Genomic DNA, 72,089 nt, shown 5'->3' with positions numbered 1-72,089 from the left:
TGCGGTCCTCATCAAAAACACGAAAGGGCATGAGTGACCATGTGACCCTCACCGAGAACAGAACACGAACGGACATGAGTGACCATGCGGTCCTCACCGAGAACTGAACACGAACGAGCGTGAGTGACCATGCGGCCCTCAACGAGAACTAGAACATGAACGGACGTGAGGGACCATGTGGCCCTCACCAAGAACTGGAACAGCAAGTGAAGCGGTCAAGTCGATGTGAGGGTAAATAGTCGAGGTTGACCCAAGGCATGTAATGCAAGCACTAGGTCGAAGAAAAAATATGTTTAAAGTTTTCTACGGCCTTGATTTTGAGAAGAATAACGTAATAATTGTTCCATGAAAAGTTTGGAAATTCTAAATTGCTTCAATCCACTAATGACAACTGCGGGATTTGAACCCACACCCATTCGAATTGTAGCCTAAATCCAATGCTTGAATTGCACACTTGATAAAACTGCAAAATAGTGTTAAAACAGAAAGTGATACTTTAAGTGTTGTCAATTTAGGTTGTTGTGCAAAATTTTTAAGCAGATCAATGTGCAATGCAAGCACTACGTCTAACAAGGAATACGTTCAAAGTTTTATAGCGCCCTATTTTGTACAAGAATAACGTAGTAGTAATTTCATGAAATGCTAGGTTATCTCAATTAGCTAATGACAACCGTGGGATTTGAACCATCGCCATTTCAAAATAGAGCCTAAATCCAATGCCTTAAACCACTGGGACACATTGTCAATGTATTTATGCCATCTAAAGAAATACATCATTGATAAAATTGCATAAGAGTGTAAAAAAAGGCAGTAATATTTGAAGTGGTGTCAATTTCAGTGGGTGGGCAACAATGATAAGCACAGAATGTGTAATGCAAACACTAGGTCAAAGAAAGAATATGTTTAATGTTTTCTACGGCCTTGTTTTGGAGAAGAATAACATAATAGGTGTTCCATGAAAAGTTTGGTATTGGTAGATTGTTTCAATCCAGTAATGACAACCGTGGAATTTGAACCCACGCCCTTTTGTATTGGAGCCTAAATCCAACGCCTTAGACCACTCGACCAAATTGTCGATGGGTTGATGACATTAAAAGTAGTGCACACTGGATACAGTTGCAAAAGAGTGTTAAAAAAGAGAGTGACATTTTCATTGGGCGACAATGTTCAAATGGAGAGTGTTAAAATGCCCTTTTGGATTGGAGCCTAAATCCAGCGCCGTAGACCACTCAGCCAAATTGTCATTGAGTCGATGACATCAAAACAAGTGCACACTTGATAAAGTTTCAAAAGAGTGTTTAAAAAGAGAGTTATATTTTCAGTGGTGTCAATTTCGGTGCCTCGGGAACAATGTTAAGCACATCAATGTCCAATACAAGGAGTAGCTAGGCCTCTTATTTATAACGATACCCAAGGCCCCCAAGCAAGTTCACACTTGGCCTAATGGGTTGTCTCAATCCTGTGGACTAAAAGTAATCCTCCCCTTCTTTACACTCTCATTTAACCCTCACACTTATCCACGTGTATAGAATACTACGGTAAATTCTCACCACGGGATATTATATGGTCATGCCCGTAACATACTCTCCCTCTTTAAAACATTGCACTCTTCCAATAGAAAGTTAGGGAAGTTAGTTCTGAGAGTATTTTCGCATTCCCATGTGGCATCTTTTATTGATTTATCCATCCATTTTATTTTAAATTCTTGTATTTCTTTAATACGTAATTTTTTTGTTTTAATATCGAGAATTCTTTCTGGTGCATGTGGTTTAGAAGATATAATTCTTCAGAAGTAACCAGAGTTTCAGTTGTAACAATATTGTCACCAGAACCTAGAAGGTCTTTTAGACGACTCACATGAAAAACTAGATGAATTTCAACACCATCGAGAAGAGCAAGACGATAGGCTGATGACCCAATGCGTTTGAGGAATGTAAAAGGTCCACAAAACCATGGGGCTAACGTAGCGCACTTTCCCTTAGACAATGTCTTAGAATTGTGAGGTACACTTAAACCTACCTTCTGTCCAGGGTTGAATACACGAGCTTGCCGATTATGATCGGCATAAAAACGCGCTCTATCTTGAGCTATTTTTAAATTATCTCGTGCAATATGCAACATATCTGGCATATCCCGAAGAAAGTTTTGCATACTTCGCAACTCATCATAATGTATATTAACATCAATCGGGACTCGTGGCTGAAAACCATACATCAACATAAAAGGACTATATCCAATCGACGTATGCTTGGAGCTGTTGTAAGCAAATTCCAAATTTGGGAGATAACGTTCTGTGAAAGAATAGTGTGCGGAATCAATAGAAAACTGAAAACACAGAAACACAAGTTTAATGGAGAGCTTGAATATACACATTATGCAGAAGAGATAGAGAGGGAGAGTAAGAGCAAAACATAAACTCTATTCAAAAATAACTCTAAAAGTGTGGAATACTCTATACATCGTATGTGTTCAGTGAACACTTTTATACAAGTCCATACGAACTAACAGAATTAAGGTGTACTTCAATGCTCACACGAGCATCTGACACTAATTACAAGACCTTAACTATCTAGTAGTCTAGCTGCTACTTGGCTTCCGGTTACTACTTGATCCGGCTAACCGGCTCCCCAGCTCACCGGCTCACTTGCTCACTTGCTCACCGTCTAACCAATCCGGCTCATCCTTCCAGATGCCAATCCGGCTCAGGCTTCTTCAGCCGATCCGGATCCGGTTCAACTTGGTGCTCAACACTCACCATCAAGCTCCACTTGAGGTCGGATCATAGTGTCAGTCTCCATGGCAGCCGGTCCTTCCATCTGGCTCCTTCTGGCGTCACTCCGCCTCGCTCACGCTCCTCGTCCGGTCTGGTCCCGTTTGCCGCGACCCTTCTGTTGTTGCACACCTCGACCTCCTGGGTCGGCTTGTCCGCTCAACAGGTCCATTTCAGCTCCATCGCTGCTGTGACTTTGGCGCTTGCCGATTTGCCGATTCCTTCGTGTTGGCGTCGACTTTCGCTGCCTTCTTGTCCTCTTGGCCTTGAATCGATCCGGTTCTTCCGAATTCGTCTGTTGAACCGAATCGGCTTTCTCCGATTCGTTCTAGCTCTTGTCCGAATCAGTCGCTCCCGATTCAACTTCCGGTTCCAGGCCCTTCACCACATCGGACCATGTCCGGGTCTTGGCCTTCTTCTTCCGACCGGCTCTGTCCTTCTTGACTTTACCGCCATTGCCACCTGTTCCGACTTGTTCGGATGTGTCAACTTCCTTTTCTGAATCGGCTCCTTTCTTCTTCTTGTTTCTCCCATTGTCGAATCTTCCATCACCAGTGCAATCAACAATTTCTTTGCCTTTGCCCATTCCGGTGTCTTTGCCCGTTCTCCCCCTCAAGTGTGGCACGACGAGATGTTAAACACCAAGCATTTCGGTGAAGTGCTGCAGCTTGTCCGATCCGAGCAGTTTGGTGAAGATATCGGCAACTTGCCGATCCGTATGAACATACCAAAGTTTGACTTCACTGCTCAGGACACGCTCACGCACAAAGTGGTAGTGCACTTTTATGTGCTTTGTGCGAGCATGGAATACGGGGTTCTTGGCGAGATGCATGCTGCTTATGTTGTCATAGTAGATCAGGATCGGGGTCGGCACCTCGATCCACAAGTCTTGCAGTAGTCGCCGAAGCCAAATGCCTTCACAGGTGGCAATGGAAGCGCCCCGGTATTCAGCCTCAATGCTCAAAAGGGCCACTGTTGGCACCTTTTTGCTACTCCATGCTATAGCCGCGCTACCAAGGGAAAACATATAGCCAGAGGTGGATCGGCGATCCGATACATTGCCGGCCCACTCGGCATCGGTGTAGCCGACTAGCTCTTCAGTTATACTATGCCGGTATAACAGTCCCCGTTCCTTTGTGCCGCTCACATATCGCAAAATTTGATGCGCACACAAAAGGTGCTCCACGGTCGGCTTCTGCATATATTGGTTGATCACGCTGACTGGATAGCTGATTTCGGGTCGGGTGATTGTCAAATATATAAGGCTTCTGATGATTTGTCAGAACTGCTTCTCATCGCTGGCTGGTCTGGAGTCGGGACGGAGCTTCTAATTCCGGTCCAGGGGTGTGGAGATCGGTCGGCATTCCGTCATGCCGAACTTGTACAACATATTCAACACATAGTGTCTTTGTGAGAGCAATATGCCGTCGGGGGTTCGGATCACCTCGTTCCCAAGGAAATAGTGAAGGTCCCCCAGGTCCTTCATTTCAAATGCGTCCGACAGCTGGGACTTGACTCGACTGATTTCATCAAGTCTAGGTCCAATGATGACTAGATCATCAACGTACAATAAGATGTAAACTAGACTGTTTGTACCTTGCCGGATGAACAATGAAGAGTCGGAATTGGAGGTCACAAACCCCATCTTATGCAACCGGTGCATGATCTTCGCATTCCAAGCTCAGGGGGCTTGCTTCAAGCCATAAAGTGACTTCTTCAGGTGGCATACTATCGGCTTGTTCATCTCCGTCTGGAAACTGGGAGGTTGGGTCATAAAGGCCTCTTCTTCAAGATCGCCTTGAAGAAATGCATTCTTGACGTCCATTTGGTGAAGATGCCACTCCCTTACCATAGCAACCGCCAGCACCACACGAACTGTCGTCATCTTCGCTACTGGAGCGAAGGTCGCGAATTAGTCGATTCCGTGGGTCTACGCGTATCCCTTTGCCACTAACCGGGTCTTGTACCGGTTAACCGAATTGTCGGCATTGTACTTTACCTTGTATACCCACTTACATTCGATCAGTTTAGAGCATCGGGGAGGGTCAACTAGGTCCCATGTGTCATTGGCATCAAGTGCCCGCATGTCTTCCTCCATAGTGGCACGCCAATTTGCGTCCTTTGCCGCTTCTGCATAGCACTCCGGCTCACGCACTTCCGCCACCTTGGTCATGTACGCATAGTGATGCACCATGTACTCATTGTACCCGTACCGCTTTACGGGATTCTTCTGACGGGGAGATCGGCGTAACTTATCGTTACCCGGTTTGAGGCCCTTCTTGACCGGTGTGGTCTTTGTTGCCGAAGATTCGCCCTCATCCTTTCCGGAGTCGGATTCGCCCCGATCCGACTCAACGTTGCCGGTTTCGTATTCCGACATCGTCTTCTTCCCCTTCTCTTTGCGCGTGAACCGTCTCCTCAGTTCCTTGCGCGGGGAGAGCACGACAGAGTCTCCATTACTCGCCGGTTCATCATCTGACTCGTCATCCCGACTCAGTCGCTCATTCGGTCCACTTAACCGAAATGAGGTCGGACTCTCTTCTAGAGTGTCGAGGTCTTCATCTTCTATCTGGACCAGTTCTCCGACCAGGATGCATTTCTTTGACTTTGCATCCAACTTCCTCCGCTTCTCATCTGGCACATGCATATATGCAATGCTACCGAATATGCGAAGTTGTCTCAAATTCGGCTTGTGCCCGAAATATAGCTCATGTGAGGACACCTTGTCACAGATCCGGTTTTGGATGTAGACGGTCGTCCGTACCGCCTCCACCCAGTAGAAATGGGGCATGCTCTTCTCCTCCAACATTGCCCTTGCCATGTCGACAATCGACTGGTTCTTCCTTTCAGCCACACTGATTTACTCCGGTATGTATCTGCAGCTGAACTCTCTCCAAAATCCTTTTTGCTACAGATAACTGTTGAATTAGCCGGAAAAATATTCTTTTCCACCATCCGACCGCAGGCACTTGATCTTCCTCTCCATTTCCCATTCAATCAGGCTTTGTAGGTTCCCAAAACACTCGAAGAATTCGCTCTTCCGTTCAATCAGGCTTTGTAGTCGTCGATGACGGAAACGAAATACCGACTCCTGCCAAGACTAACATTCTGTGCTGGCTCCCATACATCCAAATGGATAAGGTCAAGCTTGTTACGGCTATGGTTTCGGTCGATGGGGAATGGAAGCCGGTGTTACTTCCCGAGTTGGTAGGCTTCACATACATGGGCCTTCCGGCCACTAAACTTCGGCAAACCGAAAATAACTCGTTTCGTTTGCAAGTCTTGAAGCCTCCGGTAGTTGATGTGACCGATCCGCTTGTGCCAAAGATCAATATTCGATTCAATCTTCTGTCCTTTGGCGAACAAAGTGGTGTCGACGTCATTGGTGTCGAGGATAAACATCCTCCCGTCTCTGCACCCTTGCGCAATAATCTGGCCCTCTTCCTCTATGAAGCACCCAAGGTGCGTAAACCACACTTACATCCCCTGGTCAACGATCTGATCGACTGACACCAGGTTCTTCATGATAGTCGGAACGTGTAATACGTTCATTAGCTTCCCCCTCTATCCGACATGGCTCAAAGGGACTTCTCCGACATGCACGATTGGGTGTGGAGTGTCGTCTCCGGTTTCCACAACTCCTAGTTGTTCCGGTTTCTCCAAGAAAGAGAACCACTCTTCGTGGCTCATCATGTGATTTGACACACCGGAATCAACGTACCACACTTCCTCCAATTTGGAAGTGGTCTTCTTCATCTAGTTAGCCTCATGTTTCATCACCAAGGCTGGCCCTTTACCAGCTTTCCCGGTTTTGGATCCTCCCGATCCTTCTGCGTAGTGCAAGTATTGACGGTTCTCTCTACCAGCCTTGCCGGATCCGAATCTGTCCAAATCAACGCGCTTCTTCCAACACTCGCTTTCTCTGTGGCCCTTTTTACCACAGTACCAACATTCCGTGTCGGCCTTTGCTTGCCGGCCTCCAGCGCCGCCTTGACTCCCCCTGCTTGTGGAGGGTCCGAAACTGCTGTCGGCACGTTCTCTGTGCCTTCGATCCTGCTCTTGTCGACCGCTACCATTTCGATCTTCCACCACACCCACGAGGCCGATCTGCCTCCGTGTACAGCATCCGGCTGTCGGTGGGTGCACTTTTTAACGCACCGGCGTGGTTCTCCTCTTCAAGGAGCATCGATTGTAAGTCGAAAAATGATTGCGTATTCTCCCTTGTACACACAGCAATTCGGAACTTTGACGCAAAATCTCCGAGACAGATTTGCACCATATCGGCTTCTTCGATATTCACATTCACGGAGGCCAGAGAGTCGCAAATGTCCATGATTTTGGAGGTGTAGTTTGCCACCGACAACTTGCGTTGTCGTAGGTTGCTCAGCTCCTGTCGGAGTTGAAGCTTCCTGGCTGTAGTGCTTGCGGCGAAAATCTTCTTCAGATTTCCCCAATCATCTTTCAGCGTCTTTGCATCCCGAATGTAGCTTAGGAGCTGTTCGCCCACATAGGACGCGAAGCAGTACAATACTCTGCTCGCCGACTGTTCCCACACCGAGAAATCTCTATGTGTCGATTCAGGTGTTGTGTCATTTGCTCCGTCGACATAGCTCCAGTAGCCATGCCCGAGCAGGTATTGGTACATCTTGTAGGACCAAGATGCGTAGTTGTTTCTGTCGAGCTTCTCCGTCGGGAGCGAGCTAGCCATTCCTCTGTCCATTACTTCTCTTTCTGTTCTTAGGGTTTGTCTTCAGATGCTGATGTCGGCTGCAGAGGTTCTCAACCCTCACGCTCTGTTACCATGTGAAAGAATAGTGTACGAAAATAATAGAAAACCGAAAACACAGAAACTTAGGTTTTATGGAGAGCTTGAATATACACAGTACGCGGGAGAGACAGAGAGGGAGAGTAAGAGCAGAACATAAACTCTATTAAATAATAACTCTAAAACTCTGTAATATTTTGTACATCATATGTGTTTAGTGAACACTTCTATACAAGTCCATACGGACTCACAGAAGTACAGTGTACTTCAATGCTCACACGAGCATCTGACACTAACTACAAGACCTTAACTACCTAGTAGTCTAGCTGCTACTTGGCTTCTGGTTACTGCTTGATCCGGCTAACCGGCTCCCCAACTCACCGTCAAACCGATCCGGCTCATCCTTCTAGATGTCGATCCGGCTCAGGCTTCTTAAGCCGATGAGCTTGCCGCTCCACACGTTCCCATTTTGTTGGTTTTGTACTACCGTATGCTCGAAGCATGTCCTCAATAATTTGATTTACTTGTTCTGTCTATCCATCGGATTGAGGATGATCCATGGATCTCATGATCCTCGTTCGGTTATGAGATGTCCAAGATAAGTAATTGATTTCTTGAAGAACTCACATTTTGAGATCTTCGCATAAAACTATTTGTCACACAATGTTTGTAAAACAAAGGGGACATGTTTAGCATGTTCTTGTAATGTACGGCTATAAACTAAAATATCATCCAAGAAAATAATGACAAATTTTCCAAGTTGTTCTCGGAAAATGTCATTCATTTCTTGTTGAAATGTAGCCAGAGCATTGGTCAAACCAAAAGGCATAACCAAAAACTCATAATGGCCATATCGCGTATGAAATGTCGTTTTACGAACATCGTCCTCACTTATACGAATTCGATGGTAGCCAGTACGAAGATCAAGTTTCGTAAAATACCGAGCTCCCTAGAGACGGTCAATTAGATCGTCAGGCCGGGGCAATGGATACGAATTCTTGATCGTCACTTTATTCAAGCGTCGGTAATTAATACACATGTCATGTGCCCTCTTTCTTTTTAACCAAGAGAACTGGTGCACCCCATGGAGATTTACTATAACGTATATAACCCATTCGTAAATAGTCCTTGAGTTGCTTAGATACCTCATCCTCTTTGGATCGACTTAAGCGATAAGGAGGTATACTTATTGGTGCAACACCAAGTACAATATCTATACAATGGTCTATATTACGTTTAGGAGGTAACCCATCTGGTAGTTCACTCGGAAAAACATCACGAAAATCATTTAAGATTTCATCAAGTTGTTGTTCAAAATATGTCAATTGAACCGAGATATTATCAATATTGTAAACGTGAATGTCTGGATCAAGTACACAATAAAATAGAGTAGAACAAGACAACTCGGATATTGATGGAGAGGAAACAATCAAGAGGGATAGTTTTTTTACACATTGAATAAAATGAGTATAATCGTTCAGTATAAATGTTATTGAATGATGAACTCAATCAATAGACAAAGAAGAGTTTTTATTATAGAACCAGAGATAACCCAGTATTACATCAGTGGTACAAAGATTCATTACATGGAAGTCTACTTCCTCTATATAAGTATCAATAGAAATTCCTAATGAATGAATCAACCCGTTGATGTATTGTACTCTTCCATCAGCCAAGTGCACTGTATAGGTGTGATCACTTATGGTGGGTTGGATTCGCCATATCTGAACCAAACGATCATTCACAAAGTTGTGTGAGCTTCTTGAATCAAATGAAAATTGTACGGGAGATCCATTGATATACCCGTTTGCGTGTAGTAAATAATTGGGACCCAATACATAGTGACAGAAAGAACATTGACAATTACTTAAATGATGTGTATAGACCTGAAGGACATTAGGAAACTGACCTTTATGGTCTGCAACTTTAGCTTTGTTGTCGTGCTCTTTCCGTTGGAGCTTTCGACATTCGACATTGTCCTTTTGTATGAACCTTCTTTTTGGAGAATATGCAGAAAGGATGTTGTCACTTACAATCGCGATCCATGAATTCGTTGGGGTGTCTTGCATTTCCCAGCGAATTGCGACTGCTTAGTCCCGGGCGCTTCGTTGGGTTTGTTGTGGTCCTTCTTCAAAGTGCATTGACAGCGAAGAACTATTTCAACAGCCTCTTCGAAGGATTTTGAATCCTTCGTAAATAGTCCTTGAGTTGATTAGATACCTCATCCTCTTTGGATCGACTTAAGAGATAAGGAGGTATACTTATTGGTGCAACGCCAAGTACAATATCTATACGATGGTCTATATTACGTTTAGGAGGTAACCCATCTGGTAGTTCACTCGGAAAAACATCACGAAAATCATTTAAGATTTCATCAAGTTGTTGTTCAAAATATGTCAATTGAACCGAGATATTATCAATATTGTAAACGTGAATGTCTGGATCAAGTACACAATAAAATAGAGTAGAACAAGACAACTCGGATATTGATGGAGAGGAAACAATCAAGAGGGATAGTTTTTTTACACATTGAATAAAATGAGTATAATCGTTCAGTATAAATGTTATTGAATGATGAACCCAATCAATAGACAAAGAAGAGTTTTTATTATAGAACCAGAGATAACCCAGTATTACATTAGTGGTACAAAGATTCATTACATGGAAGTCTACTTCCTCTATATAAGTATCAATAGAAATTCCTTATGAATGAATCGCCTTGTTGATGTATTGTGCTCTTCTATCAGCCAAGTGCACTGTATAGGTGTGATCACTTACGGTGGGTTGGATTCCCCATATTTGAACCAAACGATCATTCACAAAGTTGTGTGAGCTTCCCAAATCAAACAAAAATTGTACGGGAGATCCATTGATATACCCGTTTGCACGTAGTAAATCATTGGGACCCAATACATAGTGAGGGAAAGCACATTGACATTTACTTAAATGATGTGTATAGATCTGAAGGACATTAGGACTCTTACCTTTATGGTCTGCAACTTTAGCTTTGCTGTCATGCTCATTCTGTTGGAGCTTTCGACATTGCTCTTTTGTATGACCCTTCATTTTCGAGAATACCCAAAAAGGATGTTGTCGCATACAGTCGCGATCCATGAATTCGTTGGGTGTCTTGCGTTTCCCAGCGAATTGCAACTACTTAGTCCCGGGCGCTTCGTTGGGTTTGTTGTGGTCCTTCTTTGAAGTGCATTGATAGCGAAGAACTATTTCAACGGCCTCTTCGAAGGATTTTGGATCCTTATCGTGCACTATCCAGTGATAGTCCGAATTGGGAATGCCATTGATAAAACAAGCTATTAACCAATTGTCTCCTTCTAGACCCGAGTTTTGGATTTGGTTTCTAGCATGGTGAACATAGTCTTCTAGCGAGGAAAATTTCCTGCTAGAGAGGCGCGTTTTTATGTCGATCATCATAGGCAACCTGGTGTATTCAATCCTGGACAGAAGGTATTTTTACGTGTACCTCACAATTCTAAGACATTGTCTCAGGGTAAGTGCGCTAAGTTAGCCCCACGGTTGTGGACCTTTTACAGTCCTCAAACGCATTGGTCATCAGCCTATCGTCTCGCTCTTCCCGATGGTGTTGAAATTCATCCAGTTTTTCATGTGAGCCGTCTAAAAGAACTTCTAGGTTCTAGTGACAATACAGTTACAACTGAAACTCTGGTTACTTCTGAAGAATTATCTTCTAAACCACATGTACCAGAAAGAATTCTTGATGTTAAAACAAAACAATTACGTACTAAAGAAATCCGAGAATTTAAAATAAAATGGATGGATAAATCAATAAAAGATGCCACATGGGAACGCGAAAATACTCTCAGAACTAGCTTCCCTAACTTTCCATTGCAAGAGTGCAATGTTTTAAAGAGGGGGGAGTATGTTACGAGCATGACCATATAATATTCCGTGGTGAGAATTTACCATAATTCTCACCACAGTATTCTATACATGTGGATAAGTGTGAGGGTTAAACGAGAGTGTAAAGAAAGGGAGGATTACTTTTAATCCTCGGGATTGAGACAACCCATTAGGCCAAGTGTGAACTTGCTTGGGGACCTTGGGTATCGCTATAAATAAGAGGCCTAGCTACCCTCATTTCATCATCTTTTGACTACGTTGAGATTTTGTTTCGTGGTGGTTCAACTGTTGTAGCGAGCGTGCCAACACAAGGTACGACTCAACACCACGACGGTGGTATGGGACGCCGAACGAGGCTTGAGTCCGTCTCGATCCCTTCGCTCGGGGGTGGTCGGCACCCTTCTTTCTATCATGATATGGCAAGACTCGAACTCATGACCTTATGCTACATGGGTCGAGCTCTTACCATTAAACTATGAATTGTAATTTGTAGGATATTATTTTCATTTATGCTTTATCATAGAAAATTGATGTATATTCCAGATCTCTCTGGAACATTCTAGAAGCTTCAGGATTATTCCTAAAAACACTATAAAAGGAGGCACAAGGCATTGTTTTGAACCAAATTGGTTCAACACCAGTCTTAAGCCTCTTAGCCGAGTTGTACTTATCTTTCATATAATATAAGAGCTGTTGTCATCATCCTATCTCTCTCTCTCCTCTTCTCACTTCCTCTCTCTCGGGAATCTTACGCAATCCCGTCCTCTTAGTACTAATAGTACTACTCTTCTTAGTACTAATTCCATCTCTGCTTTAGTACTATTCCTGACAATTTGAACCAATTTGGGTCTCTTTCCTCCAGCCTACTTGTCGTTCTCCCTCATCCTCCTACCCTTTTCCCTCTACTATGGCTACTGTTAGCGCCCAAGAATATCAATCCGTTTTCTCCAAGTTACAGTGCCTAAAAGAAAAGTTTGTTGCCCTGGAACAAGAAAACCAACGGCTGATAGGGGATCTACAACAAATCACTCTAGAAAAGCAACAAACGCAGCAACAGCATGGGGAGTTAGCGTTACGGGTGCAACAACTCGAAGCGGCATTACAACAACAAGGATCAAGTCCCCAAGGATTTCATAAAGAGCCGAAGATTGGACTTCCTGTGAAATTTGATGGAACGCGATCGCAATTCAGGGGATTCCTTAATCAGGTACAATTAGTCCTCCAAATGCATCCTTCCCGATACCCCACTGATGCATCCCGAGTCGGCTTAATAGGCACGTTGCTTAGCGGCTCAGCCTTAGCATGGTTCGCTCCGCTTCTAGAAAAACAATTGCCCTTGCTTAATAACTTCGAAGATTTTATTAGTGAGTTCAAAGCCTGCTTTGGAGACACCGACAGCATCAGGACGACGATCAACAAGATCCGGCGATTGCGTCAAGGCGATCGTCTAGCCTCTGCCTACGCGGCGGATTTCCGCCTACTCGCTTCCGACATACCCTGGGATGATCAAGCACTAATGGAGCAGTTTCGCTATGGCCTGCGAAATGATGTCAAAGATCTACTTCTAACCTTCCCCGAAGAACCAAAGTCTCTTACGGAGGCAATTAGTCGAGCGGTCCGATGTGACAACCGCCTCTTCGAACGGCGTTCAGAACGTCAATTACAGATACCACGCGCTAGGCCGGAGCCCACTTATGCCGCAGTCGTGGCTAGACCGTTTGCACGAGACATACCTCAAGCAAATACTTCGACACTGATGGAGATCGATACCATGTGTCGACGCGGCCTGTTATCGGAAGAAGAAAAGCAACGACGACGTGCAAATAGATTATGTCTTTATTGAGGTGGACCAAGGCATATCGCAATCAATTGTCCCCATAGGCCAAGAAGACAGGTAAATCAAATTGTAGCCTATACTAAACCCGAGTCAATTCTTCCCTTAGGAGTGTTTGATAGTATTAATAGTACTAATAGAGTGTTTGATAGTATTCATAGTACTAATAGCCCAAGTATCTCAAATAAATTTGAAATCCTTAGTCAATTAGATGAAGAGTTAAACGATTGAGTCCAGCCAAAATAGGAGCCGTTTGGTTGGACAACAACCCTAGATCTGTACAGCCCATTAGTGGTTCCATTCCTTCCAAGCAAGTTAGCAATGTGTTCCTAGCCCAAGTCATTGTTAGTACTAAAAGTACTCCCCCAGTACCCGTCCTAGCACTTTTAGATTCCGGAGCTAATTCCTGTTTCATGGATCGAAATTTTGCCCAAGCTTCTCAGATATCCTTAAGAAAACTTCCTTGTCCCGCATCTATAGTAGTCATTGATGGTCGTCCCATTGCTTCCGGGAATATTGTAGAAGAATCAGAACCCATTCAAGTTTTCCTAGGTAGTTTTGTGTGTGTAATATCATTTAATATAATTAGTAGTCCAGAGCATCCCATTGTCCTAGGATTACCTTGGTTTGAATTACATAATCCAGCCATAGATTGGAGAACAAGAGAAGTCCAATATCGACTACCCCAAGAATCAACTCACCAAGTTTCGACCATTTCACTCCATCAACTACGCGAAGAAGGACCCAAGGAGGCAATGTTCCTATTTGCAATATCAGTACATCCTTCCAACACTATTAAGCAGGACTCAGTACAACTTCCAGCAAAATATCATCCTTATGCCGATGTATTTGACAAGGTAAAAGCCGGTACCCTTCCTCATCACCATCCCTATGACTGTCCCATCGATTTACAACCAGGAACCGAGCCACCATGGGGACCAATTTACAACTTGTCACCCACCGAGTTAGAAGTCCTTCGAGCCTACATAGAGGAGAACTTGGCAAGCGGGTTCATCCGCCATTCGAAATCTCTGGCCGGTGCACCCATCTTCTTTGTCAAGAAGAAAGATGGCTCACTTCGTCTTGTCGTTGATTACTGCGGATTGAATAAAGTCACCATCCGGAATAGGTATGCACTTCCTCTTATATCAAGTCTTTTAGAGCGAGTTAATGGTGCCAAGTGTTTTACTAAAATCGACCTACGAGGAGCGTATAACCTCGTGCGGATCTGACTGGGAGATGAGTGGAAGACCGTCTTTCGCACGCGGTATGGGCATTTCGAGTATACTGTTATGTCGTTTGGCCTAACCAATGCACCCACAGTCTTCCAACACATGGCAAATGATATATTCAGAGACCTCTTGGATATCTGTTTGATCATTTATCTGGATGATCTATTGATTTATTCGAAGACCCAGGAAGAGCACGATTCTCATGTACTATTAGTACTAAAGAGACTCCGCGAGAATGGTCTTTATGCCAAGCTAGAAAAATGTAGCTTTGACTGCAAGCAAGTGGAATTTCTAGGCTACGTCATCTCCTCAAAGGGCAACGTTTTCTAGGTTTTGCTAACTTCTACCGTAAGTTTATACAGGATTACTCGAAGATTATTTTACCTCTCACACAACTTACGAAGAAGGGCCAAGCATTTCTTTGGTCCATAGAAGCAGATATGGCTTTTCGGCATCTTAAGAAAGCCTTTACATCAGCACCAATTCTAGCTCATGTGGATACAAGCAAACCATTCATCATGGAGGCCGACGCATCAGATTTCGCCCTCGGTAGCATCCTTTCTCAACAAGGCGATAAAGAAGAGTTGCATCCAGTGGCTTTCCATTCGCGCAAATTCGATGTCGCAGAAATCAACTACGAAATACATGACAAGGAGTTATTAGCCATCGTGGATTCATTTGTACAATGGTGGCATTTCTTAGAGGGCTCTCCACATCAGGTCATTGTCTTTAGCGATCATAAAAATCTTGCTTATTTTCAGAACGCTCGCGTACTAAATCGACGGCTTGGTGACGCAACATTTGATAATCAAAAGCAAGTAATCTTGGAACCAACACGATTGCACACGACGCGGATTTTTCACACCCCGACGGATTCACGGATTACCGATGACATGCATGCAACCTTGAAGACCGATAGTTTTGCTCAAGACATCCCGGCGCACATTGATACTTCTCGGGCATCCTGTTCTCAGTCTCAACAACCAGGTATTGACTACCGACAATTCGAATATCATGATGGTATGTTATTCTTTAAAAAACACGTATATGTCCCCGATTGCTCCTGTCGCCTTCAAATCGTCCAACATTGTCATGACACCCATACGGCGGGACATTTCGGTAGTACTAAGACGTTGGAGCTAGTGCAGCGATCTTTTTGGTGGCCCCACATGCGTCGTTTTGTCGACGACTACGTTCGGACCTGTGATGCTTGCTGCCGAGCAAAGATGCCACAACACCATCCATATGGCTTGTTGGAACCCTTACTGATTCCAAGTAAGCCGTGGCAGTCTATTTGTCTTGATTTTATCACAGATCTGCCGGTCTCGAAGGGGTTCGATGCTATCCTAACCGTCGTCGATCAATTTACGAAGATGGCACATTTTGTGCCGTGTACTAAAGCCATCACTAGCGAGGAAACCGCCGCTCTTGTTATGCGTGAGGTATTTCGGCATCATGGCCTCCCAGACAGTATTATCAGTGATCGAGGCCCGCAATTTGTCTCCAAATTTTGGCAGCATCTCTTCAAGATGCTCAAGGTCTCCTGCAACCTCTCCTCCGGCTACCATCCTCAGACCGATGGGCAGGCGGAACGAACAAACCAAACGCTAGAGCAATATCTCCGGTGTTTCCTGAGTTATGAACAGGACAATTGGGCCGAGATTCTCCACTTTGCGGAGTTTGCGTATAATAATGCTATTCACTCCTCGACTCGGGTCTCCCCATTTTTCGCTTATACCGGTTTCCATCCTCGTTGGTCGGTGATCGACACTCCGGAGCTACCTACCAACCCTCGTGCCGAGGATCATTTGGAGAGGCTACGCAAGATCCAGATGGATCTCTCTACTCACCTTCGTCATGCTCAACACACACAGAAGACTTATGCGGATCGTCATCGGATTCCCTCCTCTTTTGCCATCGGAGATCGAGTATGGCTCTTACGTCGTCACATCAAGACTACTCGACCGTGCGACAAGTTGGATTATCGACGACTCGGTCCTTTCCGTATTACGGGTAAGATTAATGATGTCACCTTCCGCCTTGATCTCCCTCCGCAGCTTCAGATACATCCGGTTTTCCATTTTTTCTCTTCTTGAACCTTATAAAGAAAACACCATTCCCGATCGTGTGACACCACCGCCGCCCCCGCTGGAGTTGGACGCCAGCCCGGAGTATGAAGTTGCTGCCATCCTCGATTCCAAACTTGTTCGCAACAAACTTTATTACTTGGTCGATTGGCTCGGTTATAGTCTGAGCGAACGTACTTGGGAACCCGTCGATCATGTTGCCAATGCACAGGATCTTCTTGCTGATTTCCACCGAAAGTATCCGGACAAACCCGGTCCGCAATTAGCGCCGACTCGTTCCACTCGTCGTCTTTAAAAGGGAGATAGTGTCATGATAGGGCAAGACTCGAACCCATGACCTTATGCTACATGGGTCGAGCTCCTACCATTAGACTATGAATTGTAATTTGTAGAATATTATTTTCATTTATGCTTTATCATAGAAAATTGATGTATATTCCAGATCTCCCTGGAACATTCTAGAAGCTTCAGGATTATTCCTAAAAACACTATAAAAGGAGGCACAAGGCATTGTTTTGAACCAAATTGGTTCAACACTAGTCTTAAGCCTCTTAGCCGATTTGTACTTATCTTTCATATAATATAAGAGCTGATGTCATCATCCTATCTCTCTCTCTCCTCTTCTCACTTCCTCTCTCTCGGGAATCTTACGCAGTCCCGTCCTCTTAGTACTAATAGTACTACTCTTCTTAGTACTAATTCCATCTCTACTTTAGTACTATTCCTGACACTTTCTCTCTCTCCTTTCTATCTATCTATCTATCATTCTTTTCTCCTTATCATACGCTTCCATTAGATCATATCTCTAATACCTGGTATAAACTCTGGTTTTTTTGAGGAGATATGGATATTGGTGGGATGCGTCTCGGTCTGGCACATTTGGACCAGACGATGTATGTTTGTTTTTCAGCAACGAAAACTCCCAAGCGGTCAAGTGTTGCTAAACATTTGGTTTGAGCTAGTATCTTGGCAGCGCAGACGATACAACTGAATTGAAGGGAACTCGGATGAAGCAGAAAGGGCTCGGTCAAAGTTTTTGCTCAAATGGGATCGTTCTCCTATGATGGTAAATTAAGCATCAGGGCCTAAATGGAACTACCAAGCACCAAGATGGTTGTTTCCGTCATTGGCATACATTAGTGGACAGAAGATGTAATTATGTGGTTACCATGTAAAAAGAGTTAGTGGGATACTTTCGTTTTAAATAGTAGGGTGGGGATTATGCTTGGTATTGTGTGGAGTAGTGTGAGTTTTGTTGATTATGGCTGAACTTTGATGTACTTTGTTTGCTAACTAATGGGAAGTAGTGTTCTTTTTGCAAAAAGAAGAAGAGAGAGTCATATTTTAAGTGGTGTCAATTTAGGTCAATGGGCAACAATGTTCAGCACATCAATGTGCAATGCAAGTATTAGATTGAAGAAAGGACGTGCTTACAATTTTATATGGCCCTTTTTTGTACAAGAATAACATAGTTGTTATTTCATGAAAAGTTTGATAATGCTAGATTTTTTGAATTCGCTAATGACAATTGTGGGATTTGAACTCGCACCCTTTCGAATTGGAACCTAAATCCAATGCCTTAGACCACTCAACCAAATTGTCATTGAGTTGATGACATCAAAACAAGTGCACACTTGATAAAGTTTCAAATGACTGTTAAAAAAGAGAGTGATATTTTAAATGGTGTCAATTTCGGTGGCTGGGCAACAATGTTAAGCACATCAATGTGCAATACAGGCACTAGGTCGAAGAAAAGACACAATTACAATTTTTTATGGCCCTGTTTTGTGCAAGGATAACGTAGTAGTTATTTCATGAAATGTTTGGTAACACTTGATTATTTCAATTCTCTAATGACAACTGTGGGATTTGATACCACGCCCTTACGAATTGGAGCCTAAATTCAATGCCTTAGACCACTTAGTCAAATTGTCAACGGGTTGACGACATCAAAGGAAGTGTACACGATAAAGTGGCAAACGAGTGTTAAAAAAGAGAGTGATATTTTTTCAGTGGTGTCAATTTAGCTCACTGTGCAACAATGTTAAGCATATTAATGTGCAATGCAAGCACTAGATCTAAGAAGGAATATGTTTAATGTTTTCTAAGGCCCTATTTTGTACAAGAATAACGTACTAGTTATTTCATGAAATTTTTCGTAATGCTATATTATTTTAATTCGCTAATGACAATTGTGGGATTTGAACCCACGCCCTTTCGGAGACATCCTGGCAGCTGTCTTATGATAATTATCCACTACAAAGAACAGTTTATTGACTTTATCTCCCGACTCTGCTCATGTAGACGGTATATTATGATAATTAAAATCCGCTGAAATCTTTTGTAATTCCAATATCTTAATGCCTAATTGTACCACTCGGGAACTTATATACCTCGAATATGGTCTTCTCTCTTGCAAATGTTGCAAGTATCTCAATCCCCTCCGAAGGCTTCCTATTTTAGTACATGACTCATAAAATACTTGTTTAGCTTTATAGTGAAAAAATTGTTGTGTTTCGCTAATAGCCTTGTGAACACTAGATAGCGCATATTACATAATCATCTGAATAGTCATATTTATTCCAAATATTTTGCACAATAGGAACACAATCTTGGCTAAGAAAGACATGATTTGAAATTCTAAACCTAGAATTTTGATGATACTCCTGCAAGTCTATATCTAAACGAAGTAGTGCATGATTCGAAAAAGAAAAAGATGGTAAGATTCTAATTGAACCTCCTTTGTCCCATAAAAACTTATCAACATAAACTCTATCTAACCTAGACAAATTGGTATGTGACTGTCTTTTATGCGATCTTGAATAAGCTAAGGAATCCTGTATCCTTACAAAAGAAGACACATGCCACAAGTCCATTAAACCTAAAGAAAAAATCAAACATTCCCATTCATATAATTATGAACTAGATAATGTTTGTGATGTGCCTCGTAACGTATCACACCCATCCTCCAACATATTAAAGTCACCCGCAATTTCCTAGTGGTCAACAACCGATAGCTATGGCATTATGCTCTTCCATAATGTCATTCTATCTCTCGCATGATTTGGTGCATAAATATTCAACAGACCCCACTTCTTTAAACCAATTTGAAGAATTATATAATGACCTCTACCACAAGTCAAAACACCGTAATGTAAGAGAGAAGACCGCCAAATATCCTTTATTACAATGCAAAGACCTGCTTTCAAACTAATATCCCCAGTTGCAGACACCTAGAACTGTCTCCACTGGCCTAGCAACGAATTTCCATATTTTTGAATCCTTTGTTCATTTAAATGATGCTCTTGAATAAGAAGAACATCAATCCTACCTATCAAATACTTCCTTAACTGACGACGGAAAACAGTCGTTACCTTACAAGTTACAACAATGTCTACCTCCTAATCCCCGTACATTCCATGAAATTATATTTAACCAATCAATCATTCATGTTTTGCCCTCCTAATCTCCTTTCGGCTACTACACCTTTTCTACCCTTCATTCCATCCTCCGCAACCCTTACTTGTCTCTTATTTGACCAAATGTCTTTCCCAGACAACTTATGGGCATGCAATGGCAAATATTTATCTACTATAGAAACCCTATCAGAAAACTTAGCAGTTGTAAAAGCCACTATATTGCCACAATCCATGTCAGCATGTGCTAGGTCTACCTTGACCACTTCATTTGTTGTAAACTCGTTCAAAGCTATGGGCCTATCAACTTGTTGTACTTTATGTAAAACCAATTGTTTATCCTTACTAAATTGATTATTAACCTTTGAAATAGATTCTACCGTTTGTACCTTGAAGAGTTTGTCTTGCAAATTATGTTCCACTCAATGTTCCGTTATAAAAATTGGGAGGGAAAAACCGCCATCCACTTTACTACTCCTCACTTCGTTTCCACTCCCTGCAAAGATTGATACATATTAGCTTCAAGTAATAACATTGGATTAACTGTTGTCGTGAAGATTCCGGGCCATGGTGGGAAAACCGGGGGAATATCGAAGGAATCGGCAGGGTGGAGCATGTGCACTCACCCTTGTACAAATCGTGTAAATGATAGGGGCACCATCATGGCGTCGGACATTAGTTAATTCGGGACAGAGGATCCCATGTAATAAGGGATTTATCCCACATTGTTACGCATCCCTCTCCTTGTTCTATAAAAGGAAGGGAGCGCCCTTTGTAAAGTTGTTGCCCATTTTGAGTTAGGAGGGTATACCGCTTAGGTCTAGGGTTTGGTAGTGTTCTTCCTCTTCATCTTATTCTTAGGGTTTCTACTTTGGTCTTCCTCCCTATTTCGTTTAGGGTTTCATTTTGGGTTTTCTTCTTCCTTGTCTTATGGGTTTGATTCCTTCTTCTTGAGTGGAGGTTTAGTACTTCGTCTCGTTCTTCATCTTGTGAGAGATTATGGGGGGAATTTAGGGTTTTGAGTTTCTTTATGTGATCTAGGTTTCATAAGCTTGGGGTTTGGGTTTACCTTCTTCTTGGTCGAGTTAGTGTTTTGGTTTGGGGTTTCTACAACAACGGTTTTTCAGTATTCCGGCGGCGGCACTTGGAGGTTCGGTTTCCTCTTCTCATTGGAGAGCATTTCACATGGCGGCCGGTTCGAGAAGGGAGGGCGAAGTGGCATGGGAACACTCCATCATCTTCGGGGCGTGACCAGCGATGGAAGTTGCGGTCCTAGCGGCCCACTTGACTCGCCTTCACCGGTCCCCCATTCTTATCTTGATGTATTAGCTGATTGTTTGTAATAGCCATCGGATTCGGGGCATATAACCGTCTTGTTGTAAACTCTTGTAGTATATATTCATGTTAGTGTATATCTATCTTCCTTGTAACATATTTGAGTCCGGTCCACATTCGCAGTGAGCTGTCTTTTTGTGAAACCCTACATTCGTTGGAGTCGGAAGCCGGTTCCGGACCGAAGCCTACAAAGCTTAAGGACTCCACCATCTGTCTCCCTAGTCCAAGACCCCCGCGGTCCCGCCTAAGATCCTAGTAACACGTACCCACGGAATATCACGACATCTTTGGTGAACTCGACGTGAAAAGGCGGAAAGGGAGAATGGAGGTGGTTGAAGAAGGCTTCATGGTGAGGGCAATGTCGAAGGCGATGATGAACATATACGGAAGAAGGGTGGACAAGAAACAGTTTGGAAGTCGTTGAGAGTGTGGTCGAAGAAGTCGACCATTGGAGTGGGGATGGGGTCCCAAAAATTTTAAAGTCCACAATGCTCGGATTGAGAGGCAAAGAGGAGATGTATGAGAGGCAACGAGGCTAAAGTGTTGCCGGGTGGTGGTAGCCGTATGGCATGAAGAGGACAAAGAGCTTCAAGAAGGTCATGGGTTGGGGTCCTTCAAGAGAAGTTATCGAAGGTGAACGGGCATGGGTGGTCGAAGAGGCAAATAGAGGTCGAGAAGGAAGCCGCCTTCTCGACGGATGCGGAATAATGATGAGGTCGTGTAGGGGTCCGGGTTCGGTACGATGGTGCCATTACAGGGAAGGTGTGGAACAAGTCACCTTTTCAACTTACGGAGGAATATGCCTACGGGATGGAGGACAGAGCGGTGAGGTGCCGGGATCGACGGATGGATGGCGTGAACGGAAGGACGTGTCTTGGAAACCGGACGAGGTGCGCAGAAAACAAAGGGCTACATGTCGGGAAGAGGAAGCGCAACTTTCCGGAGGGCATGCAAGGCGAAGCGGGCCAAGAGGGCGCAAATTGAGACAAAGTGGTAACGAGAGCCGCAAAGGACGCCGAAGTGGGGTACACCGACACGGATGTCGGGATGGAGGAACGCTCTACCGCGAGAGAGCATGGGAAGCCAAGGCGGAGAAGCGAAGACCAGTCTTATGGGTTACCTCACACCGGGCTTGAGACTTCGGCGGAGAAACGAAGACCGGTCCTATGGGTTACCTCACACCGGGCTTGAGACTTCAGCGGTCGGCATCGGATCCGACGTAAGACCAAGATACTGACGGTGGCGGCAGGAGAACGGGACCCGGCAATGCGAAGTAACAGTCAGACCCGGATGAGAACCGGGCAGAGCGGACTTCCGGATAACCGATCCGGAAGGGAGCAAGAGGCAGGCCTACAAAGAGGCCGGGAACACGGTACGGTGGTACCACTGGAGAGGGTGTGGAGTGAGCCACATGTAGCAATAACCTTACCTAACAAAGTTGTTGAGATACAAGCTCAACATTGGGTGCGTAAACCGGTGTGTAAACCAGTGCGTAGACTGGCTGCGGAAAGCAGGTGCGCAACGAGAGGCCATAGCGGTTCATAAACCGGGAGGTCGTTGGATAGATATGCTGCGGAGGAATATATTTTGGGAGTTAGTGTAAGGGCTTATTGATGAGCATTGAAGTACGTTTCAGTACATCTGTCAGTCCGTATGGACCTATATAAAAGTGCTCTCTGAGCACATGCTATGTACAGAGTTTTAGAGTATTGTTTTGGAATAGAGTTTTGTGTGTTCTGCTCTCTTTGTCTCTCCCGCATACGATGTGTTGATTAAGCTTTCTAGTAAACCTTCCTTATCTTCCTTGTCTTGTGTCTTTTATCTGTTGTTACCCCATTGTGTCTGTTAAGCTTCTGCACGTATTCTTTTATGAAAGCCCCAATACAAGCAAGAACATTCTTCCATTTCTTTCCTCAATCCAGGGAATGTCGCCGTAAAAACCATATTAGACTCCTGATCCTACAATATGTAATCTACCTTAACATTATGCGACTATTTATGAAATGATAACCACACACCTTCCATGCCCAACTCCTAATCGCCAATAGTTTTGTGACAGACTCCTCACCTGCAAACTCCACATGGTAACATCCTCGAGACATGAATTGAATGTCGAGAATGTTATCCGCTTCCTACGAGAAAGCAGCGTATAAGGTATGACGGAGTTTCGTTCTATTCAATCTCGCACTACCAAGGTAAAAGCTTCTACGAGGTGTACCTCACCCAAAACTGTGATTTTATTCTACTCTAACAACACAAGGTCGACTTGCTCATCACATAGATGAGGTGAAAGATGGGGGAGTGCACCGGACTCCCCTGCACGCATATACGGTCCAACCACAGATGAAGTGTGTGGTTGATCCGCAGTCGACCTCCTTCTCGTGGTGGAAGCACCTCGCGATGTGCTCCCGTTGTTTGTACCACACGTGACCTATTCATTTCCTCCTTGCTACATCGCGTTGTTTTCTATAAGAGCTGATATTTTATTATATTACGTCCACCCTCACCTACATTATGTGTACATAACATACTCCCCTACTTCAAAATATTTCACTCTTGCAATATAAAATGAGGAAATTGTGCCTTAAGAGTATGCCCGCGTTCCTATGTGGCATTATCAATAGGTTTATCCCTCCATTTTATCTTGAAGAGCCGAATCTCTTTGGAACGTAAACGTTTAGTATGAGAATCAATAATTCGTTAAGGAACCTGAGGTTTGTAAGAAAAATCCTCTAATGTTACAAGATCTTGGATTGTGATGGTGTTATCACCAGAGCCTAAAAATGGTTTTAGACGACTGATGTGAAAAATGGGATGAATACCAACGTTATGGTGTCGCGAAAATACGACGAGGATACGTGAACTTGAGGTAGGACCCCGGGGCCTCCGACCGGAGGATATCACATTCGTTGGTTTATACTTTTAACAATTCATGGAAAGAAGAAATTTAATAATTTTTCATTAGCAAAGGAAAAGAAATTATAATATGTCCCAAGATTGGGATTCATAAGTTTTAGGTTTACTAAGATTAATAGAAAAGAAAAATTAGGGGTTTTGAGAGATATGGCTTCCATAGGGAAAATTAGGGTTTTTCAGTGTTATGGCTTCCGTGCGGAAAATTAGGGTTTTTGAGTGTTATGGCTTCGACAAGATAAGAGAGCTAAGAAGGAAAAGAAAATATAAATAAATGGAGAGAGTTAGTGTAGGAAAAAAAAATGGAATTTTATATGGAGTTCTCCGTTGATCATAGCCATCCATGTTACTTTGTATGTCCACTTTTAGTTGCACGGCCTCTACTTTTAGTTGCATCCATTTTTAGTTACATGGCTTTTTTCTTTTAGTTGCATGCGACCGTCCACATGGCCTTTACTTTAGTCTCTTTTACTTTACTTTAATTTGCCACATGATCCTATCATCCATCCGTCTCGATCGCCACCCATCCAATCCGTCCGGCCCACGTCCAGCTTCGTCCGGTCGCCGGTTTCTGGTTGCCGGCTTCGCCCGGTTTCCGACTCCATCCGATTGCCAGTTTTGCCGGTTCTGGATTGCTTACCGGTCGGTTCCGGTTTGCTTACCGACCGATTCCATTTTGATTACCAGCAAGTTCCAGTTAGCTTACCAATCCGTTCCAAATTGCTTATTGATGGGTTCCGGTTTGCTTACCGGCCGGTTCCGGTTTGATTACCGACAAGTTCCGGTTTGCTTACCAACCGGTTCCGGTTCCATTTTATTGCCAGTCAGTTTTTGGGAACTTGGCCACATTCATCCATCTAAACAAAGTGGCCAAAGTGCTCTTAATACAAATGAAAAATAAGGGATCTCAATGTGCTTATATAGCCAGGGCCTTAAATTTTCTCCCTATGTGGGATAAATCATAGTTCTATTTTCCCCATAACAAGCTACTAATCTAATCTAAAATTTTTATTTTTTTATTTTTTTAACATAGTGTGTGAAAATTCACACGACATTCGCCCCCACCAAACCTGCACATCCATCGGTATGTGCAAATTTTGGTGAGGCTCCACTTTTGATTACTTTACTTTTTCATCGATGTACCCGAACCGCCATTGCCATCTGATCCACCATATTCTTCATCCACTCTTTGCATTTCCATGACCAATTGTCATGGCTCTCTTTGCCTCTTTGTTTGGTCTCTTTGTCGCACACATTAGCTTTTGTCTTCGTGCTTTGGTTGACCTCTTTGTCGCACGCATGGACTTTCGTCATTTTGCTTTGCTTTACGTCCTTGTTGCACACATTGGTTTTAACCCTTGCTTCCTCGCCGCCGCCATCCTTCGCTTGGGTCTTACATCAGTTAATGCCCAAGTCTCTCAAATGAGTGTGGAGGAATTTTGTAGTTTGGCATTGCCTTTGTCGTGCTACCCTTAGCTGCATCCACCTTATGGTTGTCCGCATTGGTTTTGACCTTTGTTTCTTCACCGCCACCTTCCATCTCTTGGGTCTTACATCGGTTAATGCCCAAGTCTCAAGAACTTTTGTGGGGAAAGTCTCTTCATGATCATCATCTACCCTCTTCATCTTCACGTCTCCCTGTTCTTCGCATGTGTTAGCTTCGGCCTTCACTTCCTCGCTGCCACCTTCCGTCTCTTGGGTCTCACGTTTGCTTTCCGACGTATCTGCCCAAGTCTCTGGAACAAGTGTGGAGAAAGTCTCGACATGGCGATCCGCCATTGACTCATTCATAGCCATCTCTGACTCGATGTCATTTTTCGTGGCTATCTCCTCAATCATGTCGGCCTCACACTTTTTATCTCCCTCGATCATGGAAGCTTTGCTCATGCTTGCACCTTCATCACTTGATGTTTCAGACACGATGCGTGTTTCGAAACATTTGTCTTCGCTTGAAGTGGCATTCGCCACCCTCAATTCATTTGTTTCATTCTTCATCATTATTTCTTTGCAAGGCGAGAAGGTGTCTTGTTCCACACTTTCTCCCGTGGTGCTATCGTACCGAACTTGGGCCTTCATATTGGTCATATCATGACTCCACCTTTGTTGGGAGGTCTCTTCTTCCTTGATAACCATTTTAATTGGTTTTGGTTCCATTATAAGATTCTCTTTGGTCTTGACTTGCACCTTTAATTTCTCATATTGTAGAAACGTATGTGCGGAAGCGTAAGACAACAGCTTGGTTGCATAGCAACAGAGAGAGAGAATAACACACAGAGTGTACGCGGGAGAGACAGAGAGAGAGAGAGAGCAGAACGTTTTTGGATCTATTACAAAACAATAATAGTTCTCTGTACATGAAACGTGCTCAATAGCACTATTTATACAAGTCCTAAAAGGACTGACAAAAGTACCGCGTACTTCAATGCTCACTCGAGCGTCTGACACTAACTACGAGACTATTAACTCCCTAGTAGTCTAGCTGCTACTAGGCTTCTGGTTACTGATGGATCCGGCTAACCGGCTCCCCAGCTCACCGGCTCATTTGCTCACTGGCTCGCTGATCCGGCTTCATCCTTCCTGATGTCGATCTGGCTTAGGCTTATTCAGACGATCCGGATCCGGTTGAGCTTGCCTCTCAACACTCCCCCTCAAGCTCAACTTGAGGTCGGATCGTAGAGTCAGTCTCCATGGCAGTTGTCCTTCCACCCGGCTCCTTCTGGCGTCACTCCGCCTCGCTCGTGCTCCTCGTCCGGTCCGGTCCTGTTTTCCGCGACCCCTCTGGTTCTGCGCACCTTGACCTCCTCGATCGGCTTGTCTGATCAACATGCCCAATTCAGCTCCCTCGCTGCTGCGACTCTGACACTTGCCGATCCGTCGGCTCCTCCGCGATGGCATCAACTTCCGCTGCGTTCGTGTCTGCTTGGCCTTTAGTTGATCCGGCTCCTCTGAATCCAACTCTTGAACCGAATCAGCTGTCTCTGATTCATTCCCGCTCTTGTCTGAATCGGTATTCTCCAACTCGTCTTCCGGTTCTAGGCCCTTTACCACATTGCACCATGTCTAGGTCTTGGCCTTCTCCTTCCGGTCGGCTCTATCCTTCTTGACTCTGCCGCCGCAGCCGCTTGTTCCGACTTGTTCGGATGGGTCAACTTCCTTTGTCGACTCGACTCCTTTCTTCTTCTTATCTCCCCCTTTGTCGGTTCTTCCCTTACCGGCGCAATCGGCAGTCTCTTTGCCTTTGCCCGTTCTCCCCCTCAAGTGTGGCATGTCGAGATGCCGAACCCCAAGCATTTCAATGAAGTGATGCAACTTGTCCGATCCGTATGAACATACCGATGTTCGACTTCACCGCTCAGGACACACTCACGCACGAAGTCGTAGTGCACTTCTATGTGCTTTGTGCAAGCATGCAATATGGGTTCTTGGCGAGCTGCATGCTGCTTGTGTTGTCACAGTAGATCAGGATCGGGGTCGGCACCTCGATCCGCAGGTCTTGCAGCAGTCGCCAAAGCCAAATGGCTTCACAGGTGGCGACGGTAGCGCCCTGATACTCAGCCTCAGTGCCTCAACCGTGCCACCTAGGGAAAACATGTAACCAGAGGTGGATCGGTGATCCGATGCATCATCGGCCCAGTCGGCATCGGTGTAGCCGACTAGCTCTTCGGTTATACCATGCCGGTATAACAGTCCTCGTTCCTTCGTGCCGCTCACATATCGCAAAATTCGATGCACGCATAGAAGGTGCTCCACGGTCGGCTTCTGCATATATTGGCTAATCACGTTGACTGGATAGTTGATGTCGGGTCGGGTGATTGTCAAATATATAAGGCTTCTGATGATTTGTCAGAACCGCTTCTCATCGCAGGCCGGTCTGGAGTCGGGACAGAGCTTTTGATTCCGGTCCAGGGGTGTGGAGATCAGTCAACAATCCGTCATGCCGAACTTGTACAGCATATTCAAAACATAGTGTCTTTGTGAGAGCAATATGTTGTCTGGGGTTCAGATCACCTCAATCCCAAGGAAATAGTGAAGGTCCCCCAAGTCCTTCATCTCAAATGTGTCCGACAACTGGGACTTGACTCGGCTGATTTCATCGAGTCCAGGTCCGGTAATGACTAGATCATCAACATACAGCAAGATATAGACCAGACCGTCCAGACCTTGCCGGATGAACAATGAAGAGTCGGACTTGGAGGCCACAAACCCCATCTTACGCAACCGGTGCGTAATCTTCGCATTCTAAGCTCGGGGGGCTTGCTTCAGACCATAAAGTGACTTCTTCAGCCGACATACCGCCGACTTGTTTATCTCCGACTGAAAATCGAGGTTCGGTCCTAAAGACCTCTTCTTCAAGATCTCCTTGAAGAAATGCATTCTTCACGTCCATTTGGTGAAGATGCCACCGCCTTGCCGTAGCAACCGCTAGCACCACACGAACCGTCGTCATCTTCGGTACCGAAGCGAAGGTCTCGTCGTAGTCGATTCCGTGGGTCTACACGTATCCCTTCGCCACTAGCCGGGCCTTGTATCGGTTAACCAAACCGTCGGCATTGTACTTTATCTTGTACACCCACTTACATCAGATCGGTTTACAACATCGGGGAGGGTCAACTAGGTCTCATGTGTCGTTGGCATCAAGTGCCCACATCTATTCCTCCATAATGGCACGCCAATGTGCGTCCTTTGCCGCTTCTGTGTAGCTCTCCGTCTCACGCACTTCCGCCACCTTGGTCATGTACGCATAGTTATGCGCCACGTACTCATTGTACACGTACCGCGTCACGGGGTTCTTCTGGTGGGAAGATCGGCGTAACTTGGTATTACCCGGTTTGGGGCCCTTCTTGGCCAGGTTGGACTTCGTTCCTGAAGATCCGCCTTCATCTTTTCCGGAGTCGGATCCGCTCTGATCCGACTCATCATTACCGGTTTCATAATCTGGAATCTTCTTCTTCCCCTTCTCTTTGCGCGTGAACCATCTCCTCGGTTCCTTGTGTAGGGAGAGCACGGCAGAGTCTTCACTACTTGTCGGTTCCTCATCAGACTGGTCGGATTGACCTAGTCTCTCATTCGGCCCACTCAACCGAAACGATTCTGGACTCTCTTCTTGAGTCCCGTATTCATCATCTTCTACCTGGGCCGGTTCAGGCTCACTAGCCTCATCCTTCGGCATCGGGTCGGGGTCGGAAGTCGGAGTTGGTAAGGAATACCATGATGTCGTTTCATCAAACTCAACATCACGGCTAACTTGGACCTGCTTCATCTAGGGGTTATAACACTTATACCCCTTTTGCTCATGTGAGTAGCCGACGAGGATGCATTTCTCCAACTTTGCATCCAACTTCCTCCGCTTCTCATCCGGCACATGCACATATGCTATGCTGCCGAATATCCGAAGGTGTCGCAAATTCGGCTTGCACCCAAAATACAGCTCATGCGCAGACACCTTGTCACTAATCCGGTTTTGGATATAGATGGCCGTCCGGACCGCCTCCGCCCAGTAGAAATGGGGCATGCTCTTCTCTGCCAGCATTGCCCTTGCCGCGTTGATAAGCAACCGGTTCTTCCTCTCGGCCACATCGTTCTGTTCCGGTGTGTATCTGCGGCTGAAGTCACGTCAAATTCCTGTTTGTTCTAGATAATTGTTGAATTGGCCGGAAAAATATTCTTTTCCACCATCCGACCGCAGGCACTTGATCTTTCTCTCGGATTCCCGCTCCACCATGCTTTGGAGGTTCCGGAAAAAGTCGAAGACTTCTCTCTTTTGCTCAATGAGGTAGATCCATGTGTATCGGTTGTAGTCGTCGATGAAGGAGACAAAATATTGACTCCCGCTAAGACTCACGTTTTGTGCCGGTCCCCATACATCCAAATGAAGAAGGTCAAGCTTGTTACGGCTACGGTTTCATTCGGTGGGGAATGGAAGCCGGTGTTGCTTCCCGAGTTGGCAGGCTTCACATATATGGGCATCCTGCCACTAAACTTCAGCAAACTGAAAACAACTTGTTTCGATTGCAAGTCTTGAAGCCGCCGGTAATTGACATGGCCGATCCGCTTGTGCCAAAGATCAATATCCGATTCAATCTTCTGTCCTTTGGCGAACAACGCGGTGCCGACGTCATTGGTGTTGAGGATGAACATCCTCCCGTCTCTGCGCCTTGCGCAATGATTTGGCCCTCTTCCTCGATGAAGCACCCGAGGTGCGTAAACCGCACCTGCATCCCCTGGTCAACAATCTGTCCAACCGACACCAGGTTCTTCGTGATAGTCGGAACGTGTAATACGTTCATCAGCTTCCCCCTCTGTCCGACGTGGCTCAAAGGGACTTCTTCATGGCTCATCATGTGGTACGACACACCAGAATCAACATACCATACTTCCTCCGATTTGGAAGAGGTCTTCTTCATCGAATTTGCCTCATGCTTCATCACCAAGGATGGCCCCTTACCGGTCTTCCCGGTTCCAGATCCTTTCGATCCTTGTGCGTAGTGCGAGCTTTGCCGGTTCTCCGAACTGGTTTTTCCGGATTCAAATCTATCCGAATCGGCGCGTTTCTTCCAGCACTCGCTTTCTCTGTGGCCCTTTTTCCCACAGTACCAGCATTCCGTGGCGGATTTGTCTTGTCAGCCTCCGGCGCCGCCTTGACTCCCCCTGCTTGTGGAAGTTCCGGAACTGTTGTCGGCACGTTCTCTATGCCTTCTTTCCTGCTCTTGCCGACCTCCTCTAGTGCATGCCGACCCACCTCGTCCCCCACGCCCACGGGGCCTATCCGCCTCCGTGTACAGCATCCGGTTGTCCGATTGAGTGATCCTGGACACCCACTCGGGTGGTTTTCTTCGACCATTAGCATCGATTGCAAGTCGAAGAAGGTCAGTGGTTTCTCCCGGGTGCAGATCGTTGTCTGGATTGGCCCGTACCTCTACGTTACACCACCAAGGCAGATTTGCACCATTTCGTCTTTGTCTACCGGCACGTTGATAGACCCGAGCGTGTCGCAAATCTCCTTTATTTTGGTGGTGTAGTCCGTAACCGACATATCTCTTCGTCGGATGTTGTTCAGCTCCTGCCGGAGCTGCAACTTACGGGTTGTGGTACTTGCGGCGAAAATCTTACGCAGATTTTCCCAGTCCTCCTTCAGCGTCTTTGCAACCCTGATGTAGCAGAGCATCTGGTCGTGCACACAGGACGCAAGGCAGTATAATACTCGGCTCGCTCCTTGCTCCCATACCGGGAAGTCCTTGTGTCCAGGCTCTGGTGCTACCTCATTCATTCCCTCCACGAAACTCCAATACCCATGCCCCAGTAGGTACTGGTGCATTTTGTATGACCAAGACGCGTAGTTGCTCCAGTCGAGCTTCTCTGTAGGAAGTGAACTCGCCATACCTCTGTCCATATTTTTTCTCTGTCTACTGTTCTGTTCTCACATCCTGTAGGGTTTGTCTTGCGAAAGCAAATGTCGGTTGCAGAGGTCTTCAACCCTCGCGCTCTGATACCATGTAGAAACGTATGTGTGGAAGCGTAAGACAACAGCTTGGCTGCGTAGCAGCAGAGAGAGAGAATAACACACAGAGTATACGCGGGAGAGAGAGAGAGAGAGAGAGAGAGAGAGAGAGAGAGCAGAACGTTTTTGGATCTATTACAAAACAATAATAGTTCTCTGTACATGAAACGTGCTCAATAGCACTATTTATACAAGTCCTGAGAGGACTGACAGAAGTACCGCGTACTTCAATGCTCACTCGAGAGTCTGACACTAACTAGGAGACTATTAACTCCCTAGTAGTCTAACTCCCTAGAAGTACCGATTACTGATGGATCCGACTAACCGGCTCCCCAGCTCACCGACTTGCTTGCTCACTGGCTCGCCGATCCGGCTTCATCCTTCCGGATGCCGATCCGGCTCAAGCTTATTCAACCAATCCAGATCCGGTTGAGCTTGCCACTCAACACATATGCCTCGTTATGAAGGCCTCTATGTCGAGTAACATCGAACCTTCCCTCTTCAAGCTCTCTTCTTTAGGTGGTAGTTTGTTGTTGCTACCTATCCTCATTTCACCATCCGTCATGGGTTGTGTTATTGCCGATGAGAATCTTGTCTTCCTCTTATCGTGAAGTCGACATACTCTTTCCACTTTAGTCCAATCTTCTGTGAGGCCATTTGCACCATCGTCATCCTCAAGTCGGATTTCAATTGCATTCCTTTCATTCCAATCGATCGATTTCACAAACATTAAGACTTTATCCACCCCCACCAATCTTTGATCCCGCTCCGAGAGTTGTGCAAAGCGACACTCGAACTCAACGAAAGCATGCATGGCAGTTTGGTGGGTCTTTAATGATGATACCCATTGGTCGAATTCGTATAGGCCACATCTCTTCGGCTCTTTGTATCTATATGCCTCCATGAGATATCCTCTTGCTGCCTCGTTTCACGTCGGGTTCACCAAAGATGTCGCGAAAATACGACGAGGATACGTGAACTTGAGGCAGGACCCCGGGGCCTCCGACCGGAGGATATCACATTCGTGGGTTTATACTTTTAACAATTAATGGAAAGAAGAAATCTAATAATTTTTCTTTAGCAAAGGAAAAGAAATTACGATATGTCCCAAGATTGGGATTCATAAGTTTTAGGTTTACTGAGATTAATAGAAAAGAAAAATTAGGGGTTTTGAGAGATATGGCTTCCATAGGGAAAATTAGGGTTTTTCAGTGTTATGGCTTCCGTACGGAAAATTAGGGTTTTGAGTGTTATAGCTTCGACAAGATAAGAGAGCTAAGAAGGAAAAGAAAAATAAATAAAAAATGAAGAGAGTGTTAGTGTAGGAAAACAAATGGAATTTTATATGGAGTTCTCCGTTGATCATAGTCATCCATGTTACTTTGCATGTCTAGTTTTAGTTGGATGGTCTCTACTTTTAGTTGCATCCATTTTTAGTTGCATGTCTTTTTTCTTTTAGTTGCATGCGACCATCCACATGGCCTTTACTTTAGTCTCTTTTACTTTACTTTAATTTGCCACATGATCCTATCATCCGTTCGTCTTGATCGCCGCCCATCCAATCCATTCGGCCCGTGTCCAGCCTCGTCCGATCGCCGGTTTCCGGTTGCAAGCTTCGCCCGGTTTCCGACTCCATCCGATTGTTGGTTTCACCGGTTCTGATTTAATTACTGGCCGGTTCAGGATTGCTTACCGGTTGGTTCCATTTTGATTACCAACAAGTTCCGGTTTGCTTACCGATCGGTTCCAGATTGCTTACTTGCTGGTTCCGAATCGCTTACCCGCTGGTTCCATTTTGATTACCGGCAAGTTCAGGTTTGCTTACCGACTGGTTCTGGTTCCATTACTAGCTGGTTTCAGTTCCATTACCGGACGGTTCCATTTTATGTCAATCGGTTTTTGTGAACTTGGCCACATTCATCAATCTTGACAAAGTGGCCAAAGTGCTCTTAGCACAAATGAAAAATAAGGGATCTCAATGTGCTTATATAGCCAGGGCCTTAAATTTCCTATCTATGTGGGATAAATTATAGCTCTATTTTCCCCATAACAAGCTACTAATCTAATCTAAAATAATTATTTCATTATTTTTTTACATAGTGTGTGAAAATTCACACGACAATGGCATAAGGCAAGGTGATAAGCAGATGACCCAAATTGCTTAAGGATTTCAAATGGGCCACAATATCATCAGGCTAACTTAGCGCACTTGCCCGTAGACAATGACGTAGAGTCAATAGGGACACGTAAAAAAACTTTTTGACCAATAGTAAATGCACAAGGACATCTATCCTTATCAGCATAAATTGAGCACAATCATGAGTTGTCCAAACATTTTCTTTGGCAATTTGCAACATTTGGTTCATGTCTTGCAAAAAAATGTGTGTATTGTCTAGTGTATCACGATGAATGGTGACATCGATTGGGGCACGTGGCTAAACACCATACATGAACATAAAAGGACTATATCAAGTGGATGTATATTTAGAGCTATTATAGGCAAATTCTAAGATAGGAAGGTATTTCTCCCACTTAGAAGGGGTTTTTGCTACATAAGCTCGAAACATGTCCTCGATAATTTGATTAACTCGTTCAGTTTTTCCATTAGACTGAGGATGATCTACGGAACTCATGCTGAACGTAGTTTCTAGTTTCTTAAAGACCTGAGTCCAAAAGTCACTAGTAAACTTGGAATCTCAATCACTAACAATACCCATCGGTAATCCATAAAAACGAAATAACTCATCAACAAATTGATAAGCCAATTGTTCAGTGGTTACCATGGTTTTTGTAGGAATAAATCTAGCCAATTTTGTTAGTAGGTCAACGACAACCCAAATGGTATCGTGACCCCTTTGTGTACGAGGTAAACTAACAATAAAATCCATCGAGATACTTTCCCATTTGTTGTTGGGAATATATAAGGGATGTAAAATACCAATAGCTTTAAGTCTTTCCGACTTATTAATCTGACATTCTAAGCATTGAGTCACGTATTTCTGCAAGTCAGAGCCCATCTTAGGCCAGAAAAAAATACTTGAGATGAGAATGAGTGTGCGTTGTATTCTAGGATGACCAACTGATGGTGCATCATGACATTCATGAAGAATTTTCTGTTTTACGTTTGGTAAATCTCAAACACTAACCTTTTCACTATGGTAGAACAAACCGTTTGTGATATCGTATGGAAAAATCAAAATCTTGCATAAGGTCAGCCCAATGGCCTTTACGAACAACAAGATCTGGCTAGTCATAAAAATACTTCACAGATTGATGGTTCATTATAACCATAATAGGGTGACCGCCTTGATAAAGGACGACACCAATAACATAATCACTAGCATCAGTTCCGATTGAGAAAGGCTTGGAAGGGTCCGGTAATGTAAGAGTGGGAGCTTGACACACATGCTCTTTGAGTGTCTGCAATGATGTGTCAAGTTTGTCATTCCAAGAAATTGTTTTGACTGACTTGCGTTGTCGTGCCTTTCGGCTCCGGATCGTTGCGTGAGTCGGGCGGGAACCACTGAGGTTTTGGACTAGGAGAAAAGAAAATTCTAAGACAATGAAGAATATGAAATATGTTGTAAGAAAGAAAGATATGAAAAACTCGTGAATCCCACGAGTATAGTGTATTAGTGAGTACTCAGATTAAGAGAGAAAAATAGTTAGCAAATTCGTGAATCCCACGATTATATTATATTAATCCACCCTTGTAAAATAAGCAACAACCCTATACATCTTTCTCTCCTCTTATATAGTGTTGGAAGAGTCTAAGTTTATCACATGCAAGCATCATGCTTTTCCTAACTTTAGTTTTCATGCACGCTACATGTGCATGATTAGCTTTCTATCCCATCTTTTCTTTTAACTCGAGTGTGTATGCATCAATAACTTTTTGTACCATGCATATCTAGAATATTTACATGGGACAAAGTTTAGTATAACTTTAAAATTTATAGTATGCTAGTATAGTGGTAAGGCTAGGGTTTGTCTACGTGGAGGTACAGGGTTCTAATCCTGCCGTATACACGTAATAAATATTTTTAATATTTTATTTTTTATTTATTATACGTACTCTAAATCGGATATAGTGTTTTACATATTTCACGTAGTGTGTGATTCACACTACGACACTCGCCCCCTCCGAACCTGCACATCCTCCGGTATGTGCCGAAGTCCTCGATGTTTGCTATTCACCTTCATCTGAATCTTCCTCCGATTCTCCCCTTAAGTCGACTATGAGTTGTAATCCACTTTCTTCGCTTTCCGCATCACCGCGATCTTCGTCTGATTGCTCCTCCTTGTTGGTCTTATCTAGGATCACATAGGGTTCTTCATCAATCCGCTTTTTGAAAATCTTCACCCGTTTCCCGGCTATAGGCACTCGTAGTATCGTTCCACCCAACTCGCATAGTCGGTAAGTTCCGTTGTCGAAAACTTTCCGAACCTCGTATGGCCCGAACCACCTTTTTGAGAACTTCCAATCATTGTATGTTGATGATCCAAACTACTGTCGTAGACAATCACCCAATCTCCTTCTTCAATCTTCCGCGGTCGTAGTCAGTGCTTTGTGTCGAACCGGCTTTTATTCCGGAATCGCACTTCTTGTTGTTGGCATATTGCTTCCGCTGTGTCTTCCGGTCTTCCCTCTAGTTGTCGTATCCGGACCGCTAGTAGTTCTTCCCGGCTCATCTCTTCCTTCTACGGTAGCATTGTCCATGTTGCGATCGCGGTTTCCGTTGGCATTACGGTGCTTGTCCGGTCATGAGTTCTACCAACATGTAACCGGTTAAGGAGCTATGCGTCGTCCAATCCGCCCATAGTGCATACGGGAGCATCTACGGTCAATCCTTCACCCTTCCGTCACATGCTTTGGCAAGTGCTTTGACGATCGGACTATGTCGTCATTCGATTTTCCCGTTGGCCTTCGCATTGTATGCCGTTGTTAGTGTTAACCGAACTCCATGTTTGGTGAAGAATTCCTTAGCTTTATCAAAGTCGAGTTCTCCCCGATCCGCAATCACTTGTCCTACGCACCCGTACCTGCAAAACACCTCCTCCAAAAGAAATTGGCATACCGCAGAACACGTTTTCCTTCGTAGCACCTGACCCTACTTGGTTTGTGAGATCTTCCTGAGCTAACACCAAGTACTTCTTTTGTCTGATCCCGGTTGGCATGGCTACAATATCGACCATCCATTTGAAGTTGATTGTCGGTGAGAATGTCGGATGTAACTCATCTCGGTGTCGAACTCCGGAGTAGATTTGACACTTCTCACAGCTTTCCGTGAACTCCGCTATATCTTTGTACATATTCTTCCACCAATATTTTTGTTTGATTTTCACAAAAGTTGCCCATGTTCTTCGATGTCGAACTCCGGAGTAGATTTGACACTTCTCACAGCTTTCCGTGAACTCCGCTATATCTTTGTACATATTCTTCCACCAATATTTTTGTTTGATTTTCACAAAAGTTGCCCATGTTCCTCGATGTCCAGCCCAATCGGATTCGTGAAACTCAGACATTATCCGGTTTCGTTGCTCTTTCGTCCCGACTACCCGAAGTGGTATGTCATCTGGTCTTTTCGGCTCCTTCCATATTAATCCATTTTTCAAGAAGAACTTTCGGACTTGCCGCTTCTTACTTCGGATCTTGGCTCTCTTCTCTTTATTGTCCGATGATTCCTCGATTTCTTGTAGCACTTTCCCAATCAACAAGCTTTCTCCCTCGTATTCTTCTTCCCGGAATTCTCGAATTACGTTCACCCGGCATATGGCTCCGAAGCAAAGTAGTCTTCGGAAACTTCTTCATTATCGGATTCGGTTATGTCATCTCCGAACCGCGCCCTTGATAGCATATCCGCTACCGCGTTGTCTTTTCCGGAGATGTGTCGTACCTCCGGATTAAGTGGCTTAATATATGCAATCCACCTTAGCATAGCCACATCCGGTATCATGCAACACCGTAGTTGGAATTGGTCATACCCCGAGTATAGGTCTTTGATGGAATATATCGCACGATCGGCAAATGCTTCCGCAAATTCGTCCACTATCGGACCGACTCCGGAATTTCGGATCATGACTTTGTTCACCAGTTGCAAGTCTTGGATAAATCAGAGTGACCCATTCTTCTTCAGAACCGTAAACCATCGATTTGAGTACAGAACGTTTGATGGCTCTAGAATCCCCATCGCCACCTTCTCCTTGAGCAAGTCGATGATTTTGGGAATATGCGCCCGCGGCACCGGAATCGGCTTCAGGTTCCACGACACATGGTCAATCGTGAAGATCACCATCGGCTCCACTATCTTCGGATCAACGCACCCTATCTCCTTCGATGTGAATGCAAATGCTTTCCCATGTTGTTCCAACATCCCACGGAATTGTTCTTCTTCATTTTGTAAAAGGAAACCACCTTCCGGGTCTCATCCGTGAAGGCATGTCCGATATCCACGGACTTTCGAAGTGTCGGGTCTCCCGAGACTTCTTTCCTCTTTTGCTCGCTATCGGCGGGTAATGGTCCCGCGGCCGGTTTCACTTTCTTCTCCATGGTCTTGTATTTCGTTCTTACCATTACTTCTTCTTTGCGGAGCGCATCCAACCCCATTTTTGCAATGATCTCGTACATCTCCACCGATTCCACCGGGACTACCCGGTCTCCTTGGCTTTTATCCTCCACAAGCTCTTCAAGCCGTTGTAGCGTGTTCCCATAGAACACTTCTTCGACTACCCCCACGATTTCTTCGTCTTCTTTTATTATTGATGCCGACCACAACTTATCCTCTACTTTTTGGTATTCTTTCTTCATTCCTCTAGTTACGGCCGTGTACGTAGATGCCCCATCTGGACCGATTCGTACTTGTTTTGCTCAGAGGGTTTTCTTCCTGTGTGGGGTATCAAGGCTTCTTGGACTATCACTTCCCCACTCCGCAACAGTCCGCTCTAAAAATCAATCCTTGTTTGGGACAAGAGCTCTCTCTTGTTCCTTTCATGATTTGCCGGCACAGTTAGGAATTGGACGGATTTCCCTCCGCTTTGGCTCCGAATTCGTGCGAAAGCCGCACCGCTATCGAGCACCTTTGTCTCCATCCATGAAACCGTGATAAAGGGTTGCCCGAGGATCACGGAGTGTGAGACCACGTCTTGTACGAAGAAATTTTTGTCGATCTCGACATCCCCGATTTTCACCGTCACATCCCGACAAGCAGCAAATAGATCTTCCGTTGCTTTAGTGGCCACCGGGATCTTCCATCCATGATTGGTGTTAATAGGCCACTTCCCCTTCCGGTAGAAATCCTTAAACATCAAATTGATCTCCAATCCGTGATCAATCAATGCTAGCACGGGCTCTTTGATGTTGCCGATTCGGACCGGAGTCTCCGTAGTTGCACGTGCCCAGTGTGGCCTTGTGTAGTGGGAGTTCGGTATTTCGTCCTCCACTTCGGTGTCATTCATTAAGACGGTATTTGCATTCACCCTTGGAGCATTTTCCTCCGTACTTTGTCTTTTTCTCTTCACGAGATTCACAAGAAGATCGTGGAACTCCTTCTTCGCTATTCCGAGTAATTCCCGAAACGAAAATTCTACCCGACTATCGAGAATTCTCTCCTCAAACACCTTTTTCAAGTTCGTTTGTTGTTCGATGTCCGAGGTGAGCTTGAATGCCGGAATCTTCTTTTCTTTTCCCTTCCCTCTGGAGTTCCAACTTTCCGGCGTCTTCGATGATCCGGCCGCATCATCCGTGCGCCGTCGTTTCTCGTCTACATACACTTCATGCAATTGACATAGCACATGTACTCTATTCTTATCTACATGGCACTCCCATCCCGTACCTTCCCGGATACATTCCGCGGCGCTTCGGATTTCATCATGGTCGGCTTTCTTCGAAATTTCTAACACTTCCGGCCAAAAAGACGCCTTTGTTGTAGATGACTCCCCCACGCGTATTCCCACGGTTGTCGCATAATTGTCTTTCGCCACGATCTCCTCCTCTAGGACCTTCTTCATGCTGCCTTTCCGGAAGTTCGGTCGGAGTAGCTTCCAAGAATCCATCGAATTAATCTGATTTCCCTCGTAGTAGATAAGATCTCGTCGTAGCGCCTCCTTGTGCTCGTCGCAATCTCTCCGATCATGTTCGGTGCTATTGCACCATATGCATCGACGGTCCATGTACTTGGAACTTATGGGACGGTCTTCCGTCTTCTTCACCATCACAATTTTCAGATTCTCCATCTCCTTTAGCAATTGCTCCACCGTGGTTGCGTCGATTCCCTTCTCGGTCGTAGTCTCCCGAGCCCGCGGTTGATGGTCTTCCTATCCGGATCTTGGTTTCGGAATCGGTTCCGAAACCCTCTTTTCTTCGTTGGCAAGCCATTGCCCCCTCTTTGTCTATCGCGCGACGATATCCCGCACGCTTTCCCATGTTTCGGTGAGGCCACTCTCAGTAGTCGTGTCCTCTAGAAGCACTCCAAGATCCTTTCGGTCCCGGACGTCTACGGCTCGTAAGAACATGATAACTTTGTCCGGTGCAAGGATAGCTTGATCTCTCGCAGACAACCTCGCGAACCGACTTTCGAATGCCGAAAACACATCGAGGACCTTCATCCCCTTGTCCGGCGTTTCCACCCAATCCTCGAATCCTCTCCACATTGCCTTGGAGGAGTCCTCAATAGCGAACGTGGTCTTTAGTGCCTCTTCAAACGCTTCCCACGTCGGATTTTGTTGTCGTAGCCCGTGGATACTTGCTTGAAGCCCGTCGGTAGCCACCCGGTTGAAGGATGTCACTTGCAGTCCTTCCGAAATCCCGCACCGTATCATTTCCGCCTTGTAGTCCCGAAGATAGCGTGATACGTCCTTTCCGTTAAATTGCCCGATCCGTTGCACGAGCCGCTCTACTGCCGCTGCTATCTCCGACATCACACGTTGTTCTTGAAGCATCCGCTCGAACATCATCATCATGTTGTTAGTCTCCGGTTGATTTTCCATCTCCTTGCCACCCGTGTTCACGTCGGGTTCACCAATTGTGTTGTGCCTTTCGGCTCCCGATCGTTGCGTGAGTCGGGCGGGAACCACTGAGGTTTTGGACTAGGAGAAAAGAAAATTCTAAGGCAATGAAGAATATGAAATATGTTGTAAGAAAGAAAGATATGAAAAACTCGTGAATCCCATGAGTATAGTGTATTAGTGAGTACTCAGATTAAGAGAGAAAAATAGTTAGCAAATTCGTGAATCCCACGATTATATTATATTAATCCACCCTTGTAAAATAAGCAACAACCCTATACATCTTTCTCTCTTCCTTATATAGTGTTGGAAGAGTCTAAGTTTATCACATGCAAGCATCATGCTTTTCCTAACTTTAGTTTTCATGCACACTACATGTGCATGATTAGCTTTACTTTAGTTTTCATGCACTCTACATGTGCATGATTAGCTTTCTGTCCCATCTTTTCTTTTAACTCGAGTGTGTATGCATCAATAACTTTTTGTACCATGCATATCTAGAATATTTACATGGGACAAAGTTTAGTATAACTTTAAAATTTATAGTATGCTAGTATAGTGGTAAGGTTGGGGTTTGTCTATGTGGAGGTACAGGGTTCTAATCTTGCCCTATGCACGTAATAAATATTTTTAATATTTTATTTTTTATTTATTATACGTACTCTAAATCAGATATAGTGTTTTACATATTTCACGTAGTGTGTGATTCACACTACGACAGCGTGGATGACCTTTTAAAAGGTCAGTTAATGGTGTGGTCAATTTGTACTAGTTACAAATTGATTTTCGTAAAAATCCAACAAATGCTAAGAATGATCGAAGTTCACTAATATTACGATGAATGGGCCAATGTTTAACCTTTTCAATATGAGAAGGTTCAATTTCAACACCATTTTCCATAATTTAATGACCTAGGTACACAATGGATTTTTGGAAAAAATCACATTTTCGAATGTTTTGCATAGGTGCGAACATGTTGAATATGATCTTGCAAGGCGCGGGTATATATGAGAATATCATCCAAGAAGACAACAACAAAATCACCGAGTTGATCTTGGAAAAAATCATTCATCGCTTGTTGGAATGTGGTTGGCACATTAGTCAATCGAAAGGCATGACTAAAAACTCATAATGGCCATAACGTGTACGAAAAGCTGTTTTAGGAGTATCATCTTCGGCAATGTGAATTTGATGATAACCTGTTCGTAAGTCAATTTTCATAAAATATCGGGGCCCATGCAAACGATCAATCAAATCATCAGCACGAGGTAACCGATTTGCATTTTTTATTGTCATTTTATTCAAATGACGATAATTGATACACATTCGCGATGAACCTTCTTCTTAACTAATAGAATTGGTGCACCCCAAGGTGATTTACTATACCTAATTTGGCCCATACTCAAGTATTCCTTAAGTTATTTATTAATCTCATCCTCTTCTAATCGACTAAGTTGATAAGGTGGAATGCTCATAGTAGCAACACCAGAGATGAGTTCAATTTGATGGTCCACATTACGTTTTAGTGCTAAAGTAAGCGGTAATTCGTTAGGAAACACGTTTTGAAAATCGTCTAAAATAGAGTCGAGTAATTGTCGTTCATAATGTGGTAATTGTGTGGCGTCAATATTAAAATAATAAAATTGAATCGCGGGATCAATTACACACGAATAAATTAATGAACTAGAATACTCACTTAAAGATTTATAAGACACAAGTGAACGAGAACGAAGTTTGGAACATTGAATAAAATGTTTACAATTATTAAGTTCAAATGCGATTGAGTGATTAACCCAATCAATAGAAAAGAAGGGTTTTTATTAAAAAACCAAGGGTATCTAAAATGACATCTACGGATTGTAGTTTCATAACATGTTCAAAGTCAAGCTTCTCCAGATAGGTATCTATTTGAATTGGCAATTGACAAACAATGCCATTGATGTATTGAATGCCTCCATTTGCCATGTGAACTTGATAGGTATGATCACTTGCATTTATGTGGATTTTCATTTGCTGCACCAAGTGATCATTAAGAAAATTGTGAGAACTACCGGAATCAAACAAGAAATGTGCTTGTGTTCCATTGATATAACCCACTCCTCGGAGTAAATCATTAGGTCCAAGTAAATGTGAAGGAAAAGTGCATTCACATGAACTTAATTGGTTGGTATGAACTTCAATAACATCAAAAGATTTGCATTTGCTGCACCAAGTTATCATTAAGAAAATTGTGAGAACTACCGGAATCAAACTGTTACCCCGTACGAGATGTACGGAGAGTCAAGTGTGATTAGCGAGGGTCGAATGTTATCATGATGTGGTTGTGTATGTGTAGGGGGCATAAATATAATTGTGAGTCTATACGTATGTGAACACATGCACACGTATGTGCATGTGGATGGATACGAGGAGGTGTGAGTGAGTGTCCAGTATGAATGCTCGAGGGGGCTTACACCCCTATGTATCTACCCCCTCTTTTACTATTTAACCCCTTATGGGGAATGAATGAAACATGAATGAACATTTCTCTCTTAATCTCTCTCTCCCTCTCTTGTCATCTCTCTCTCCCTCTCTCTCTCCCCTTTAATGTTGAACCCCTTGGGAGGGGGGTGGAGCCATTCTAGGCACCACCCCCCACCCCGCAATGCTTCTCTACATGATCTCTCTCACCATCATACTCTCCATCACCATGTCTATCTTCATTACCAATCATCATAGTTATCATTCATCATCATCATCGTCCTTAACCCTAACCCTAAAATCCTACAACACTTTTTGGCGACCACTAAGGCGACCCCCCTTTGGAGACGGAGTCCAAGAATGATACACGACGATGCAAGAAAAGCAACAAATGATGGCGATGATGTGTAGGAACTGTACAAGTGAGTGAGAAATTGAAGATTGACAATGTATTCGTCACAAAACAAGGAATTGATGAATCGACAAAGAAGTGTTAAGCATCCCTCATCCATGTTTAGTCATAAGCAGAGACAAATATATCCTCTTATGTGTATTAAAGTAGAGACAAATTTGTCCACAGTTTACAAGTTAAAGCACAAATGTGTCTCCTCATTATCACCATTTCAATCATCATCATCATATCCACCTTGATCATTCTTAACGAAGAGGGAGAAGATGATGATCATGATGAAGGCGAATATGAACATGAAATGATGTGTGGTTCGTGCAATTATGCTTCGTTGACAAAGACAGGGAAGGACGGAGAAATAAACGCACAACCAAATAGAGATGATTGAAGGGCCCGAAAGAAAGTGATGGTCGTACGGCCAGAAGGACCGAACAGAGCCAAAGACCAAAACGGTTAGACACAGTCGAACCGTGGCCAAAACGGAGGCCAGAAGAATGCTCGGATAGTGACGACTGAACAGAGCGGCCATGCGACTGGAGGCCGGCTGGACAGGGTTGGCGACGACGAGAAAGGCGTCAGGAATGGTCACCACCAACCGACAGCAGCCGGAGCGGAGCGGCCGGAGAGCAGTCAGAATGGCCGAATAATGGCTGAAGAGCGGCCAGAATGGCCGAACAACGGCTGAAGAGCAGCCGGGCAATAGTCGGAATGGTCAGAATAGTCGGACAGTGGCTGTAGCAACCGGAGCGGCCGGAGGGTCAAACAAGGGTCGGATGAAGCCGCATCGGTCCCCAAACAAACGATGGCGGCTGGAACGATGACGGAGTCAGCGTACAACCGACCAGAGACATGCTGGACAAAGACGGCCGTAACAGCGACATTGATGTCGAAAAGCGACGGACCTCGGCCAAAATCGACGACCGAATAGGGCCGACAAGGTCGGTGACAGAGACATCTGGAGATGGACCGGACAGACATGGCCAGACGGGCTAGACAGCGGAAAGAGCGGCCAGAAGGGCCGGAAACCGGTCGAAACGGCGGGAGATGGAGACGGACGAGCGGCCAAAGAGTGGCCGAGGAGCGGCCGAAGCGGCCGTAATAGCTGAACAGTGGCCGGAGTGGCCAAACAGGCTGGAAAGACGACCAACCACGACAACCAAACAAAGACAACGCAGAGAAGAAAGAGGCAGACATACAGAAAATAAGAAGAAGAGAGAAGAGAAATGCAAGAAAGAAGAAGAACAGAGAAGGAAGAAAAAGAAGATGTCATGGAAGAAGAGAAAGGCATGAACAGACAGACACGAAGTGGAAGAAACAAAGATAGAAGAAGAAAGAGAGAGGAGGAAAAGAAAGACAGGAAGAGGACAAGAAGCAACGGTTAACACCAAGAAGGAGGAAGAAGATGCAGACAACACATAGGAGAAAACATAAGAAGACAAACAATAAATAAAAAAATGAGAGGGAAAAAGAGAAGAGAGGGGCATGCGAAGAAATTTAAAAATGTTGAGGGTAGCAGCCTAAAATTTCAGAAACTTGGGGGTACTGAATGAAATTTTCAAAACTCGAGGGTACATATCAAAATTTTTTTAAAAAACCGACACCACCAAAATTTTGAAAATCCCCAAGACTACTCACACACACTCAAAACAAAGGAAGAACATACATATACACGACATGATTTTGGACCCATGACGAAGTTCGTAAGCCGACAGAACGAGAATGTTCGTGTCGCGGAAAGATTTGCTGACCGACAAAGATGTTCGAGTCAAGCACTCCGATCGAGGGAGTCAATCGTTGAAAGGACCGATGGAAGTTTCGGTCGAAGAAATATCATCATCAAGGCATGTGGGATCAACGTGCAAGGCACTTTCCCACGGGCGTGCCATATTGTGTTACCCCGTACGAGATGTACGGAGAGTCAAGTGTGATGAGCGAGGGTCGAATGTTATCATGATGTGGTTGTGTATGTGTAGGGGGCATAAATATAATTGTGAGTCTATACGTATGTGAAGACATGCACACGTGTGTGAATGTGGATGGATACGAGGAGGTGTGAGTGAGTGTCCAGTATGAACGCTCGAGGGGGCTTACACCCCTATGTATCTACCCCCTCTTGTACTATTTAACCCCTTATGGGGAATGAATGAACATTTCTCTCTTAATCTCTCTCTCTCTCTCTTGTCATCTCTCTCTCCCTCTCTCTCTCCCCTTTAACGTTGAACCCCTTGGGAGGGGGGTGGAGCCATTCTAGGCACCACCCCCCACCCCGCAATGCTTCTCTACATGATCTCTCTCACCATCATACTCTCCATCACCATGTCTATCTTCATTACCAATCATCATAGTTATCATTCATCATCATCACCATCTCATCTTCCTCGAAGATCACCTTGATGGAGGCAAGTGAGTCGCAGATGTCTTTGATCCAGGCCGTGTAGTCAGCCACTGACATGTCCTTCTGTCGGACATGGTTCTGGGCCGTGGTGCTTGCGGCGAAGACATTTTTCAAGTTTCCCCAAGATTCCTTTGGCATCTTTGCGTCCCGAATATGGCTCAGTTGCTGATCACCGACACTGGACGCGAAGCAGTACATTAGCGTGTTTGTCGCTTGTTCCCAAGCCGGGAAGTCCCGGTGTGCCACATCAGGTGTCGTATCATTAGCTCCGTTGACATATTTCCACTAGTCATGCCCAAGCAGGTACTGGTGCATCTTGTACGACCAAGATGCATAGTTGGATCTGTCGAGCTTCTCCGTCTGGAGCAAGCTAGCCATTCCTCAGTCCATTCTCTCCTTCTTGTTCTTTATCGGGTGTTAGGGTTTGTCTATGAGCGTCACTCGTCGGCAACATAGGATTTTCAACCCTCGTGCTTTGATACCATGTAAAAAAACTATTGTGCGGAAGCGTAGACAAAACCGGCTAGTTCGGATAACAGCAGAACACAAAATGGAGGTTTAATGGAAAGCTTGAGTACACGGGAGAGACAAAGAGAGGAGAACAAAACTCAATTCAAAATAATAACACTCTATACATACAAATGTCCTATTGAACACTTTTTATACAAGTCCTTGAACGAACTGACAAAAGTATTAAGATGTACTTCAATGCTCATACGAGCGTCTGACACTAACTCCAAGGAATATGGCTACGTACTAGGCTCGGACCGTAGGTTCTCCAATGGCCTACCGGTTCTCACTATTTCAGAGTACGATCCGATTCTCCGGTCCGGCTCTAGGTTCCGGATACTGATCTATCTGGACACCGATCCGGTTCTTTGCTCCGGCTCTGGCTTATTCAGCCGATCCGGATCTGGTTGAGCTTGTCCACTCAACATTTTTGAACCATTTTTTCTAATGGGTTATCTAGGTTTAACTTATGTTATCGAGCCTTAGAACTCAAGTAAAACCACATGAATTCCCCTATTCATTTTTTACTCATAGATTTTTTACTACATCTTTGCACACAACACAACCACCACTTGTATCAACTTGTGACTTTCATACTTATGCAAATTACAACCACCAAATAGGAATGGATACGTGCATACCTCGCACCATCCATTTATTTGTGGCAAAGGACTGCAAAGAACTTACCCACCACTTGGGAAGGTTTCGTCAATGTTTTTAAGAAATAGTTCTTGTAGCCACCTTCTCATACCGTACAAGCCCAAAACTTGCTACGTTTGCAAATGAATGCATAGTTATGAAAACATAGTTGTGTTTTCTTTATATATGTTTTACCTTAACTTTCTTACCTTAAAAAAGTTTTACCTTATAATAAATAATGAATACAAGAATATGGTATTTACAAGGGTGTTTACCATACTCAAATGATTGAAATATACTTGAATGCAAATGCACGTATGGTACATATGGTTCCTACTATGTTTAGACACATTCATGCTCGACTTATACTTATATAGCATGGTTAGACGCTTGGCATTCATTGCAAGTGTGCCATTTTTCAATCATGGATAAGCCTATGTAAGGTGGAGATACATTGTATTATCAAATCTAGCATAAACTAATGATGAGTAATTAATGTTACATTGGTTGAAGCTTTGCTGTATACAATGAGGCTCATAGGTTTAAGTCCTACAACCTTTTCGTGATGATATTATTGTATTATGCATATGTACACTTATGATATTTTATATCGATGTTCACGACACTATTATTTTAATGTCCATGAGATGGCAAACACAAACAAAACTTGTACATTCCTCCTAATGCTTGATCGTGTAGGAGAACTCTCACATCATATAAAAAAGGGACACTATGATCACTTTTCACAATGGCATTTCCTTCTTGCTATTCCTTACGGAGCTTGGCGAGGTGAGCCCATAATTAAGTATTGATAAGAGCATCTACGCAAGATGAATGTATCAATAAGAGAGTGTCTATTATATATAAACCAAATAAATTGATTTGGTCGGATTATTCCATCTAAGACAAATATTCTAATCGTCCCCAGTTTGTCCTCCAACAAATGGACGTATGTGTGTAGGCACATCTAGGTGATATAGGGACACGAATAGCATTTAGTGACTCTAGTGGACGGACCATGTCCGCTCCGCACGGGCAGACGTCCAATAGGGTGGATGCACACGTTGCCTTTTTTGTCGTCTGACTCTCATCAATCGATCGATCCATACATACATTGATCGATCAATCGATTGATAGACCCATACATTGATTGATTGATCGATACATCAATCGATCCATCCATAAATCGATCGATCGGTCCATCCATCCATACAATATCAATAGATCCATCCATCCATCCATTATCAATCGATCAATCATGAATCTCCAACCCAATCCATCCACCATGTGGCCAATTAGGTACATATGTGGAGGAGCCACTTGGCATTATCCTTGGGTCGATTCCATTCTTCTGCTTTCTTTCTTTAGTGTTACAGTGTTTGTATGTGACTCTCTGTGTTGTTCCCTCCCTCCCTCCCTCTCTCTTTTTCGCAGATGCCATGGCAGCCTCTTCCTCTTCCCTTCTCTATTCATCACTGATCCTATCGCCTTCGCCTTCGCCTTCCCCTTCTCCTCGTCAACACTCTTACGGGAAACTCTTCCTGAAGCATCCCGCGAACTTCTCTGATCATCTCGTCTTTTGTAGCTCATCCTTGTTCTTCAGGCCCCTCCATTCTTGCAAGGTAAGCTTTATGATCTTTGAAATCTCGGATTAGTTCTCATTTCGTCTCATTTTGTAGACTGTTTCCTCCGTCTTCTATTCCATATATGTTGAAGATCTGATGAAACCAAAGACGGGAAGATAATGTACTTCTCCTCCCTGTGACCATGATACGTGACTTGGGTCGATATGCACCTGCATCTCTACAAAAGAATGTTTTAATTTTCCTGCGTGAATTCATTTACCAAACTACATTTGAGGTTTCTCTTACATATTTATTTTCAGATGTTTTATGTTTTGCATCTTTTGCAGAGAAATGCTCCTATTTTTCCACCATGTAAAATCTGTGCTAGAGAAACTGGAAATGAACTTGTCTTACATGTGATCTCGGAGATTATTAAGATTGATTTTTCTTCTCTGATATAAGATGGTGGATTATATGCAATAATGGGAAAATTCCAGTTTTCGTAAATATATCAGAGAGTTTAGGCTTATAAGAAATAAAATCTTCTGCAGAGAAATGGTAAATAGTTTTCCATTTGAATTTATATTTGAAGAACTGGAGATGCATTTCTTTTCCATGTCTCTGAGATGATTTGAGCTCATCAAGGCTCAGCAATCAATTTTTCTTTCCAATAGAAGATCAATGATTATGTACAATACTGGAAACTTTTCAGGTTTTCCATGTCTATATCAGAGTTTTAGGCTTGTGAGGATTTTGCAAGGCTGTTTTTCCTATCAATATATCATGTAAGAGGCTTATGGTCATATGCAGTTTACCGTTACTTTTCAATATATAATGTGATATGCAAGTATACTGCGCTCTTCATTATAAGATGATATGAAAGGCTTGAGGGTGCTTTTCTTCCATATATTGGACAATAAGTTAGAACATTTTCGTCCCATATATGAGATAATTCTGAAAGATGGAATGAGCTTCAATTCCATGTCTCAAAGAGGTTTAGGTCCATAGGAATTCAGCATTTATTGCAGTATTTCCATGTAATTTAGATGTATATGACTGCAGATGCATGATTGTGTCAATAGGTTCATATTCTGCGTTTTTAGAATATTTCTTTGTACATCCATATACAAACTTAGAGGTGCATATTTTTCTCTTTTGCTTCTGAAGTAATGAGTTCATATGAACTTTGCATAATATGCAGTATTTCTCGATCAATCTACAAGGAAGACAGTAAAATGCACTTCTCTTATATGGCTCAGAGACTTAGAGATGCATTTGTCCTTCTTTCAGTTCCTAGTTAACAGGTTCATACGAAATTTGCATATTTTGCAGTATTTCTATGTCCTGCCTGGAATATCAGATAATTCACTTTCCTTTCATGGCTCAGAGATTTAGGTCTACGAGGACTGAAAACTTTTGCTGTATTCTTTTCTCTTTTCATGTGAACTTATGCTAAAAACAGGAAATCCATTTTGTTTTTCCGTGTCTTGGAGGCTTGGTCCATGTGAATTTGCATCATTTTTTGATTGCTGCTCTTTTTCCTGTTTAAACTTATTTGCAAAATTACAATGCAGTTCTCTTACATATTAGATTTAGGTTCATGTGAAGTCTCAATTTTTTGCAGAGAAATGTTTTTTTTTCTCCCATATAAATTCTATGAGAGTGGAAATACACTTTTCATACTTGTGACTGGAGATTTACGTCCAGATGAAAGGGTGATTATATGATGCATGGTTATATAATCATATAGAACTTTGCTTGGTCTAGTCTTATGTAGATAAGTTGCTGCTTGCAGAAGTTCAATGAGCAAAGGAAAGGTGTCCATTCCAGTGGGAATATTAGCAGAATTTTTGTCACCAATTCATCTTTTGATCCGGAGCAATTGAAGAAAGCTAGAGATGATATAAAGGAGCTCATTAAGGAAACGTACTGCAGTCCAATCCTGGTATATAACGGTAAATTTTGTCTTGGTTTGGGCTTATTAATTCTGACATCTACATTTACATTTATTTCATCATTTTCTCATTGGGACCTCAATGTCCAGCATGACTTAGATTCTTGTTGTAATAATTTCAAGGGAAATCTCAAAAAATACCCATGTTTTACTTTGTTTCCTCAAATGCCCCTGAGTTCATTATTTATCCTGAATGTTCTTGCTCAAGGCCAAAAGAGCATGTATATATGCTATTTGAGCAATTATATGGTCAACTCATCACAATCTCGTCAATTATATGCGCTCTTTGAGAAATTGCATGGTTGATTAATCATCATTTTTCTCTATTTCAACGGTTGATGGAAGATATTTGATAAATAACCAAAATTTCAAGGGCATTTGGGGAAATAAAGAAAATTCCAAAGGTATTTCACATTTGTTTCCTTAATTTTAACACTGTACATATGGTGCTGTGTGTAGATACGGCTAGGTTGGCATGATGCTGGTACATATGACAAGTCCATTGAAGATTGGCCTGCAAGAGGTGGTGCAAATGGTAGCTTAAGCTATGAGATTGTACAAAAACATGCTGCGAATGCTGGTAAGCATGTGTAAGGTTATTGCATTTTGGGTAACCTAAGCATGGGATAGTACAAAAATGCTGGTATATGTGCTATGCTTGAGTACTGTACTTTTCTTAAACCAGTTCCGTCTATGGCCAGCCTAGCCCATATGAAGATCCCAATAAAGTTACAAAGACATAAGTTGACCAACAATGTTTTATTTTTAGGTCTCAACAATGCTCTGAAACTCATAACACCTATTAAGGAGAAATACCCAACCATTACTTGGGCTGACTTATTTCAGCTTGCCAGTGCAACTGCCATTGAGGTTTGAAGCTTCGATAATTTTGTAGTGCTAAGCAGTTTATATCATAGTTTTAAGAATAATGATGTTTCAGTAAACATACTTTGCTTAAGTATGCTAATCTGCGTGTATGTAATGCTGAAACATGTGTAAATCACAGCCTAATTTGCACTGTATTTCTTAATGACTTGGCATAGTATGCAAATTCTGCTGCTAAGGTTTAGGCTAATGAGAACAAGTTGTAAAAGACTATAAACTGCACTAGAATCAAAGACTACACATGTTTTATCTTGAGCTTGCAAACTGTTCTCGAATATTGGAACATTCTTTTCTACCCATATGTGCATGCATATTGTCTCGTATAATACAAAGTTAGGTTCCATGACATTTATAGGAGGCAGGTGGCCCAAAAATTCCGATGAAATATGGTAGAGTTGATATACCAGGGCCTGAAGCTTGTCCACCTGAGGGAAATCTTCCAGGTATAGAATTAATTGCTGCCATTGATGCTTGTTCTGTTTAGAAATTGTTCCACATTATTGAATCAATCTGTGACTTGAATATTGATTTTGTTTGTCGATCTACAGATGCAGGCCCTCCATCACCAGCAGACCACCTTCGCAAAGTGTTTTACCGGATGGGTTTATCGGACAAGGCAAGAAGAAAAGTTCAAATTTTCTACTTACGGTTGATGCATAGGGTTTGTCTCACTCTGTTTTTTCGTTGTTTTAAATTTTAGGAAATCGTAGCATTGTCTGGTGCCCATACTCTAGGAAGATCAAGACCTGAACGTAGTGGTTGGGGGAAGTCTTCAACAAAGTATACTGTGAGGATGTCTATCTTGGGAAAGGACTTTTATGTTTATTTTTCTTCTCTAACAAAGTGATAGTGTAAAATCTTTGAATAATATGCTGCTTTGATGTTGTAGAAAGATGGTCCAGGAAATCCAGGAGGGCAATCATGGACTCAACAATGGCTACAGTTTGATAACTCATACTTTAAGGTGCATTATATACAACCACCCTAATGTATAGTTTTAATTTTAGGGGAAAGTGCTGGATTACCTATGAGTTTTTCTTGATTTCCCATGCCCTTCGTCAACGACTGAAAGAGAAAAAAGGATAGATTGTGTATCACTGCTCAAATAGTACAGAAAATTGAGAAAAAAGGGATGAATTGATCATATAGTTGATGAAATTGTAAAATGTTTGTCTTGAGACATTCACCTATGATATTTTGCGAAATAAAGAAAACTGAGAGGGATTTGGTTAAACAAGGCAAAAGTCAGGGGTAGTTCAGAGTTTTCCTCTTACCTTTTATATCTTTTACCAGATTCCCTCTTTTCTTTTCTTTTCATGCTATTTACTTTTATATTTACTGTGTAATATTTACTTTATTTTGATTTGTTCTCAAAGACGAGACAACACTTAAGATGTAATCTCTTATTTGGTCTTATAGGCCATTTTGGCCTCTTAAAAGACGTTAATATATCTTTCTTTCTTTCTTTCTGGTGGATAAGATGTAAATTGACACAGTACTAAGTGACTAAATTTCTTATAGGAAATAAAAGCCAAGCGTGATGAGGACCTACTGGTGCTCCCAACTGATGCAGTACTTTTTGAAGATGCTGGCTTTAAGGTATGTTTGGAACTTTTATTATGTGACTCAAAAGTTGATTTATTTACATATTTGGGGTCTATTAAAATGTATGCACAGACAATGTCCTGAATATTCTGTCTTTTACATTAGATACATTTACTTGGATGGTGTGTTGTTTGGAACCTCATATAGTCATCTAATTATTTTGAAACTATTACGCACCCTGGTCATTGAAGATTTTAAATCAAGTTTTTAAGACTTGGGCCTCCCTATAGATGTCCTGAGTTCAATCCCTAGTTAGTTTTGTTTCAAATAAGTGCCAGTACCTTGCATTGAAGTTATTAATCAGTGCATTGTTTAGATTAGCTCTTGAGGTAAAGAGATTGGTTAATAGCAAAAGCTTGACATTTTCTTGTAGTCAAGAGGTTGATCATTAGATGAGTTCCACAAGCTTGATGTTTTTTTCTAGTTTAGGCCAAAAACAACTTTTGCTTACAAAGGTTTGCTAGTATTTTGAAGGCGATGATTGTAAACAGTTTTTGTTCATCAACATTCAGATTTAATGTATAATTACTTCTTCGAAACTCCACTTGACATCTGGTTACCATCCCAAACATTTGGTGAAGCAAGCAAATAACTTTTTACATATCATTTGTCCTTAGGATCATGTCTGCATCATTAATCACTTTTTCTTACTATAATGAGCTTCAAGGCATTGATCAACACTCAATGTAGAAAACCGCAGCCAGAAGTATGACCTTAAAATAATAATCTCTGGATAGAAAGTGTTCAAGGCCGAACCATAAAAAGTCATGGATTGGATGTATGAATTATTCATAGAAATTCAAAGATTGATGGGCATCTGTAAGGCTCCTCTTGGAGTATGTGGAATTCATCAAAAACTGAATCACAGCTTATACTATGATTTTTAAAACTGGGACTAAATGAAGTGCAAGATTCAATATCAAATGGAGCTCTAAGATAAATGCGGGGGCAGAAATTTACTTGAGAACAGCTCATTATGAAGGTTGAGTGGAAATTCTTCCTTCACATTAAACACAAAGAGGAAGGAATCTCTATTTATATCCCAGAGGAAGGAATCTCTAATTGATTTTCAACGTTCATGTTCATGCTGGACTACATTTGAAGAGCATTCGACCATTGAGAAAGAAGCTCCTCATCTCTTGACTATATGACTTTTTTTAGCTTGTGTTGATTGTTAGATGTAACCAATGATCAGCCCCAAGTTGTAAATCTATCCCCATATGTGCTTTTAGAGTGCACATTTTGTGATAGTGCCCCAAATGAGGAGTGGTTAGTGTGCAACTCGACCATATGGGTCGATAAGGTGTTAATCTAGGAAATTGTAGATGCGCAGGACACAATGGATTTAGGAAAGAGTGAAATAGGTAATAGGATTGTCTAATCAAGTCAACTAGAATATTTTGTGGGCAAGTTATGATGTACTTAGTCTTGAAGTATGTGCCATTGACTTCAAGATAAGTACTATCTAACACTAGCCTGTATCTAGGGAGTTGGGTCATATTAAATGACAAGTCAGTTGACAGAAAAGGAATATCTCCACTACTATCAACTGACTTGCACATTTAACGTTATACTCAGACCAAACATAGAATATAGTCCACTTTCTTACACAATGGTTGAATTGATCATCAGTCCCCACTACTTTTGTAGTGAGCTGGTCTAGATCCCATCTAAGCTCTAAAGTGTAAGTGCATGGGTGAACTACCATTGTGAGCTACTCTCATAGGTAATAGAAGTTTTGTTTTCATATATCCATCTCTGTGGTTGTAACTGTATATACCTATCCAATCGATTCTCAATATTTCTAACATGGTATCAGAGCTGAGAGGTTGATCTAGATTAGGTATATACGGGTAGTTGCTGTCTAGCGGCACAGAAAGAAAGAAAGAAAGAAAGATATATTAACGTCTTTTAAGAGGCCAAAATGGCCTATAAGACCGAATAAGAGATTACATCTTAAATGTTTTCTCGTCTTTGAGAACAAATCAAAATAAAGTAAATATTACACAATAAATATAAAAGTAAATAAGATGAAAAGAAAAGAGACGAGAGAATCTGGTTTTTGGCACATGCGAGATTCTCAAGTTAGGTGTATTGTAGCTTTTGTCTCCGAAAGATCTCTATCATAGGTCGATCCAGAATGGAAATGTCTCCGAAGCGAGGGAAGGACCTACGATGGCGGGAGATAATGGCTTTTATTTGTCGATGACAAGGGTGTCGGGGTCGTGGTCCATGGGGCCGGGGCCTACGTGTACGGCAAATTGCCATTGCCCGATCAATCGTAACCCCTTTGTCTGGATCCCATTTCTGTATCTTGGGGTTGACTTCTAGCATTAGGAGTGATGGAGCTAAAGAAAGTTGTGATTGTTCTTTGTGGATGAGCTTGTGTGGCTGTATTCTACAACAACTTTTCCCGATGTCTCTTGAGCTCGAGCAAGAAAAGTCCTAGGCATCTTTGGTCCTCATATTCCATTACCTTGCGTAGTGGGCCAAAGCCTTGTTTAAAGAGGCAATGGTATCTCCCTCTGATTTCATAAAAGACACTACAATGACAAACGTAGTGTTCTTCAGATTCCACTCCTTGATGACACAATTGGCAAATTCTCTCTTCTAGAGGTAGTCGTGTATATCTGCCCACCTCAATCTGTAGCTGATGTGATGAGGTTCGCAGCTGCCCTATCACACTACGCAATGCATAGGATAGATGTATGTCCATATAAGGTGGCCTTATGACAAATCCATCCTCCGATGTATGTAAGAAGTGTGTCTTATAGTGGGCCATCTTTGTACCAAGTGGTATTTTGGGGCTAATCCATGTTATCTTGTTTTCTAAGTTAATAATATCAGTTTGGATCACTCTATTCTTTTCCACTTTGGTCATATTGAGATGGGGACAGTCCAAGCTATATTGGAACGGGGGTAGTGCATTTATGCTCATGCCATGTGACTCGAACCATTGCTGCATTTCAGCATACCAACAATGAGTGTCTCCATTTTCAGCCAATTGTCTTGATGACATAAGTGCCAACCTTGGGTACCTTCGTTTAGGGAGCTCCCAAAGACGTTGGATGAATGTCACTGATCGGAACAACGCCTCGGTTATTATAGGTGCTGCTCCCATCTCTGCCCGGATTATATCGTGGGGCACCGATGCTTTGCTCCTTATCATGCGAGCAATCATTGACACTAAAGGTCTCTCTAAATCTTTCCAATGATTTGCCTTGTTAAGACTCGGTCCCCATGTCTCTACTCCATAGAGAAGAGTTGGTGTGACAAGTGTATCAAATAACCACAGCTTAGTCCGTGGCTCTTGGAACTGCAAATGTGCACATTGTCTTTCAAGAGCACCCAGGGCTGCATATCCACGAGAAAGTCGGGCACAAGCGGCCTCCTGTAAGGAGAACCTAGGTCCCGTAAAGGTTACTCCTAGGTATGTGTAGGAGCGTGTGTATTCCACCTTTTCCTCTCCCAAGAAGAATTCTGGTTCTGATCTTGTTACCCATGCCTGATCACTTTAGTTTGAGAGTATCAATGGCCTTGTCCACGAATGTTGCAGCTGCTCCACTGCGCATTCGCCCACCTCCATTGTCTGATGGAAAGCTAGATGGAACCAACTACACTCTATGGAAGTTCAAAATGTCTGCCTTTTTGGACACCTACAAGTTGTTGGAGACAATCATGGGATCCACAGGAGGAAACCCTGAGCCCATGCTGACCTTTGACCCTGCACACCCTACCACATCAATCCCTCCAAATATTGATCTACTTTGAGCCTGGAAGAGAAGGAATGCTGATGCGCTGTGTACCATAGTCAGTGGTGTATGTGACTCTGTACTAACATTAGTGCAACATACAACCAGGGCACATGAAGCTTGGAGCATATTGGCCAGCCAGTATGAAACTAGAAACTATACAAGGATACAAAACCTCGAAAATCAGCTTGCTGCAAAGAAGCTCGCTGATGGAGAGAAAGTAGAATCCTTTGTAAAAAGGATTAAGGATCTTCAAGATCAGTTGGCAGCTGTTGGAGTAGTTGTCTCTCCAGAGGATATGGCTCGTTGGTGCATTCGAGTACTTCCTTCCAAGTATGATGGCATTGTGATAGCATTGAACACTCAGGTTTGACCCACTCCTTTAAAATTTGATGAACGAAGTGCAATGCTGCTTGAAGAGGAGCTTCGGCTGAAGAGAAGAGAAGGGAAGATTTGGCATTTGTCTCTAGGACTAAGGGTAAAGGGGCATCCAATTCAAACAACGCGAATAGGATTCCAAAGAAGAAGTTCAATGGATCGTGTTTCTATTGTGACAAGAAGGGTCACGCAATCAAGGATTGTCGGAAGAAGATGGCGGATGAGAAGAATGGTTCTAGTAAGACTTCTTGGAGAGAGCTTGAGTCCTCCAACAATGTCGTAGATGAGCTTGAGTTATGGGTCACAATTGGAGAAGTGTGTTCTTCAGTTGACACTCAAGTTGTCGACGACTCTTGGATTCTCGATAGTGGAGCATCCCGACATATGACCAGTAATCGTGATTGGTACAGCTCTTGGACACCTCTACAAGAGCCCATCAATGTTGTGGTCGGGAACAATGCTCGATGTCCAGCCAAAGGAACCGGAACCGTCGCCCTCAAAGCAACGACCGGTGGGACAAAGTATCTCTCTCAAGTGTTGTACGTGCCAGATCTCAAGAAGAATCTATTGTCCATTTCTGCACTGACTGACAAGGGACTTGATGTTTGATTCAAGAAGTCGGGTGCAGAAATAACAGATTCTGCTGGCAAAATTGTAGGAATAGGGGTAAGGCGCAACAATCTCTATGAGCTGAGCGTGTTTACAATTTCTACTGACCACAGCACAAGTACTAACACAAAGCAATGGCATGAGAGATTTGGGCATCTCAATGTTGCTGTGTTGAAGGAGATGAAGAAGTCGAATATGGTACTTGGGTTGCCAACCCTATCTGACTTAAGTCAAGTTTGTGATGCTTGTATGATGGGCAAGCATCAAAGATTAGCCATTCCAAAGGAGAGTCAAAATCGGACAAAGACTCCTCTACAGCTAATACACATCGACCTCTTTGGAAAAATGGTGACTCCTGCAATGGGTGGATCTCTCTACTATATGCTAGTAGTCGACGACTTCAGGAGAAGGCTGAAGGTTTTAAAATCTTCAAAAGATGGCATAGTTTGTCGAGCAAGAGTCCGGAAATTTAGTGAAGGAGTTATGCTCTGATCGAGGTGGAGAATTCTTATCAATAGAATTCTGTGAGTATTGCAAAGAGCATGGAATTAAGTGCCAACTTACAACTGCCTACACCCCACAACAAAATGGTGTTGTCAAATGTCGAAACCGGACAATTGTCGAGATGGCTAGGTGTACGTTAAGGCACAAGCGCTGCCCGATCCATTCTGGGCTGAAGCAGTGAATACAACAGTTTACATCCTCAATCGGAGCTACACAAAGGCACTTCAAGGGAAAACACCCCAAGAAGCTTATTCAGGCAAGAAACCTTCAGTGCTGCACTTCAGAACCTTTGGGTGTACGTGTTACGCACATGTTCCAGATGTGAGCAGAAAGAAGTTGGATGCTAAAAGCAAGAAGTGTATCTTTCTCGTATATAGTGAAGAGTCAAAGGCCTATCGACTCTACAATCCAGAGGCAAGAAAGATATTGACAAGCCGCGATGTGGTGTTCGATGAGGAACGACCGCAGCTAGCTGAGAACAACGATTCTCAAGTTTCTTATCAACTGAAGAAGTATTCCACCCAATTTCGATCCAATGTCCCGAAAAGGAAGCTGAACCATCTGATGGTAAGGCTCGCTAATTCAGCCTATGCCAGTGCTACATGTAAAGAAAATACCTAAGTGGGTTCAACAACTCTTCAATGACCGTACTCTTAAATTTGAGTTTCCTGAAACTTCAATTGATGGATTACGAAGATCAAGAATACAGGAGCAAGGGAGAACTTGTGCGGCTTTGATGGTGGACATCATAGGCTCAGTGAGTGAGCCGACCTCAGTGGAGGAAGCCATGGCCGACCCGAAGTGGAAAGAAGCGATGATATCAGAATACGATAGCATCATGAAAAATGACACGTGGGAGTTGGTAGAAATAAAGAAAGAAAGAAAGATATATTAACGTCTTTTAAGAGGCCAAAATGGCCTATAAGACCAAACAAGAAATTACATCTGAAGTGTCGTCTTGTCTTTGAGAATAAACCAAAATAAAATAAATATTACATAGTAAATATAAAAGTAAATAACATGAAAAGAAAAGAAATGAGGGAATTTGGTTTTTGGCACATGTGAGATCCTCAAGTTAGGTATATTGTAGCTTTTGTCTTCGAAAGATCTCTAGCATAGGTCAATCCAAAATGGAAATGTCTCCGAAGCAAGGGAAGCACCTACGATGGCGGGAGATAATGGCTTTTATCTGTCAATGACAAGGGTGTCGGGGTCGTGGTCCATGGGGCCGAGGCCTACGTGCACGGCAAATTGCCATTGCCCGATCAATTGTAACTCCTTTGTTATGTCCTGGTCTGAAGACCATTTATGTATCCTGGGGTTGACTTCTAGCATTAGGAGTGATGGGGCTAAAGAAAGTTGTGATTGTTCTTTGTGGATGAGCTTGTGTGGCTGTATTCTACAACAACTTTTCCCGATGTCTCTTGAGCTCTAGCAAGAAAAGTCCTAGGCATTGTTGGTCCTCATATTCCATTACCTTGCGTAGTGGGCCAAAGCCTTGTTTAAAGAGGCAATGGTATCTCCCTCTGATTTCATAAAAGACACTACAATGACAAACATAGTGTTCTTTAGATTCCACTCCTTGATGACACAATTGGCAAATTCTCTCTTCTAGAGGTAGTCGTGTAGATCTGCCTACCTCAATCTGTAGCTGATGTGATGAAGTTCTTAGCTGCCCTATCACACTACGCAGCGCATAGGATAGATGTATGTCTATATAATGTGGCCTGATGACAAATCCATCCTCCGATGTATGTAAGAAGTTTCTTATAGTGGGCCATCTTTGTACCAAGTGGTATTTTGGGGCTGATCCATGTTATCTTGTTTTCCAAGTTAATAATATCAGTTTGGATCACTCTATTCTTTTCCACTTTGGTCATATTTAGATGGGGACAGTCCAAGCTATATTAGAACGGGGGTAGTGCATTTATACTCATGCCATGTGACTCGAACCATTGCTGCATTTCAGCATACCAACAATGAGTGTTTCCATTTTCAGCTAGTTGTTTTGATGACATAAGTGCCAACCTTGGGTACCTTCGTTTAGGGAGCTCCCAAAGACGTTGGATGAATGTCACTGATCGGAACAACGCCTCGGTTATTATAGGTGCTGCTCCCATCTCTGCCCGGATTATATCGTGGGGCACCGATGCTTTGCTCCTTATCATGCGAGCAATCATTGACACTAAAGGTCTCTCTAAATCTTTCCAATGATTTGCCTTGTGAAGACTCGGTCCCCATGTCTCTACTCCATAGAGAAGAGTTGGTGTGACAAGTGTATCAAATAACCATAGCTTAGTCCGTGGCTCTTAGAACTGCAAATGTGCACATTGTCTTTCAAGAGCACCAAGGGCTGCATATGCATGAGAAAGTTGGGCACAAGCGGCCTCCTGTAAGGAGAACCTAGGTCCCGTAAAGGTTACTCCTAGGTATGTGTAGGAGCGTGTGTATTCCACCTTTTCCTCTCCCAAGAAGAATTCTGGTTCTGATCTTGTTACCCATGCTTGGGTGGTGTTAAACACCATCACTTTAGTTTTATTCATGTTGATTGACAAACCTTTGTCCATACAAAATAGTTTTAAGGCATTTAGATGTCTTTGTAGTCCCTCTGGAGAGTCAGAAATCAGCGCAATATCATTAGCATATAGTAATATTTGTATAGCTATACCTGCTACGTGTGCTCCGGAACCCCCAAATCTCTCTATGTACTGTGATACCTCATCTATATAGAGACCAAAGAGTGTGGGGGATAGTGGGCATCCTTGCTTCATGCCAATTGTGCTAGCCACCGCCTCTGACAAGCCCTTAGAAGACCACACTTTTCTTGACACAGATTCATAGAGTGCATAGATTCCCCATTGCATATCTATAGGAACACCAAGGGCTTCTAGCCGCTGCATAAGCTGAGCACGTGGCACAATGTCAAAGGCTTTTCGGAAATCCAAAAAGCAGCAATAAATACTCTTATTGTGGGCTCTGCCCTCCTCAATAAGGGCCCGGAGGGTGAATATGTGATCCAGAGTAGAGAGGCCAACAAAGAGGAAGGTTATAGGCACGAAGTGGGTGTGGAAAGTAAAGTATAAAGCTGATGGTTCTGTGGAGAAATTTAAAGCCAGGCTGGTAGCGCAAGGATACTCCCAAATTGAAGGCTTCGATGTAGAAGAAACATTTGCCCCGATAGCTCGCATGACAACAATTCGAATGGTCATCGGGTGCTTCAAGAGGATGGCCGATTTATCAAATGTATGTCAAATTGGCATTTCTGAATGGGCGTCTCAAGGAGGAGGTATACGTGACACAACCACCAGGGTTTGAGATGCCGAATTCAGAAAACAAAGTCTGCAAGATGAAGAAGGCGCTGCATGGTCTAAAGCAAGCACCACGAGCTTGGAACAAGAGGATAGACAGCTTCTTACAATCAATCGACTTTAAGCAATGTGCTTTGGATGCAAGTATGTATGTCAAAATGAAGGACAGGAAACAAGTCATCATCATCATTTACATGGATGATCTAGTACTTACTGGTGACCATGAAGAGTGTATTGGCCAAACACAAGAGTGTTTGAAATGACAGACTTGGGGATTCTACACTACTTCCTTGGAATTGAGGTTTGGCAAACCTTGGTTGGCATCTTCATGTCACAAAGAAAGTATGCAACAGAGATCTTGAAGACCTTTGGGATGATGGACAGCAAGTCGAAGTCGACTCCAATGGAGTCAAACTGCAAGCTATCCCAAGAAGAGCTGTCACCAATGGTTGAAATAAGGAAGTATAGAGAGCTAGTAGGAAGTCTAATTTTCCTATGCAACACTAGGCTGGATATTTGTTTTGCAGTTGGTGTGGTGAGTTGATTCAGCAACAAGCTGAAGGAGACTCATTGGAAAGCTGCACTACGTGTATTAAAGTACATTGTGGGTACTTTAAATTTCGGAATCTTCTACAAGCCAACAATTGACGAACTTGGTGGGTATTGCAACTCCGATTGGGCTGGAGATAGTGATTCCAGAAAATCAGTTTCTGGATATTGTTTTTCAATAGGCTCTGGAGCTGTTTCGTGGAGTAGTAAAAAACAACCAACAGTGGTACTATCTTCAACGGAGGCAGAATACAAAGCAGCATGCATGGCGGCATACGATGTAGTTTGGCTAAGAAGAATCCTTATGGATGTGGCGGTTCCAATAAGGACGACAACGGTATTGAGGTGTGACAATCAGAGTTGCATGGCCATTGCCAAGAACCCCGTATTTCATGCACGTACTAAACACATAGAAATTCAGTATCACTCTGTGCAGGAGCTAATAAATGATGAGATTGTGGAACTTGAGTACTGTCCGACATCAGAAAATGCTGCGGATATCTTCACAAAGGCGCTTGGAGTAGAACAGCTACAACAACACCTTCGACGACTAGGAGTTGGCCCAATTCCAAGTGAACTCAATGGGTTGACCATTGAGGGAGCGGCTAGTGTGCAACTCGACCATATGGGTCGATAAGGTGTTAATCTAGGAAATTGTAGATGCGCAGGACACAATGGATTTAGGAAAGAGTGAAATAGGTAATAGGACTGTCTAATCAAGTCAACTAGAATATTTTGTGGGCAAGTTACGATGTACTTAGTCTTGAAGTATGTGCCATTGACTTCAAGATAAGTACTATCTAGCACTAGCCTGTATCTAGGGAGTTGGGTCATATTAAATGACAAATTAGTTGACAAAAAAGGAATATCTCCACTACTATCAACTAACTTGCACATTTAATGTTATACTCAGACCAAACATAGAATATAATCCACTTTCTTACACAGTGGTTGAATTGATCATCAGTCCCCACTAATTTTGTAGTGAGCTGGTCCAGATCCCATCTAAGCTCTGAAGTGTGAGTGCATGGGTGAACTACCATTGTGAGCTACTCTCATATGTAATAGAAGTTTTGTTTTCATATATCCATCGTTGTGGTTGTAACTCTATATACCTATCTTATCGATTCTCAATATTTCTAACATTGATGACGTGGACCGTACGTGTATATTCAGCATCTATTCAAAGAGGAATGTTTGCTCTGTTGTTTGTTTTTTAGGTCTATGCTGAAAAATATGCTGAAGATCAAGAAGCTTTCTTTAAAGACTATGCAGAGGCACATGCAAAGCTTAGTGAACTGGGTGCTAAATTTGATCCTCCCCAGGTCTTAAACAGCTATCCATTCTCCCAACATTTCTTTCAATAGTTTGATAAACCATAGGAAATGATGTTGAATTATGCAACTTTGGATGTGTGTATTTGTATAGGGTGTTTTTATTGATGAGCCATCAAGCCAACCCTCAAAACAGCCTGTTCCAGAGAAGTTTGTTGCATCTCAGTATTCGTCTGGTGAAAATAGAGTAAGTAACATCTTCCTCGAAAATGTAGAATTAACCCATAAAACAAATTTATCACATTTTGGATACTTACACATCTTTCAAATAGAAGAGATGAAATTTTGGAACAAAGGAAAAAGAAACTCTCCCAACCAGTCTTTTGAGTTTTTCTTTATTTCCCCCAAATGCCCCTTAGTTTTCATTATTTTTTTTAATGCCTGGTCAACCCCCCCCTTTCTAGAGCAAAATTATGTGTACCTGCTGTAGAGAAATCGTATGGTAAATTCACCCCATTTTCGGAATTATATATGCTTTTTTAAGTGATTATTTCGACAATTCTTCCATCTCTAATCCAAGGTGGGCATTTTTTGAAGGAAACATAGATAAACTCTGGGGCATTTGGGGAAATAACGAAAAAAATGGGGGTATTGGAAGAGTTTTTCCCTAAATGTTATGTTCTTTTCCGAGGTTTCTTATTATAAGAGCATGATGTTTTCATGTCATATTATTGTCTAGACATCCAAATAAGGTTGTTCCTTGTGAGTGTAGACAGCGCTATCAGATGCCATGAAGGCCAAGATTCGAGACGAGTACTTGGGATTAGGAGGGAGTCCGAATCAACCTATGAAAAGCAATTACTTTCTGAATATCATCATTATTGTTGCTGTTCTTGCAATACTAAGCTCTTTGGCAACCAACAATTTCTCAGGGTTTTGATGATGTATTAATATCTAAGCTCTACCATAATGAATGGATGGTTGGTTTAGCTATGAATATAATTGGAGCTAGCAATCATTCACCGGTTGAAATAAATTTACATGGCTAAGAGAACTCACATCCATGATTGTATTATTTATGACATCAACAAAAAGTTTTGGAATTGATCTCTACTCAGTGTTTGAAAGACAACGAATATAGACATTAGGGAATCATGATACATCGAAGAGAAATAACAATAAACAGTAGAGATAGGAATGGCATTTCTAAGAAGAAGAAAGTAGACCTCGGAAAAAGACTTTCTAAGAAAATCTTGAAATAATGATCTCCTATTAGTATTGTCAACAAAATCCTTGTAATGCCATTGTTGGGTCTAGAAATTTGACGAAGCAATAACTTTTGAAAGAGCGCCCCATGAGAGCAAGGAAATAGGAAAGACATTTCATTGGTATATCGTTGTATTCTTGAAATTATTGGGGAACTACTGAAATAGGGAGTAAGCACGGGTGCAATTTTGTAGAGATTGGACACCTTTTTGTGGACCCTTATCTTGATGCATACATGGTTGAGAATAAGGTGGTTACTACGTGTACACTCTAGGGCAATTTTATCACTTTATTGATATAAAGTTGATGTATTCCTATATCACACTTGCAAATTGATTTCCAAATTAATCTTAAACCTTTGACTTTGGGGGAACATAAAAAGTGCAACAAACCTTTGAGCATATATTCCCAACAAGCTAATGATTGAGAAACTAGCGACGTGACAATGTTCGAACTTACTCCTATACATCACATTTACCAGAACCATTTGAGGATTATTTACCACATGTTTGTGACGGTCTAATTGCTTAAAGGTCATTACATTATACATAAATAAATGTGTTGACTTGGGAAAATAACCTAGATCATTATATTATACATAGATGAATTTGGGAAAATAACATAAACATGAAAAACGTGCAGTCAAGGAAATGAAGAAAATGTTAGCCCTGTATTATTCATTTGCCTCCTACTATGGCTTTGATCCAGTAGAAGATTGACCTCATGAATGTGTAGTAGACTTCATACTACCGATTAGCAACACTAAAGAAGATTTCTTTCCCCTCCTATTGATTGCTTTTTTTTCTCGGACTAGACAAGAACATGCACGATCACAATAGTACTCGTTTGCTTTCTTCCGTTCTTAACAAAATTGTTTGTGATAGGTATAGACACGTAAGAGTGTAACAAGCGTTGTGTTTAAGCTCAAATATTTAGGAGCAAAGATCAAATAAAAACCACAAAACACACAAAATGATGCAAGATTTAACGTGGAAAACCCCTCAATGAGGTAAACAACCACGAGACAAATTTCAAAATAATCCCTATTAACAAAGACAATACAAAGAAGATACACCATAAGACAAGGACGAAGCTTCTTCACTTATGGAGGAAGTTGCCAAAACCTGTACATACAAGAACAACTTATAACGGTGTGTTGAAACTTGATACGGTAGTACATTACCATGGTGTACTAATATTCAAGAAAGGGTCCATGGAAGTTGATAGTTCCATTGAGGCCCTTGATCTGTCACTACAAAGAAGCTTCGTCCTTAGTGAAGATTATATTCTCGTCTAAATGATTATATTCTCGTCTTTAGAGGTCAAATATGACCTATGAAACCAAAAATATTACATTTCACGTGATACGTGTGAAAGTGAGTAGTGACTCTCGATGTTCAAGAACTTTACCAATGAATGTTGCAATCGAGAGTGCACATTGTGGTTGTGAGAGGAATCATGCAAGGATTGGGCTCGGTCGAGGAAATGTGGAAAGCATGGTCGAATATGATCAAAGGTAGAGCATTGTATCGAAGTGTGATACTCAGACTCGCGAACTTGTTTAGGGCAAAGTGTGCATAGCCGACCACTCTCATCACTTGTGCCCCAATGCCCTGTCTCACATCGCAATGCATGTGAGCTAAGTCGCATGAAAGCAATGGTTCAAATGGCAAGTAACTGTATGGGCTCTAACATGTATTGATGTGTACGGTTTCCCCGTTCTGCAAAGAATATGGTTTTGTAGTTAGGTGCAACATGTGTAGTATAATGTGTGAAGCATGAGCCTCCACATTTGTCCCATGTCATGATACATTGGCGTTGCAAAAAGGCCTCATTTACAGAGGAATCTAATAATGTATCATGAAGCAAGTGTCTCGCATCCCATCTACCAAACCATTTTTCTATATCTTGCATTCAACTAGAATACAAAATTTTGCTTTTATGTGTCTTTTGGATCTTTTTGCTTGCTTCCCATACAATTCTAGGAAGTCGATGTGAGGGACTTTTTTGAACCTTAAGCATGTATTCAACAACCCTTTCCATGACCAGGATCTCAATGGGATGCGATCCCGTCTCAAGGAGGAGGGTGTAGGGCGTTTGTTTCTTAACTTGTAGAAACTTTGTAAGAAAATGTTTTTGGACATTTTCAAACTCTTTCCACAGATTTAGGGATGCCACCACCCCATACAGAAGAACCGGTGTCGCCAAAGTGTCAAAAAAATATTTCTCGAGGACCCAACACTTAATATCTCCAAGATTGCATATGTTCTGAAATGCATATTATTCTCGCTTACCCGCCTCTAAGCAGCGTGTAGCACATTCATTCCATCTATAATTTGAAGGAACTTCAAGGCCAAGATATTTGAAGTTTTCCACACATTCAAGTGGCTCATTGTTATACATAATGCATGGTTTATCTCTTCTTTGGCTCTTCACAAGCATAGTCTTTGTTTTAGAGCTATTGACACTTAATTTAGTATGCATGCCAATTTTTTCCAATGCCTTCATAAGCTTTTGTGCATCTCCTAAAGTATTTGCAAAAAACACTACATCATCTGCATATAGCAAAAGCATAATCACAACATTCCCAATGGCAACTTCTTCAACACATTCTTCCTTTGCAAACTTGGTAACCATTTCTTCTAATTCATCAATGCATAGAACAAATAGTGCTGGTGAGAGTGGGCATCCTTGCTTAACACCGGTAGTGCTTTTGAAAAAATATGAAAGTATATGATCCAAAATTGTTGTCCATAGGCCAGAAATATAAATATATTATTTAAACTCGCCGTTAGGTAGAAGAGTAGGTGAGGAAATAGGTAAGACTAAAAATAGTCGTGTTTTAGCCCTCACAATCAGCCGATGGCTCGGCTCTGTCTGAAGGGGAAAACTATATAACCTGAGTTATGCATACCCCAAGGGGGGATATCTAGATCATTCTTAGCGAGAGTAATATCCTAGTAGCAAGCTCTGCACTAACTGTTTCTGGCCAAGAGCCGAGTACTGTACTCAATGGGAGCTCTATCATTTAATATAAGTTTCCTTTTCTAATATTCTATCTGTGTATTCTCCCTGTACTCGTAAATCGAGCTACGTTTATGCCTAACGGGTTGTAGCCCGTGTACGCTCCTCGTTCTCTTTTCTTTTCTTCTTCCCGTGTAGAAGAGGCTCCCAAGTAACATGATCCCTTGACACCGATAGCCTGTGGGCTCATCGAAGGTGTTTCCCCAGAAACGGTTAACACAATTTGGCACGCCTGGTTACAGCTGTAAGGTCACAACGAACTACGTTGGAAGCAAACTTTAGCCACCATTACGGCACCCCATCGCATCACGCGGTCTCGACCACCTGCCCGACGCCCTAAGCCAGTCGAAGGAACTTCCGACTCGGTGGTCACTGACCAATCGTTCCAGGAACTATCAGAGGCTCACCGGTTGCAATGATCGCCACCCGATACCCAACCGCGAGTTGATTCCGCACCAACCTCCCCGCCGAGCCCCCCTAGAGGTCACCCAACCTGACCCTAACCCTTTTCCGACCTTACCCGAGGACCCGGATCTCGATACCATGCCTTACCCTTACCCACGGTATACCGATGGCCCCGACGCGGAAGCACACACTCAGGTGTTTGTGTCCACATGGCAAGCCAACCACTCGACGCAGCGGTTATCGGCTGCCGAAATCGAGGCCTCCAAACTCACAGAATTTGCTTTATCCCTCGATGGCCTGACTGCTCAATGGTACTCCCGCCTCGACATGGGGGAGGTCACAATGTTCCAGGATGTCAGGACAAAGTTCCTCCAATTATTTCACCGCCAAGTTTCGAAGCGGGAACTACTCTGGCAATTCTTTTCCATGAGCCAAGAACCTCACGAGACGGTCGCCTAGTTCACGATCTGGTTTCAGGATCTCTACCGACAACTGGCCGACGACGTCCCCGCTCATCACATTCCGGATACCTTCCTGTCCAGCTTAAGGGAGCCTCTACGGACGACTCTCGCACTTACAGATTTCTCTAACCAGACTATCGAGCAAGTCATCGCACACGTCCTTGCAATCGATCACACACAACATACCACGGCTTTCTCAATGGGCTCTTTGCAAAGTTCCCTTCCGCAGGAGGAGAATCGTTTCCAACAAGCTCTTCAATGCACGGCCTGCTCAGGCTCAGGCCATCTGGTTCTTGAGTGCCCGCATCGGCCACACTGCCCAATATGTCAGTCCCGAGCTCACACGATCGAAAAATGTCAGTACAACATGCTCAACCACACAATCACGACTCCGGTTCGCCAGATCGAGCTGCGCAATACGTACTCCAGGTAGGATGAATGTCAGTCATACCGACATCGGGCAAACGAGCGACCACGATCCCTGGATCGTCAGCGCCGCGACGACGACTACCATTGTGACGACGACTACCGTCGCTACGACGACCGGTACCGCCATGACAATCGCAAGAGATTAGACGACCGTGACCAGTACCACGATGACCAATATAGAGCGAACGATGAGTACGATCGGTACGGTGACGACCGGGAGGACCGGTACGATTAGCGGTATTCACGAAACGACCGACAGAACTCTTATAGAGGTCTGCGGAACAATCGCCGTCAGAACGACAATCGTTGTCGAGACCCCCCTCCAAACGCCCCACACACCGTGCCACGGGCCAACAGGCCTACCCAAGCGGCCGAGAATCAATCACAACCCTTCCCACACACTGAGCACGGTGACACAAGCAACTCAGCACCCATTATCTACTTTAAGTGTAACCAACCCGGCCACTACGCTACCCAATGCCCAACCACGGACTGTGGCAAGGGCCCGGTTGTGAATACGATTATGGCCGATGTCCAACACATCACTACACGTAGCAAGACCCACGCCAGCCAATGGCAAGAACAAGATGACGTCCGACAAGCGGCTAGGGAATGGATTGAGACCGCCAACAAAAGCAACGTGGCACGGATGCACACAGAGATGCAGGACGTGACCATCAACGCTCCATCGGCCGCAGGACCATCCACCACGGCAGAAGATGACCATCTATGGGAAGCCCTTACAAGCGCTAAGATCTCGCTACCATTACATAAGCTGTTACCACTCATGCCGCGCTTAAGGACGGGCCCACCCCTCATGGATTCCCAAAATCCAGCCGTGAAAATCATGATTAAAGAACGCGACCTTCATGGGTGCATAATCAACGGCGGCTCCGGTGTGAACGTCATCAGCGAGGCCACATGTCACACCCTCAACATAAACCAATGGGAGCCTTGCCCCTTTTGGCTTCGGATGGCCGATACACGATCGGTTCACCCCATCGAATTAATCCGCCACCTCGACTTTACTCTAGGAGGCCACATGTTCACTATCTCGGCCGTTGTATTACGACTCGAAGCACAGGGCGCCTACCCAATGTTACTTGGCAGACCATGGTTGCGCACAACAAATATCAAACAACATTGGCAATGCAACATGATCTCGTTTCGCTGAGGAAAAACCAAGGTCCGGATCATAACCGAAGAACGCATAACCACGCCCCACAACACCTCTCCGTTATACGCGGAATAGGTGCACATGCTCGACGGGTTAGCCGATGACGAGGTGGATGACTTCCTAGAAGACCATCCCACTATCATACCCCTCTTCGAAATCGACGCCATATCGGCCGTCGGCACACCTCTAGACAAGGAGCTCACGGAGAATACACCTCCCCAGGACGAGATTGATCCCACGACCATCGTAGAATTACGACACGCTCGGGACACTTTTGAACGTGAACTCGCCATCTCCCAACGAGTGAAGGCATCAACGCTCGAAACACTGAACCTCGGTTTGGACGAGAACCCTCGCACCCTGCAGATTGCTAATAACTTACCAGCCGGCAAACGAGTAGCCCTCATACGCTTACTCACCGATTACCAGGATGTATTCACATGGTCTTACACGGATATGAAGGGTTTGGACCCTCAATAATACCAACACCAGATCCATCTTCTCCCTGACGCTCGGCCGGTTCAGCAAAGACGCTACCGGATAAACCCCAATTATGCGACTAAGGTCAAGGAAGAAATAGACAAGCTCCTCCGAGTCGGGTACATACGACCTGTAAAATGCGCCACATGGTTAAGCCCAATCGTAGTCGTCCCCAAGAAAAATGAGAAAATCCGAGTCTGCGTCGACTACCGCAAGCTTAATGCTGCAACAGTCACAGATGGATTCCCTCTCCCGTTCACGGATAACTTCTCGACACGGTGGCAAGTTACGAATGCTACAACTTTCTAGACGGGTTCAGTGGCTACAACCAAATCAAAATGCACCCGGATGATCAGGAAAAAACAACATTTGTCACGGAATGGGGTGTTTTCGTGGCAGAAGTAATGATGGTCGGTTTGAAAACGACGCCTGCCACGTTCCAGTGCATCATCACCGAAATTTTTAACGAATATATCCCAACGTTCATGCAAGTCTTTCTCGACGACTTCTCCGTGTATGGCCAGCGACTAGAATACATGACCCAGTTACGTCTCTGTCTTGGTCGATGTCGCCAGGCTCGGTTAAGTTTAAACCCGGCAAAATGCGCGTTCTTGGTCACAAGCGGCAACCTACTCGGGCACATCGTCGATCAAGAAGGTATCGCCATGGACCCGGATAAAGTACAAGCCATCCTAAACGCCCCCGCACCCTCGAACGCAAAGGCCCTCAGCCGATTTCTGGGACAAATAAGATGCAGAGCCGGATGATACACCACCTGGCCGATTTCGCGACACCACTACATGCGGCGGTGCATCGACTTCCCTTTCAATGGACTTCCATCGAGGACGAGGCTTACCAAGCTTTGAAATTAATGCTCTCGCATGCCCCAGTTGTACATCCCCCGATATGGTCAGAACCTTTTCACATCTTCGTGGACGTATCAGATATCGCTATCGGGAGCGCACTTATGCAATGCACGCCCCCAAATTGGTATTGGCCAGTGTATTATGCTAGCCGACGTCTCTCGGCCACAGAAAAGAACTATTCAACCACCGAATGAGAGGCCCTCGGTATGACCTACAACATCAGTAAATTTCGGCATTACCTCTTAGGCCGAAAATTCACATGTCACGTCGATCACTCGGCCCTCCTTTACTTGGTCAATAAACAAGCCTTGATAGGTCAACTGGCTCGATGGATGCTCCTATTACAAGAGTTTGATTTTCATATTCAACATCGACCCGGAGTCCAACTCGCCGTCGTTGACTACCTAAGCTGCCTCAAGTCAGGGGACCCTACCGAGTCCATGTATGACGATT

At 43.5% G+C, this 72,089-nt stretch overlaps 1 protein-coding gene across 1 annotated transcript; it reads left to right on the top strand.

The window, feature by feature from the left end:
- The first annotated feature begins 48,531 nt into the window (after positions 1-48,531).
- On the top strand, positions 48,532-64,680 carry LOC147857048 (putative L-ascorbate peroxidase 6, chloroplastic/mitochondrial). Its single transcript, XM_087328302.1, has 12 exons — positions 48,532-48,767; positions 50,506-50,655; positions 51,124-51,244; positions 51,434-51,534; positions 51,905-51,992; positions 52,098-52,165; positions 52,250-52,336; positions 52,439-52,513; positions 53,071-53,148; positions 63,475-63,579; positions 63,683-63,775; positions 64,301-64,680. The coding sequence occupies exons 1-12, from the start codon at positions 48,585-48,587 to the stop codon at positions 64,466-64,468; spliced, it is 1,317 nt and encodes a 438-aa protein (XP_087184428.1). The 5' UTR covers positions 48,532-48,584; the 3' UTR covers positions 64,469-64,680.
- Positions 64,681-72,089: the final 7,409 nt, after the last annotated feature.

Source organism: Azolla caroliniana, unplaced genomic scaffold (genome assembly GCF_043228905.1).
Source record: "Azolla caroliniana isolate FFs.n. ecotype wild unplaced genomic scaffold, voAzoCaro1.0.p SCAF_12, whole genome shotgun sequence".
Classification (NCBI taxonomy): Eukaryota; Viridiplantae; Streptophyta; class Polypodiopsida; order Salviniales; family Salviniaceae; genus Azolla; species Azolla caroliniana.
Note: the sequence above shows the minus strand (reverse complement) of the source record. Positions and strands in the feature narration are given on the sequence as shown.

Bases quoted from the DNA above. Each gene is read 5' to 3' on its own strand.
- LOC147857048 (XM_087328302.1), top strand. From the start codon at position 48,585: ATGGCAGCCTCTTCCTCTTCCCTTCTCTATTCATCACTGATCCTATCG. The intron at 52,514-53,070 runs GTGCATTATATA...AATTTCTTATAG, and splicing joins TTGATAACTCATACTTTAAG to GAAATAAAAGCCAAGCGTGA. The intron at 63,776-64,300 runs GTAAGTAACATC...TTGTGAGTGTAG, and splicing joins ATTCGTCTGGTGAAAATAGA to ACAGCGCTATCAGATGCCAT.